Source organism: Aquila chrysaetos, chromosome 13, assembly GCF_900496995.4.
Source record: "Aquila chrysaetos chrysaetos chromosome 13, bAquChr1.4, whole genome shotgun sequence".
Lineage (NCBI taxonomy): Eukaryota > Metazoa > Chordata > Aves > Accipitriformes > Accipitridae > Aquila > Aquila chrysaetos.
This window is the reverse complement of record NC_044016.1, coordinates 18,602,029-18,674,117: the sequence shown is the minus strand read 5'-3', so window position 1 is coordinate 18,674,117 and position 72,089 is coordinate 18,602,029.

The window sequence follows — 72,089 nt, the reverse complement described above, 5'->3', positions numbered from 1 at the left end:
AGATTCATTTTATCTTATGTAAGACAGGCACTGGCAAATTTAACTTGTGAATGACTTTGTGATGATCAAACACTCGTATTTGGGAATGTAAAACATAGAAATGATGATAGACAGATGTAATGAACTTGTCCTGGCAGGGCAATAATAAAATTCATTTATATCTTCCAGCCATTTGCTCTGAAAAATTAAAAAAAAATACAGGAGTCTTGTGTAGGATATGGCTGAGGATTTTTTTTTTTTTTTTTTTTTTTTTTAATATTAGCATTAGCCAGGCTACCAATCCCTATCTGGTTAACATACTGCATTGAAGTGATAGAAGGTCAAAGTACACATAGCAATGAAAGGAAACACTACAAGAAGCTGAGCACCTTGGCAGTAGGGATCAACCAGTTTAGTTTGCTCATACTAAAGGAAAAGTCCTGAAAGTGTTACAGCAGGTAGTTTGTGGGTCAAAATACAGCCAAGGAGAAGGGACTGGTCTGGACCAAATTATAGAACCAAATTAAAAATGGGATCCTTTGGACCAAATTCTAGCAAACCCTTTCAGACAGGGAGACATAGGAAATTAGGCAGCCAAACCAGAGCTTAGCTTCCGTGCTTACAACATGCCATATCCTCTGACTTTTAGTGGGAATGGTTTATGCCAGCACCTGAGGAGAACATGCGTCCCCACTGGAGACTGCAGGAGTTCACCATTCACCCGGTGCACCAACAAATATAAATTCATCCCATTGCTTTCCGTGCTCTCTTTTTCATACACACACAAAAATACATTTTAAGTAATGCACATACTTACCTCAGCTTTTGGAAATGAACTGTATGATAATGCAGGGTAGAAATGGCTTCTGATGAAGGCAGTCTTTAACAGCACAGCTGGCAAGAGCAAAGAATTGCTCCATGCACAGGGGCCATTAAGCCACAGGAAGGTGTCTATGAGTGGGACTGGGCAGACTTACACATTTGGAAAGAGAAATATATGCAGGCTGGCTTCAAGGGAAAAGAAAAGAAAGCATGCTCTGGAAATATAATGTGAAAACTTCCTACTGGTCCTTCAGGCTGCACAGCCCAGGAGACCATGGTTGCTATAGTGTAAGATGGCATTGCTGCTTTCACAGGTAATGATTTAGATGAGCTCCAATCTAGACATGAACCCTTGAGTTACTATGTATTGTCACAGCATCAGTGCCTTAACCAGTCCTCCCACTCATGCTTTATAGATTGTACAAGGACAGAATTGCATCAGTCTGTTTCAAACCCCTGAACAGTTAGTTTAACTGAGGTTTTTAAGGTTTTAGCAGGTCCTTCTAATAGCTTTTGTGGTAGTGTGCAGTTAACCTTTATTGCCATAAGGGCCTTATTAAGAATGAGTTATGTTCATCCCCTTTAAGGAAGGAAGGATTATGCTTCCAGATGTGTTGATACACTTGACATATGCCCTGTGATAGCAGGGACTCTCAGGCACCAAAAGAGTACTGTCTTCACAAAGCCGTAATTTTTGTTTATACAATATATACACATTTGTAATGGTAATTTGTGCATGGCACTCAGAAACTGAATGATGAAACTACAGAGGGAGAGGGAGATTGAGTGAGGCAGTTAAGACTGCACTGTACATAACACTGCATACTGAAAACCCATCCTCACAAATACAGCCTATGTAAACCCAGTTTCCTTTTGCTTGTTCCAATTAGAATATCCATAAACATTTTGAGTTGTTGCTATCATCACAAGAGTTTGAATACATAGAATAGCTTGATTTGTAAGTATATGCAATTATATTTGTGAATAAAAGCATTGAATTTGGTTCATTTAGACTAGTAGATGCACATTGTGTCTTGCTGTTCACCATTCCGAAAGCAGCAAGACAATTGCATGACTGTTGATGTTGCCGTTGTTACCACTAATAATTACTCATGCAGAAATCTATACCCAAGCCAAGGTATTTTTTACTCTGCTCTTTTTTAAAACCTTTCCCATCCTCTGCTCTGTGAGCAGAAGAAATACAGTGACTACATCTACACTGTATGCTGAGTCTGGGAGTGACCTTAACCCCAGAGTCCTGACAGCTCATTTCCATATTTCTTACAAAAAGAGGAAACTTGAACAAAATAGTCTAAGGGGATCTACCTGAAAGACTATTTTCACTTTTCCACTTTACATCCCATCTCTCAACCCTACTATTCTTGTCTCACCGCATCACTTGGGAGGATATTCACATGTCAATGCAAAATCTGTGGTTGTAGCGTAGGGCAAAAATCTACTACCTTACTGTGCTTACTAAGCTGACAACCCCTGACAAGCAAACTGGAGAAGACTGAAAAACATAATTGACAGACAGCAAGTCCTGATTATTGTATGAACAGAGAAAATGGTTCAAAATTAATCCGTCACATAAACATAAAGTCTCTGACTTGCATAAAGAATAGCTACTCATGCAATATAAGAATGAGCTTGAGAGAGAAAGTACCATCCAGCTTAGCTGCCGAGTCAACAAGAGGAATCCAAAGCTATTTAATAATTGAAATCACCTTCTGAAATCAATGCAAAAAGCCCTTCTGGTTCATTTTATTTCAAAGTAGCGCAAGCCTCAGGATTACAGCAGTTCTGCCATCTTCCAGTCAGTACACTGGCATGTCTCAGGGGTATGTACCTCTGCCTGCCAGCAGCCACTCCATTCAGACACGTGTAACACTGAATCTCATTCCAGGAGGGGGCTGGAGTACTTTCAAGAGTCCAAGGATAAGTTCAGACAAAAAGTCAATCAAGGTTCAATGATTCTGCAACAAATCAATGGGAAGGTCATAGGCATTTGACCATTTTATGACTGATAGATCAATGGATTACATATGCTGATCACAAATGTTCTAAAGAATCTCTCTGCTGATTACAAGACAGCTGCAAATGATGTAGAAAAGTATTAAAGAACACAAGCTCACAAATGCTATTTTTGCTTCTTCTCTACCCCAGCTCCACTTAGGATGACAACACTGAGTTATATCCTTTGCTTTATTTTAAACCTTGTGACATTTGTGTGTTTTTCCTTGTAGCCCAATGCATGCAGGACAAGATCTTCAGAAATAAAACCCCAAGAGGTCAAATTCTTAACAGGGTGTTAAACACAAAGACACCCTGTTTGCTCAGGAAGTCCCTGAGACAGTGGGGACTGAGTCCCTGAGACCCTACTCTACATTCACCCTTTTCTACTTCTGCCCCAGGTACCTGAAAGTGCTTACTGTTGTAGATATTTAGCTAAAGAGATTTTTGGTCTGAACAAACTCTAGATGTTGGTGGGAGGTTTTGTTTGCTCAGTTTCTCTGAAAAACCTAGAAGTGTATTTATCTCTTGCTGAACAAATTTTGGATCCTGATTTTTAAACTCTGACTTTTAAGAATCTGCCCATTCTGATCTGTAGCACCACCACTGTCTCTCCCTGAACTCTGTCCACATGTCCTGCTTCTTCCATGGTGCCTTCCAGTGAGAATGGGTTAAAGTGCATGCTGATAAAAGACTTGTTCTAAAACAACACACACATGCATATATGTATTCTCCACATTTGGCTCTAGCTGTTCCTATTTTACCGCTTACTCTTTGTTTTAAGTCCTAGAACAAAGATCAACTGTCCCACATACTTGCAGTGTGCGTAGCTGAACACATCGGCTACATATTAGTGACCTAATCCTGAGTGAGCATCCTGGAAAAAACAGTAACATAAATGTCAAATAAATACGAACATTAATAATTAGATTACATTTCAGTCCCATTATCTCTCATTCTTCAGCAAGCCCTGAAGTCTTAATGTTAAAATGAATGTAAGTAATTTGCTGAATAGAAATGGGTTTAAAGCATATATCCCAAGGTACTGCCAACTAATGACCATCACAGGTATTCCAGATTAGAGCAAAGGGTTCCCCCCCCACCCAGTTTGGTTGCTGAACAAAAGGAAAAGAAGAAAAATCAATCAAATTACTAAGCACCTCAGAGGTTTGGGTTAATTTAAAGTAGAACCCTCAGAGTTTTAACTTGAATATACTACAGATACCTTAAGTGCTAAATGTTTTGTTTTGTTGTTGGGTAAATTTCTCTTTCAAATAATTTTTATTTATTTTAGACTTTTTTTTTCATTAAAGATGATGTTCAAAGTAAAAAGGAAAAAAATCACTTAGAAAAATAACAAAATGAAGTGTCTTAAATTTCTATACTTGCTTTTTAATCACTAAATTTGAATCAAATCAGCAAAGTATTTTGGTCTCCCTGAAATCTGTCTATGATTATTTTGGCAAATTTACTATACAACAAAGCTTTTCAAGTGTTCTTTTTATGATTCATTGTATTTGTTCTTCCTGAATGTTAACACAAGAACACTTATGCTCATAAGAAAGCCAGAGTGTCATATGAATGCGCTACTTCTGTGGGAGCTTCCATCACGAACGTTGCTTGAGACTGAAACAAGTAGCATGCAGCAAAAATGCAATGTGACTGCAGTGATCATTCACCAAACAGGGACCAGCTGGTGAGAAACATGCTGCTGAAACATCTGCACATTGACCACTGATTTGATCACTTCAAACAACGAGAAAAGCCTGTCTATAAACACACACTAAAAAGAGTGCCTAACCCATCAAATAAATTGTTTACTGCAGATGGCCCCCCCCAGCTCTACCTCTAGGTGTGCAAATAAAAACAGATGACTATATAAGCATGACATGAAGACCTATTGGGTCATCTTGTCTACCAGTTTATCTCCAGTGAGGGAGCCCCAAAATCCACAAGTGAGTCAGAAGTGCTTATAGACATCTGATTGTTTCTGGAGAGGTTTAACTTTTATCTTTTCTACAGCAGTTTTTCTTATCCTGAGGGTTCTAGTACTTACTTGCAGCCCCAAGATCTGCAGCATAAAATGTTAAAGAGCCAGGAAAACTAAAAAGAAAGTTTTTTCAGATTGTGGTTTCAAAGAAACAAAACAAAACAAAAAGCAGGCTCTGGAAATGACAGTATATCACTTGCTGACACTGAACTATCAAACAATACCACCTAGTATTAATCTTAAGACAGAGAGCTAAAGAATCTGAGCCAAAGAACTGCTTCAGGAAGCCATTACATGTTGTGCTTCAGGTTACCTCTGAGCACAAACCCCATACAGGTGAGAACAGAATATAAACCTAGCAATAAACCTTACAAGGTCTTTTGTGTTAATCCACTTGCAATTTTGTGCACCTCCTCATACCAAAGTCAAACAAGTGGACAAAGAAGGTGAAAGAGAAAGGAATAGGGAATATGGTGGAAAGATTTAAAAGCTGACTGGTTTTGTGCTGTTACCACCTGTATTGGGTCTGGCTGAGATGGAGTTAATCCTCCCCATAGCAGCCCTTGTAGTGCTCTACTCTGCATTGGTAGCTAAAAAGGTCTTGATAACACAGCAGTGTTTAGGCTACTGCTGAGCAGCGCTGGCACAGCATCAAGGCTGTCTCCAACATTTTCACCCCCCTCAACAGCAAGCTGGGGCTGGGCAAGATCTTGGGAGGTGACATAGCCAGGACAGCTGACCTAAACTAACTAAACAGATATTCCATACCATATGATGTCAGCTCAGCTATAAAAGCTAAGTAAAGGGAGAGGGAAGGGTGGCATTTTCGTCTTCCGGAGCAACCACCACGCGTACTGAAGCTCTGCTTCCCAGGAACTGGCCAGACATCGCCTGCTGATGGGAAGTAGAGAATAACATAATTTGTTTTTCCTTTGCTTTCACGCAGGCAACCTTTGCTTTCACTTTATTAAACTGTCCTTATCTTGACCCATGAGCCCTTTGTTATATTTTCTCTCCCCTGTCCAGCTGAGGAGGGGGTGTGACAGAGCAGTTTTGGTGGGCATCTGGCACCCAGCCAGGGTTAACCTACCACAGTCCTTTTTGGTGACCCAGATGGGTATTGGGTTTGTGTGGCAAGGTTTTGGTAGCGGGGGGTTACAGTGGTGGCTTCTGTGAGAAGCTGCTAGAAGCTTCCCCTATGTCTGACAGAGCCAATGCCAGTCGGCTCCAAGATGGATCTGCCGCTGGCCAAGGACGAGCCAATCAGCGATGGTGGTAGCGCCTCTGTGATAACAAATTTAAGAAGAGGAAAAAAAAAAGTGGCAGTGGGCACAGAAATGACAGCCAGAGAGAGGAGTGAGAACATGTAAGAGAAACAACTCTGCAGACACCAAGGTCAGTGAAGAACAAGGAGGAGGGGGTGCTCCAGGCACTGGAGCAGAGATTCCCCTGCAGCCTGTGGTGAAGACCATGGTGAGGCAGGCTGTCCCCCTGCAGCCCATGGAGGTCCACAGTGGAGCAGATATCCACCTGCAGCCTGTGGAGGACCCCACACCAGAGCAGGTGGGTGCCCAAAGGAGGCTGTGATCCCATGGGAAGCCCACGCTGGAGCAGGGTCCTAGCAGGACCTGTGGATCTATGGAGAGAGGAGCCCATGGAGCAGGTTTTCTGGTAGGACCTGTGACCCCATGGGGGACCCACACAGGAGCAGTGTGCTCCTGAAGGACTGCATGCCATGGAAGGAACCCATGCTGGAGCAGTTCGTGGAGGACTGTCTCCTGTGGGAGGGACCCCACGCTGGAGCAGGGGAAGAGTGTGATGAGTCCTGCCCCTGAAGAGGATGAAGCAGCAGAGACAATGTGTGATGAACTGACCGTAACCCCCATTCCCTGTCCCCTTGTGCCACTGAGGGGGAGTAGGTAGAGAATCCAGGAGTGAAGTTGTGCCCGGGAAGAAGGGAGGGGTGGAGGGAAGGTGTTCTGAGATTTGGTTTTATTTCTCATTACCCTACTCTGATTGGCAATAAATTAAGCTAATTTCCCTGAGCCGAGTCTGTTTTGCCCATGACAGTAATTGGTTGAGTGGTGTCTCCCTGTCCTTATCTCGACCTACAAGCCCTTTGTTATATTTTCTCTCCCCTGTCCAGCTGAGGGTGGGGGAGTGATAGAGTGGCTTTGGTGGGTACCTGGCATCCAGCCAGGGTTAACCTACCACACCACCTGTGCGTCATCATGGTTGGTACTGAATTCAGCACCTCAAGGCCCTACTGTGTTACCTATGCTGTGAACGCCAAGGAACCACCAAGGAAATGGCTACAGGCATCAAGAATTTTAGTTCCAGGCTCACTATGCATAAGAAGTAAAGCTCAAGGCCCTCATTGTAGTCAATGAAGAGTAATGGGCATGGCCACAGGGTGCTCCAGCCTACCTAAGAACTGAAGCACGTCAGAGCTTTCCTTGTTTCTCTGTATATAGTCCACCAGAGCAACTAGGTTCCCAGCTGGACCATGCCATGAGGACAAAAGCTGCACACAGTTTGGAACAGACTAATTAATCTGGGGGATCAGCCTTGCTGGCTCAGGAGCACAAAGCACTCTCTGCCTCACTAACATGGGAAGAGGGGCTCCAGACAGGCTAGCTGTGACTAGCTGGATGAGAAAGGCTTGGAGGGAACCAGGCAGTGGAACACACCTGCCAGTGAAACAAGTATGCAAGTTGGGAACACTGTTCAAGCCAGGGCCTGGTCCTCAGTGCCAAACAGCCACCATGAACAAAGGCTCCTATTTCCATCTCCACCCAACATAATGCAGGCACCTTTTCCCACTTGCTGTGACCATGCCACAATTATACAGAACAGAGGATTAGATGACTTTAATGCACACTCCACACAGCTACACCTCCAAACCATTCAGCCTGAAGCCAGCATAGCATGCTGCAGACTGACAGGCTGCACACTGGGAGCAATTTAGACCTTGCTCCATGCATTTCTCTGACCTCTACTAAAGTCCCAGGTGGAATTCAAGGTGGTGCTTTTAACCTACAAAACCATTACTGCTTTGAGACCTTTTTAGCTTAGAAATCCCTCTCTCTCTCCCCATCAGATGCTGATGCTGTCTCTCAGGGGACCTGTGCCCACGTGGTGTGTCAGACCCCTGGTTTTGTTTTCATTCTGTGCAAGCCATCAATTTTCTTCTTTCTCTACAGCTACACTGAACAGCAGTGGATCTATTCACAGGTATACCGCTTATTTAGCCTGTGACTTGTAACTGATTGTTAAGGTGCCTGAGGCACAGAATGAGTACCTACAAGTACATTCTAAAAAGAGAAAAAAATGAATAAAACAACAGTTGTCTGCTGTGTTTGCAGTTAATTATCCACAAGCTTACTTTACTCTCCCCCTCCCCAGCACCCACTCAAGGACTGAGCTCACATGTCAGACACCAGGCATATGTGCACAGTGTGGCACTGAGAAGGTTCAGCAACACGTGTTCACTACTTGACTGTCCCTTCATCTACCACACATCATGCCCAAAAATTTGACATTAAGCATCTAATGAGGCAGAGAGACATTGACTCCTTCAACCATCTTCTTAAATATCCCCCAGCATGCTTTTTCTGTTCATCTGCTCTCCGTGTGATTTTCTGTCACTTGCCAAATTAGATCCCTCCTCAGCACTTGCTCAGAGGTCTCCTATGGGCCATACCACTTCCTTTTCATTGCCAGAGAATTTTCCAGTGCCTCTGCCCCCAGCCTGGCCCCACTGTCTCTTAGTGTGAGCAAAGTGACAGCCATGGAGCTGAAGGTTACAGAGAGAAACCCACAAAGCCAGTTTGCATGTACCTTGATTTGTGGTGCTGTGCTAGGACCAGACTGCTTCAGCATTATGTGAACTGAGGCCTTTTGAAAGAATGAGGAGTGGATTTAGGCCAGCAATTTAACTACTAAACTGATAGTTGCTTTAGAAATGAGGTATAGAGAGAATGCTCTCTTTTATAGCTGTTGTAAAGCCAGTCTCTCTGGTTATTTGGGGTTCATAAGAATGACAGGTCAATATCTTCCTTTCCATGCATTCAGAACTGCGGGCAGAGCTGGCAGATGCATTGTCTGTACATTAGGATAAAGTGCACTGACTTTCCCGTAGATCTTACCAGAGCAATCAGTAGCCTGGAGATCTCCAAGCAGCTGTTGATGCAGCTGTCTAGTAACTGTCATATTGCTTCCTGCTAGAGGAGAAAGGGAGCTGAGGAAGATGGAGTGAGACTAATTAAAAAGGAAAACTTTGAATATGTTGCTTTTAACTTCCCTCAGCCTGGTAATTCAACTTCCTAAATCAGTGCAAGATAATGGAAAAAGCCAGAAAGTGACTGGGGCAATCAGTGAAATGGCATCAGAAATCTATCCACTGTCCATCTCTTCCATAACTTTCATTACAGTCATCAACCTTATTATGGTATTTTCAATGCTTCGTGAAGTCAGTTCTCAAAAAATAGTTGAGTGGCAGTAAAAGAAATAAATAGAAAGAGCTGCTGTCCTTTCAAAGGTCCCCAAAATGCTACACACAGTAGAGAGGAAGATTATATTAGAGTGGAGTGTTTTGGAGTGAAGAGAGGAGCATTTTATTACCACTTCAGGTTTGGAAGGGCAGGGATTATACCTAAAGACGTGTGGGGGTGCCAAGTTTTGGTGTGTGGCTGAAATACAAAATATTTAATGGCAACCACATTCTTTTTTTGAATGTTGAAATTATGAGCACGTTTGGGGTTCAATAGTACATTTTGTCCATAGTGAAAAGAAAGCATTTTGAAATGCACTTGATTAAACAGAGGAGTAGATTCAGAAAGTGAATGAAAAGGAGGGAGTGCAGTACAGCATGGCTGCTATGCCACTGTACTTGAATGGGGTCGAGGACTCCTCTAACAATGTTCAAACCAAGGATTTTATCCAAAGACTCCTACTCAGGAGCTTGTTTTAACCACTGACCTGATCAATAGTTGAACACACGCCTATCTCGCTCTTGTCTTTTGAAACTGATGTAGCAGTTCTTTAAATGTTCACTGGCAAAGAGACCAGAAACCACATAAATAACTCTAACCTCCTTGCTAAAGTCAGTTTTTCACTTTGTGTCTGTGAATATTTAAGGCAGATAAAAAGTGGTCCTACCCTGAGCTTCAAAAGGACAGCTCAATTCAGACTACACAATAGCTAGCAGTTGGACCACTCTCCTGAGGGACAGAACTTACTTAAAGTCCATACATTCTCAAAGAAGGAGGGAGGTGTGAACAACTCTTACAACCCCAACAGCCTTCCCAGCTACCTTGTAAAAGGACAAAAGAACAGTTCCACCTACCTTACTTTTGTGAATGACAATTAAATCCACAAAAAGTTTATTAGTCAAAAATTATATGGTGAAATCTGCCTGGATTTGTTAATAATTTTAGACAGACTTATATGCCCTTTTCTTAAAAAAATAGAGGCTCTTGTATGTGTGTTCATGTGTGTTTGTGTGTATGCACCCACACATGGTTGACCACCTACAATTACATTGAAATCCCCAAATCCAAATTAGAACAGTGTCCTGGTTTCAGCTGGGATAGAGTTAACTGTCTTCCTAGTAGCTGGTACGGTGCTGTGTTTTGAGTTCAGTATGTGAAGAATGTTGATAACACTGATGTTTTCAGTTGTTGTTAAGTAGTGTTTAGACTAATGTCAAGGATTTCTCAGCTTCTCATGCCCAGCCAGAGAGAAAGCTGGAAGGGCACAAGAAGTTGGGAGGGGACACAGCCAGGGCAGCTGACCCAAACTGGCCAATGGCGTATTCCATACCATGTGATGCCACATCTAGTGTATAAACTGGGGAGGTGGGGGCGGGGGATTGCCGCTTGGGGGACTAGCTGGGTGCCGCTCAGCGGGTGGTGAGCAATTGCACTGCGCATCATTTGTACATTCCAATCCTTTTATTAATGCTGTTGTCATTTTATTAGTGTTATCATTATCATTATTAGTTTCTTCTTTTCTGTTCTATTAAACCGTTCTTATCTCAACCCATGAGTTTTACTTCTTTTCCCGATTTTCTCCCCCATCCCACTGGGTGGGGGGGGGGGAGTGAGTGAGCGGCTGCGTGGTGCTTAGTTGCTGGCTGGGGTTAAACCACGACAATCAGATACAGATTGCATTTGAAAGTGGAGAAGCCAATTCAGTCATAATTGTCAGGATAATATCTGCTCCCAGGAGATTTCAGACCATGAGGTAAGAACCAGATGCTAAAAACTCTAGCAATAAGTATAGAAAAAAAAAAAAAAGAAAGGTAGAGGAGAGAGAAAGAAAGTGCAATTGATTTCTTTCAGAATCAGTTGATCTCAGGAAACGTTCTGCAAACCCACTGCTTGTGAAAATTCAACAGACTGAAATCCAGCCCAAAACCTTGGTCTACTGCTGTCTCAGACTCCAGCTCAAGCAGAAACATCAGTCACAGCTGAACTCTCTGTGTAAATCCTCTTCCACACAAAAGACCAGGGCATGCAGGTGGCTCGCTAGGTCTTCGCATTAAGACAGCTCATTTGCCAGTTATTTGACAAGTGGAATCAAGGGTCAGAGAGAAAGTATGGAGTATAGAGAGATGACAAATAGCCATGTTTCCTTTTGAAAAGTTAAAATTACTTTGTGCAGTGTATTAATGCATTTTGTGACAAAGTGAGAGGCACTAAATTAACTTATCTGTGGTGAAGTCCACACATAAAATACCATGAGTCTGGCATTTTCCTCATCCTCCCAGACCTTTGAAGTAACTTGCTTTACCAACCATCGGTCCCTCCACTTCAGTGTAAATAGCACTGAGCAAATCCATTGCAAATCTGCTCAGAACCAAATAGGCTCCACAAAGGTCCGTGCTCAAAACCAGAGCAGAACATAAAGTAGGTGTGTCGTGGTTTAACCCCAGCCAGCAACTAAGCACCACGCAGCCGCTCACTCACTCCCCCCCCCCCACCCAGTGGGATGGGGGAGAAAATCGGGAAAAGAAGTAAAACTCATGGGTTGAGATAAGAACGGTTTAATAGAACAGAAAAGAAGAAACTAATAATGATAATGATAACACTAATAAAATGACAACAGCATTAATAAAAGGATTGGAATGTACAAATGATGCGCAGTGCAATTGCTCACCACCCGCTGAGCGGCACCCAGCTAGTCCCCCAAGCGGCAATCCCCCGCCCCCACCTCCCCAGTTTATACACTAGATGTGGCATCACATGGTATGGAATACGCCATTGGCCAGTTTGGGTCAGCTGCCCTGGCTGTGTCCCCTCCCAACTTCTTGTGCCCTTCCAGCTTTCTCTCTGGCTGGGCATGAGAAGCTGAGAAATCCTTGACATTAGTCTAAACACTACTTAACAACAACTGAAAACATCAGTGTTATCAACATTCTTCACATACTGAACTCAAAACACAGCACCGTACCAGCTACTAGGAAGACAGTTAACTCTATCCCAGCTGAAACTAGGACAAGGTGGAGATGAAAAAGAGACTTATCACCTGTGCCAGGAAGGTGCAGGGAAGACCTCTCTTTTGATGATTCTGGGGTCTTCAGGGATGCCAGGAGGAAGAAGGTGTCTGGTGAAAGAGTACAGGAGCAAGAGAAGGGAACTGGTTGGGCTGCAGCCATATTTGCTTACATTCTTCTTCTCAGGACTCTGCAGCTGAAAATACTTCCAGAACCGGAACATATAGGAGTTAATGCTACTTGGAGCCTCAGAAAGCAGAGTTTAAAATACTTGGCAATATTTCAGCTCTGAAGAGTCAGGCATCATGAGTCAGGACACACAAAAGTAATAAAGTTTAAAATATTTTTTCAAAGAGGGTCTTTTTCTGATTTTTTTTCCCAACCTTTGGGACATACAGACTTGGATTGCTTTTTCCAGTTTTCCTTTACAAATGTGAACTCTAAGGAGTCATTTATTGAATTATTTATTCTTAACTGAGGACTGATATTCATGCAGCAACCCCACCTCCACTCCCTGCTCTCCTCCCTATTACTGTACTACCAAATATCATGGCTTTTAAGATTTGCTTTTAATTTTCCAGGAGACCATTCATCCTTCCTCAACATCAAGCCAGGGGCATTTGTTCTTCTCTGTGGGTTTGCCCCAGACTGTCCCAGCTGCCTTTCCTGCATACAATTGACTTCCTACTGCCTCCATTACTTCAAAGACTAAGTCATGACACTAGGGTTAGAAGTGTGACTATTAATAGAAAATAAAAAACATCCCAGGACAACCAGCACTTCTTGGACTATTATTTTTCTTGCTGAGCAAGAGACTTGTGGGATTTTTTTTTTTCCTGCTGGTATAAATACAAAACACAACCACTGAGAAGGAATAATAATGAAAGGCTATTCCCTGGGTGCCTGCAAACCTTTCTTAAATTAGATCACCAAGGTCCAAATTCTCCTTCAGAGTAGGTCAACATAGCTCCTTTAAATCTGCTGGTGCTACATGCATTTACACTAGCTTTGAATCCAGCTGTCTAACAATGTAGACAGGATGGCCAGGCAAAGAACCACATATGGGGCATCTGAGTACCAAGTTGATGATGGTGAGTATAAATTGTCCAAACCCTCTGTTCATCACATTTTCTTCCCTACTACCACTAGCTGTAACACCTGATTTTCGGCTGCAGATGAAAGGAAGGTTCCTTTGTAGCTCCTGTTCTTCTTCCTTGTTGTTGTTTTATTTATTGCCCATCTAGTCCTGTCACAGGAATCTGCTGCTCCTTTCAGGACACATGGCATGGAAAGAAACCCATGAAATCTGATGCAAGAGGACCTCGGGAGAAATGGGAATGGAGAAAAACAGACAATGCAGAATGATCAGTATACACCTGGGTATTGAATATTTGATGAGGCTGCCTGTTCAAAAGAAGAATCAGCTTTGTTTAGTTCAGTCCATGAAAGTGCTTTAATGGGTAGAAATAATTTGTGCTGAGATCCTCACTCTGTGATAATGTTCTACTGGGAAGAGATATGCAGTTTTTCTCTCTTCTTGCTCACACCCTTGCACACATATACCTGTATAATGTCTACCATTCCTACTACAGTACTTCTGGGAGACTTCATTATATTGGTTTTTAGAGCAGAGATAGTAATTAAAAAGATGTTAAAAAAATGCAAGAGGTGACTGCAGTATTCCTCTCTATCAAAGAAGGAAATACCCATTTTATAATTTCTTCTTGAAAGTGAGACAGTGACCCTCATTAACCCTGTCACTGTTGGCTTCTCCATAATCTCTGGTTTTCCTAAAGTTGCCAGGATGTAAAAATACCCTTTGTATGTTCATTAGCAAGATCTAGTGGGGAATGCACAGTATCTGTTTGCATCTCATAGATGTAACATTATAGGTGGAACAGCAGGTAAGGGTATAACAATCCAGTTTTTCATCTCTATGTTAAATATAACTTTCAGGTTTTGTTGTAAGTGCTATGGAAGACACTTCAGGGCTGCTGGGGAATTTTCAAGCGTAATGTTCTCGTGGCTTTTCTACAAGTGTTATGCCTAATTAACCTTTTTTTTTAGTTGGAAATATTTGTGCATGTTCATTATCTCAGTGAATCTCAGTATTGTAAAAGGACGCTCCAATTGCTTTACCATCTTGTCTGGTGGTGTCCTTGGAAATTTCTGTCTAAAGAAAACCCTGATAGACTTCCCATTAAAAATTTCATTATATCATCCAGAGATGAAGAAAGAACTTGTTCTGAAAAAGATGGAAAGCTGAGTTCCCAGTGGTTTACAGTCATATCCTAAATCTTGTCAGTGACAAATTTCACTTACTTTTTCCTCCCAGTAGCTCAGAGCCAATCCATGTATGAAAGAAAGAACTGAAAACTACCCGACTCATGTATCATCAGCAGAATTATTACCTGAGATTCAGCTGCAATGCCAAATTTCACCCTAAGTCAGACCTGAGAAAATGAGCATTGATAGGGGACAGAGGACAGAACTTCATTCTAGGGAGTTAACACAAAGCAGAATTTGTCTTGTACAATTCATATTACTAGTGAGGAAAGTGAGCAGAAAAGCTGCTTTTTCAGCTGTGAAGCAGGCAGCTTTGGGGTGGGTAACTATCCAGGAGGCTGACCATGGAACCTCTGAATGTTTTAGATAGATAGGTTGAAACTTAAACCAAGCATCTGCTTTTCCTTCCTCTGTGGTGAATAAATGCAACAACACTGTGATCTAATTGGGCTCTGTTGCCAGGAATATCAGCGAGGGCACTGGATGATACTTTCACTAGTTCAGATGTCTCAGCTTTCCAGGAAACAAATGACAGAAAAACCAAAAGAACATACGTCCTACTTCATATTTCTCCTACAGAGAATAATTCTGTCTGTCTACTCATTAATTGACAGAATTAATAGTAATAGTTGTACAGTGGTTATTGCTGTTGAAATAGTAGTATAGTAGCTTCTTGGTAAGGGTCTCATTGTATTTTTATTAAATAACCAATTGCTGAAAAGAGGACAAATTTGACAAAAAAAATTGAAGACAGGCAGTCAGCAAGATTGCTATTGGAATTAGGAGAGAATTAATGGTACTTTAGTGCATTTCTATACATATTGCCTCCATACATTATTTGTCCCAGTCAATATAAAAGTAAGATCCTCTAAGCTGATTTCTCAGTTGCAGATTTTTTTTTTTATTAAAAAAGAAAATAGGAAAAGATATTTAGATTGATCTAAAAGACCCTGACTGCTGCCCACAGTAGAGGTGGTTAAAGAATGCCAAAGGGAATAGGGTCATACCAGCTTTGGGAGTGCTGCCAAACAAAACATCTGTTTGCCATAAAAAAATTCTGTTGCTTGGAAAAAGACACAGTTTGGGTCATTAAGCCTTTAAAAGCCAAGACACCAGTGTCCTGATTGGCACAAAGACCAGTTTAGGTATGGCCTGAGGAATCTCAGAGGAGCTGTTGAGAGGGGAGCAGCTGAAAGCAGAAAGTTGGTCAGCACAGATCTTGCTTTGAAAGAGCTACGTGAGGCTGAGGATCAAAGTAAATGGTGAGGCTCTGCAGGGAAGCACCTGGACCTCAAGTAGATGCAGGCATGCAAGAAATGAGGTGCATTGGCCGGGGCTGTGAAAGGATAGACTGTGTAGCTTTTGTCAGCCCAGCAGTAAGATCATACACAACTATTTTATAAACAGAGGAAACCACTAAAAATTATATCTTCCCATGAGGATTGTACTGACTCTTGTATCCAACGTATGGTACCTTCTGTTTTGCAGCTTGTATCCTGGGCTTAACAAGGAAATCACCCTAGCATGAGATACTACTTAGCCAGTCAATATAGGCAGTATAGTAATGAGAACATTATTTTAAATTTTTAAGAAATTAAAACACCTTATGGTATGTGTGTTTCTCGAACAAAAGCCATGGCTGAGATACGGAAGCTGCTAGTGGAACAGAGGAACAAACCTGTCTCTTTGAGAAATGGATCTGTTGGAGAACAGCATGTAGAGATAAAAAGAGCTCTGATAAACTGATCTGATCATGTTATGCACTGAGAAAGCATGAGACTGCTAAAACTGTTAAGGGGTTTGCTGCCACCACAGCTCATCCTGACACTCAGTCAGACACACTCCTTGGACTTTGTGGCCTGCCATTCTAACCAATGACATTCTTATTTTGTGTATCTTGATTTCACATTTAAGCACATTGTTATTTGTCTCTTACACATATTTGGCTGAGACAATTATTTATGTGTCTCATCTTTGTGGACAGGAGCTTTCTTCTCTCTTTTTTGCTTCCAGATGGATTTATGGTATCACCATGGCAGGCTGCCCAGCCTGGCCAGAAAGTTTAGCAGGCAAGATAGCACTCACAAAAAACAACACCCTCCACAACCCACACAAAAAAAAAGAAAAAAGAAAAGTAAAAAAAAAGAAAAAATACTACTGATAAGCCCTCTAGATGTAGACTCAGTTCAATTACATGAAAATCAACTAGGGACTTTGTGGCTTATGGACTGGTTAATGGCCTCTTCTGCAGGGGGCTGGATTAAAGGAGTAAGAGCATGATTGACCCTGGTTTCTACTTAAAGTCACATGCAGAAGTCACAAATAGAGCTCAGGATGGAAAATAGCTACAGCATGCACAGCTGTTTTTCTCAGTAGCAGCACAGCAGGGAATAAAAAGACACCATGCAACCCTAAAGTTTGAAAAACCATGATCATTCCCTAGACTTTAACTCCAGCCTTGCCAGCCAGGTAGGGACATGAAGAGTAAATACACTAAAGAAAACAAAATGCAAGAACATTGTGTGTTGCACACCAAGGTTACAAGGTGCTATAGTTACAAATCTTCCCTCTGGGACATCGAAAAGGCTGCTGATAAGCCTTGTTGCCCGTATCCATCACTGGTAGATTGAGTAACAGAGGTATCTCAGACCTCCTGCCATGCCTGAGAGATGGAAGTTCAGGTTGCCCAAACAGGATCCCGTGGAAAGTATGACAAGTCAGATCCCGTCACTGGAAGATGCCTGCAGGGATGACATAAGTCAGGACTGCTTATTTGTTTCTTGGAGAGTGGCTTTCTTTGCCTTTTATACTTGCAATGCATGGAGGTGTTCCTTGGACAATGACAGGAAGTCACTGTGTTCTGCACTTTGAAGGACTGCTCACTGGATGTCAGGCATGGTACAGATTCACTTGACAAAAACCACACCAGCTCTGAGGTAGCTGGTGGTAAAGTGGGAGGAAAATGTAATTCTCGCTGCTGTGACCCAAAAAGCAAGTTCTTAAGGAGTCTGCTTGAATAAAATGATGAAAGTTTCTTGAAGACCACAGTCCCTCCAGGACCTTAGGCATAATCAGAGGAGAGCAAGAGGCAGTATGCTGAAGCTCCTGGTGGGCAGTGAACTGCTTTCCCTGTATTGTTAAGCTCAAAAAACCTTAAGGAAAATATTAATCTTAAATTTTCAAACTCCTTACAGACAATGGAGGAGAAGCAGTTTGCTATGCTACAAGTGTGCAATTCACATGTGCACACATTTGGGTATTTTACCAAGGGCAAGACACACTGATTATTTTTAAAAAGTATTTTTGATATAATAACATTGAGTAAAAAATCATCATGCATGAAGTTGTAAGGTATATATTTCTGTGATTCAAGGTAAATGTGTTTTAATGATGGGCTAGAGATCAGAGTGCTGAGCACCATGCAAAATCAGTCCAGTAATTATCTTTCATCTATTGAATACATTTTGCCTTTCTGTTCAGTAAATAAGAAGAAAGGACAGTGTTTGGGGAACACTGTAAAAAGTAAGTGAATGTTTGAGTCTGAAAAAATGTGCTCACTGTGGCAATGTTCATTCATGTGAGTGTGCTGAACAAGGAGTAATTATCTATACACAGTACAAATAACTTTACTGGTCTACACACTGCAAAATGGAAGACAGTGATAAAAGCACAGGAAAAGTGCTAAAAGCCCCTAATTATGCAGCAGCTTTTAGAAGCTTATTGTTGTGTAGCACAGTCAGCAGATGAAGTTTCACCTTCCCTGCTGGAGTGCTTCACCCCACTTTGGTAGTAGGAAGGAATGAGGTTTTTGATGTCAAAGCTAAAAAAAAAAAAAAAAAAAAGGCTTTGGCAAGTTTAAGCCGTTGTTCTTGTTATTGTGAACTATCATGGGACTTTGATACAAGCATTATTCAGAATGATTATACCAACATTTTCTGCAGAAATAATTCATCATACGGGCTGTGTGAATGTTATCTGCTGTAACCACTGCTTACAGACAAACATTATCAGTAAGCCATTACTCAGATTGGGTGAGCAATTGTCCGCGTATGCCATTGTTTCCAACCTCCAACTGGCCAACACATCACTGAAGAGGTGGAAATGTAGGGTACGGTGTTCGGAAGATCTCGCGATGTCACGGAAAGATAGAAGGCTAGTCGTCGCCTCCCTATGACATATCAGTAATCCCACCTACCGTTGTTAGTATAAAAGGAATTAACTGCGCAATAAAAGACGGAGTTGGCACTCACACCATGTGTGTTATCTGTCTCTTCCCTGGTCCAGGCCGACCAGTGATCTAATCGCGGCACCTTGATATGTAGCAATGCTACATAGTGGTGACGCCGACGCGATCGGTCGCACAGGTGACAATGGAGCTTGCGCAAGCGATTAAGCTGCTTTACCTACGCGGATGTTTTTAATTTGTGGGAATAGAGCGTGGGAGAGGAATTCCATCACAACTTAACAGGAGGCCATGTAGCCTCGGACGACTTACATTACTAACACCCGATATCAATATGATTCACAGTAAAAGGCTCACGATAACTGACACAGCTTTAAGTGGATGGCTAACAAGTTTGAGAATTATGGGATGATTAAAAGATTTGCTTATGCATGGCTTAGTTATTTTAATTGTAATATTAGCAGTTGTAATGATTGTACCACGTATCATAAAATAGTTGAACGTATGATTTCAAAAGCATTTCATGTAACTTGGCTTGCATAAAAATAATAAAAAAAAAGAAAAGAAAAGGGGAAATTGTGGGAGATTTCATAGAAAATGGGGGAACATTTCTTTGAGCCTGATTATTTAGAGTTAGCATAAGTAGCCCGCAGTCAACATGAGTGGACCGGAGTACGCTCCCTTTAAGCCACTACAGTATTTGCATGTTACCGTAGACACCTATAGTAAATATATTCTCGCTACAGCGCACAGGAAGCAGAATAGCTTGGCAGTTGTACAACACTGGCATGCTTGCATAGCCCAACTGGGGATTCCACGACAGATCAAGACGGATAATGGTACAGCTTATACTGCGGAAAAGGTGAAACGATTTTGTGCAATCTGGGGTATAGCCCTTGTACATGGCATTCCTTATAACAGCACCGGCCAGGCCATTGTAGAACGAGCACATCGAACCTTAAAGACCCTGCTAGATCGGCTTAGGGAGGGGGACCACACGGAGCCCTCCTGCTTACGGGATAATTCACCTGTTCTCCGTGCACAGCGTCTCCTGTTAACTGCGTTAACTTCATTAAATCAGACAATTCGGGGGGACCTGGACCAGACGACGGCGCAACGACATTTTACGAGTACGGAAGAGAAAGGCCCCTACCCCCTGGTCCGTGTGCGTGATCCCTAGACACACCAATGGGACGGACCGTTTGAGCTGCGTTGCCTCAGGCGGGGGTACGCCTGTGTACAGACGCCTGAAGGGCTACTGAAATGGGTCCCTAGTCATATGGTTCGTCCTGACCTAACCTCGTAGTGTTTGAGTGTTTTTCTTTACAGATTGCTGTTATCCTTTCCTGGCTTGTGACGTCTTGGGTATCTGCTACGAATTTCTGACGCTGGAGCAATTAATAAACAAGATAACAGAACTGCAGAAGCAAGAAGGCGCTGCAAGACCTTCATAGCAATTAAGAAAACTGTCATTTCGGCTTGGAGTATTTCACTGCGGGATGGGGACTTAGGAGTTGGTTTGTATCTTTGTTAAAAATCGGGGTTTCTTTTATTCTTGTGTATTTTATTAGGTATAATGTTGCTTTTACTGTGTTTAATTAATTGTGTTCATAGATCTTGTAAGTCACCTTAGCCGACATAACAGGTCAAGATTCTCTGTGCACTGCAACCACGTCACAAAGCCCATGAACCAATAGACAGGATGGCTATGACTCGCGCGGCACGCCTGGCCAGCGACCGCATGCGCCATAGGCTCCCCATGTTTCAACTGAGGCGAATTTTAGCACCCACTGGCCACGTGTGCTGAAATCCGTTCCTCTGCAAATGTACAAATACCGGGATTTTCCGAAGAGCATCGGGCTGGTGTACAGCAAGGCCATCGTTGCCTCTGTGGGGACGCCCATGTAAAGCTGGCACCTACCGATTGCTGGGCTGAGTTCGCGGATGGTGGTGACTAAATCTGTTAATGCTCTTCTAATAGAAAAAGGGAGGGGGAATTGTTGTGGGAACATATTTAGCTAACGGTCACAAGAGCATTCCAGACGCCTTTAGAAGGTCTTGAACAGAATAAACAAGAAGACAAAAAAGAAGAAAGATGATAATAAAGCCAATTAGAAAAACACAGGTGCGCATTCCACGATAAAGAGAACTTGGCACAAACAACCTCAATTCGGCAGTTTATCTTGACCAATTAGACTGAGATAAGTCTCGTATGTTTTAGTTAGTATAACCAATTATATTTTATGTTTATGCGCGTGTACAGTGTTGATACAACCAATCATTAAGTGCAAGTGGACGCATAGACAGTGCGTGAATAGTGTGTGTAACCAATAGGAGCTAGTTGGACATGAGGAGGGGGAAATGTAGGGTACGGCGTTCGGAAGATCTCGCAATGTCACGGAAAGATAGAAGGCTAGTCGTCGCCTCCCTATGACATATCAGTAATCCCACCTACCGTTGTTAGTATAAAAGGAATTAACTGCACAATAAAAGACGGAGTTGGCACTCACACCATGTGTGTTATCTGTCTCTTCCCTGGTCCAGGCCGACCAGTGATCTAATCGCGGCACCTTGATATGTAGCAATGCTACATGGAAAGCTTTAATAAATCATATCTGATGCATTTTAACCAAGTACAAAAATGCCTACTGTATCTAACTCAAATATACATAGATTCAGAGAGATTAAGGCCATAAAGGGGAAATATCTCAGCTTACCTGACATCCTGCATATCACAGGCCACTCAATTTCACCCAGTTACCCCTGTGTTAAGCCCCATAACTCATGCTTGACTGAATCATATCTTTCAGGAAGGCATCAATCTTGAACTTGATATATTGGTAGAAAGGAAACACATCACTCCTTTTGTAATTTTTTCCACTGATTAATTCCCCATACTTTCACATTTTTCCCTAATTTCTTATTTGAATTTGTCTGGTTTCTGTTTCCAGCCATTGTTTCTTGTAATACTTTTCTCTGCTAAGCTAAGTGCTATCTCAGACCTAGACTTGTCCCCACAAAGACATGGTCTTTAATAACCTCACCTCCCTTTCTGCTTCTCAACAAGCTAATCAGATCCAGCTTTTCTTTCACAGCCTTTTCTCCAGTTCTCAAGTGGTATTTGCAGCTCATTTATATGCTTTCCAAAATATGGTAGTTGTGCCCCTGATTCTATCAACCATCTCATCAAGGCCACATTTGTGAGTTAATCCTTCCCCTGCTTTCCCATTCATACACCAAAGATTGCATTACTCTTTCTCTCCAAGGCATTGGGTTGGACCTCCCATTCAGCAGTGCTCCGAGCTCCTTCCAGGAGTGGCCGCTGTCCAAGGCACTGCTCTCCCTTCTACCCTGAGAGCCTGATGCCTCTGCTTTTATACGTCTTTGTCTTGGGCTGGGAATATTCCCACCCAATCCAATGGAAGCTGATCTCCCTGTGTGGCTACCGTGTCATCATCTTTACCACTCCACTCAACAGTACATCTCTTGTGTTGTTTCTTTTTTAATTATTGTTATCTACTCTCACATGGCTGATGAAAATATTGAATAGGACTGGGTTTAATATTGATCCTTCCTGTACTCCACTTAGAAACATCCTTATTCAATGATGTTTCCTTGCTGACAGCATTTGAAATTTTCAGATAGCCAGCTTTTAACCATTAAATATTAACTTTATGATATTGCATAGCGCTTTTTGTTTAAATAACTTCATGTGGTACTGAGTCAAATGCCATACAAAAGTCTATTGTGTCTGTGCAGTTTCTCTCATCGACTAAACTTATAATCTCATCAAAGAATGAAATTGGTTTCCTTGACAAGATCTATTTTCCATGAAAAAAAAAAATATTGACTAGTATTAATTCTATTACCACACTTAATCTTGCATCAACTGATTCCTGTATCAATTTCTTCTTTTTTTTTTTTTCCCAAGGAATCTTATCAGGCTAATTGTGCTATGCTTATCTTAGTTATCACATCTGCCCTTTCTGAACACTGGGATGGTGTTAACAAACATCCACACTTTGGGAACTGTAGTGACATTCTTATATTCAGCAAAAAAATAATGACATTGAGCCAGAAAGCTTCTTGGCCAGCTCCTCTGGGATTCTTTGGTAGAAGTTATCACCATTGCTGATTCTGAAGTTACTCTTACACATGCTATTTTCACCCCTTCTTAGATATCCACACAAGTAGATGTGAATAGTTACATGATGGTGACAGCCTGACTAACTCTCAGTAGCACCCTTACTTGCAAGGTGACCCTACAAAATCAGCTTGGCTACTTAATAAAGTACAGTAAGAAGACTATATATTTTCCCATGACTCGCATAGTGGCATGCTCAGAAACACCAGGAACAGAAACCTGTGAGACTTCTCACACAAACTGAGATGCATTATGCTGGTAGCCAGGGTGGTAGAATGAGACCTGTACCTGGAAGGAACCCAAGGAGACCATGGACTGTTGCCCCTTACCATGTAAAGACTTTGCTTGTCCAAGTTTGACAGCAAGCAAACAGACAGGGCTGCAAACACCCCCTAGGGTAATGTGGGGTGATTGCTTGACCAAAATTCCCCCCTTTTCAATAACTTTTTGAGAAAAGGTGCAAGCCCTCCTGGCACTGCAGAATGAGGATAGATTGATAGAAGACATGTTTCCTAACCAACAGCTTTTTTTATGAACAATCAATAGAAGGAGCCAAACTGATTCCCAGCAGTCTTTCCTCAGGGCAGAAATTGAACTTGTCTTCATTGAGATCCCAATCCTCACCATGACACTTCCTGGGGAACTCAGTGCAGAGGCATACAATACCAACTCTCTTCCACCTGATGTTTTTTAAAGTAGCTCCAGTTGGTGTACTGAAATAGTTTCAGATACAAGCTGGTGTGGTAATTCCTGTCTACCACCTGAAGGAGCAGGGTTCTACACCCCCTGCTTCTCCCCTTGCAATCTGGCAACCATGAGCAGGCTGTGAGATGCCCAGAGAGCACTCTGCCAACACACAGGCCATACTTGCAGCTTCTCGGCTACTGCTTTCCCTGCAAACTCTGCTCATCTTTGGATTCATAGATCCTATGACACCTGAATTCATTAAGATACCAAGTTCTTGGATGTCTGAACAAATTAAATTGTGTTGCCATTTACCTCTGTTCCTGAACTTGTGCAGGAAGATAGAAGTCTGACTGAAATCTAAGTCACAGAACATGAACACAGAAACCCATAGAAATGACATACATAACACTTTCTAAATCAAATAATAAACAACCTGTCTATGCAAGTAATTTCCATCACCCCCAGCACTGTACAAAGTCATTGAAGTCCTCATTAAGATGCAGAATAGTTAGGAATTTGATTTTACAGATACGGAAGTAAAGGGTAGAAAGTATTTGTGATTTATATGATGTCACATAAGAAATTTTCTTCAGAGTTCAGATTTTTATTTCCTCAACTGGGGAACATGGGACTGATAAGCTCTTGTCTTTGTCCTCCTGCAGATCCTCTGCAGACTAGGGAAGCTGTGACAACGTATCCATGTTCATATCGGTATATCAAGTCTTTCCCAGGTCAGTAGTGCTTAGAACTAGTGATTGGATTCAAGCCTTTCTGAAGAGAGGAACTGCCTGTTAAATTCAGGTTTGGATCCAGCTTGGAATTTCAATTCTCAAGTATGTATCTGCCTGAGAGATAGAGCACAAATAACTCACAACATATGATGAGAAAACTGTGTCTTCACCTTAACAAAACACAACCAGAACTGAAAAGAGAGGTTGCAACTGAAAAGAAGGCTGAATTATTTCTGTTCATAAAATTTGCAGTGGACCCAATTCCTTCTCCTGAAGCATGACAGCAGAACTGAACATCTAACTGATCAGGAAAAGATTTATTTTTTTCTTCCCTTATTCTCTCAGGCTGCCAGAAAACAGCAGGCTCAGGATGGAAGTAAGTTGGGCTGTATCTACAATCTTACAATTGGGTCACACTGAGTACTAAACAAACCTGAGAGCATTTATTTGTCAGATGCTTGGCTTCAGCCCTTTCTTATGACCAGCACCCACATGTTCTTCAGTTCAGTGGCTTCCTTTTCTGCCTTCGTGATCCAAGAAAGACATCACTGTATTAAAAAAGACTGTTGTCTTGTTGTGGGTTGGTTTTTTTTTAAAGTGAGTTAAAGATGACATAATGTCACTTTCTGCTGTAACATGCTCTGTGGGCAGCTAGGGAGAAAAGGTTTATTGCGGCTTTATTAAATTGTATTAAATAAATTGAAGACGTGCTATCCAGCCAGCTGATTGAGGCAGAGACTCCCTGTATATATTTTGGTTGTGCATTAAGAAAGTTGTCGCAAGTAATTTGGACTGGAGTGTGGAGTTGTAGACTGCCAAATTAAATCAATTAATTTATTAATTAAGCCCATGTTTGGATTAGTTCTGCTAGATTGTTTCATTAGGGAAAATGACTGAAAATATGGAATAAAGCAACCAGGGGGAATCCAGGAAGAATTTACATGTAAGCAAGACATCCATCAAGTCTTTAGTCCCCTCTTTAGCAGGGGCTGGGACTGAAGTGTATGTGCCCTATGATGTTGTATGGTGTTCCTTGCTCCTCCCTGACTGAGGCAGAAATAGGCACCAGGAGGGAGACCTGACTTGTGTTTGTTGGGGCAGTGACTGATTTCACTGGAGTCATTCTCAACAGCTGAGGAATGGAGCTCTTTCCTTGTCATGTGATGTTTCAACTTTAAGGCAAACTGCCAACTTATTTTACATGCATAATACCAGCCCAAAGGTGAGAAGGAATATATGATCATAAAAGTAATGATTGCACAATTATTGTTTATCTTAATTTCAGATTTGCCTCCATATGTTGTGGAAGAAAATGCCTTGATGAGGATACCTCCTGCACTGGGAAATCCTTTTCTTATTTTCTTAGGCTTCTGTGATTGGCTTGTAAATGCACTGCCATGAGACTTCACTGAATTTAGCTGCATTCCAAAAATAGTGAGATAGTAGATTAAAAAAATAATCTAGCATGTCAAATTAAATTAAAAGAAAAAAACTCTGTGACTTTCAGAGCTGAACCAAACTGTTTACCTATCTGAGGTAAATAACGTCTCATTTTCTGAGCAGCCCATTAAGAGAAAAGCATCTTCCTCCAGCCGATTTAGCTTTAAGTACAGGCCAAGAGAGGTGGGGACCTGGATTGTCCCAGGCAGAAAACTGGCTTGACTTGACAACCCTGGGGAAGGCAGAGAGAACATTTGTCAGAGGACAGAGACCAAACTCAAATTTCAGGAAAGAAGAAAAGCAAGTGAGGCAGTAGTTGAGTGTAAGTGTGTCTCAGCTGGAGAGGGTGACACTGCAGGTGCCCAACACACTGCCCACAGAGCTGTAAGATCTTGAAATAGAGCATCACATTGTTGAGCCACCAGCACCATAGTGGGAAGCTCATGCTTGTACCACCTAAGTGATGTTATAATACAGAAAGTGAACTCATCATGCTTGTCATGATTCATAACATAAATCATTCTGCCTCCTTCTAAATACATTTCACAGCTGTTGTGTTCCTGCTCAGCCTTGAGAGACACAGCCACAGCTGAAAGGAGGCTGCTGGGTAAACTCCAGTATCACCACCAAGCAACCAGAAGGCGGCAGGCCACCCAGATACTGGCTGGCCCCATAGAATTGTCTACCCTCATTGATGGGTGAGATACATCAGAGGCTCTCAAAACTTTTAACCTTGTGAGAAATTAAGACAAAATAAATAACTGGGCTATTTGTCTATTCTTCATTAAAGTGAAGGAAAAGAAGTAAGACTTGCAAGCTATTCACCCTCTGAAAAAAACCCAGCTCTTTTCAGGTAATCAGCTCAGACAGCCAAAGTCCTTAGTCACTCTGGAGAATACAGGTCCCATTTCTCTTCCTTCCAAGCTTATTTTTGCTGCAGTTTAGAAGATCTGGACACTGGAAAACTAAAAGATGTTTTTGACCCTAGTATTACATAGTGTCATCTCTATATATCAAACTCCCCACTTAGACTACAGTAGGCCAATAGGACTTTTGCCTCATTAAGTCCATTGTCAGGTGCATTGCCATGCATCAGTCTTGCATGGAGAAGAATCACACGGAGCTCAAGAGTGTTCACAGAGGTTGGAAAAAGAAAACAAAACCACCTGCATCTCCATCTCTGAAAAGAGAAACATGAGACTAAAACCAGCAAAACAAACCAATAGACCGTTACTCTTTTTCTTGGCTAATGCAAATTCCTTCCATTTAGCAGATGTGGAAAATCAAAGTGAATGGACAGAGAAATTTTTTGATGCGCTCATTTGCTCTGCTCACATATGTCGCACTGCTCCTATGCTGGGCATAACCCTCCAATCTTATTCTTGTACAAATTTGTCACAAAGATCCATATTGTGGACACATATTTAGCTAACATCGGTTGCAAGAGCATTCCAGACGCCTTTAGAAGACCTTGAACAGAATAAACAAGAAGACAAAAAAAGAAAGATGCCAATTAGAAGAACACATGTGCGCATTCCATGATAAAGGGAACTTGGCACAAAGAACCTCAATTCGGCAGTTTATCTTACCAATTAGACTGAGACAAGTTTCGCATGTTTTAGTTGGTATAACCAATTATGTCCTATGTTTATGCGCGTGTACAGTGTTGATATAACCAGTCATATTTTATGCTTGTGTGCGTGTACAGTGACTTTGCAGAATATGTGACTATAAGTATGTGTGTGTTTTAGCAATAAAGTGTCGTCTGTTGTCTGCTCTCAAGATTACAGGCGTCCGTCTACTTCAATCTCCTCACATATTTATCTCTGAGGTTACTCCAGGAGAACTACCTCTAGTCAGTAAAATTATACTAGCAATTAACTAGGCTAATTCAGCTCAGCCCCTAGGTGAAAAATATGTTAATGTTTCAGAAGTAACAAAAAGTATTACATGTCTCTCCATTAATTGCTCATCCCCCTGGTCGCCTCCACCCCTGTCATTTCCCACTTCTCTGAGTATCTCTGCTCCTGTCTCCCCTTCTGCCAGCTTTTGGCCCCAGGCCACCCCATCTCCTCCACCTCCCTCCAGCCTGGGGTCTTCTCAGCTACTTTTCATTGTGGCAAGTCAGCAGAAGTGGGTTAAGGACTGTTTGTTACAGGAAGTGATCTTACATGTTAGGTGACATAACTGCTCAACATTCCTGATTTCCTTCAGCACCACGTAGCAATGTGGAGGCCTTTCTACAATTTCATTATTGTATTATTAAAAGTCCATCTTGCTTTACTTTAAGCCTCATCTATTTCCATAAATTATATCTTCTTATCTATGTGGGTTAAGACTTCTAGTACCTGGTATTATAAATCATTTGTCTCTATTTTTCCTTTCTCCATAAAGCCTTTATGTACTATGTGTGTGAAGGATGCTATTTATACAGCTAAGCTGCACTGTATTTACCCGACTTCTAAATAATTAAAAAAAAAAGCTAGTGAAAATTGCTAAATTTCAGTATTTGTAGAATGACATCACTAATTTTTTTTGCTTAATAGGTGCTGTCACAGGTGAAATCATCTGCACAGTTACATACTTATAAACTGACAGTTTCCTATAAATACTAAAATTCTGTAATTATCACTCATGTTACTCATCAGAATTTGAAAGTAGATAAAACAATGAAAAAGAGCAAGAACTTAATATTTAATCCTACCCACCTCAAAATACCCACCAAGCACTGTTGTTATAATGCCACCAACCACTCTGTAAGGTGACTTGATGCCACAAAGCTGCTATATTTGTGCCCAACAACAGAAATGTAGTAGGAAGCAGATTATTTTTAGTCAAAAACATAACCTGATAGCAGGCAACTGATTCTGAATCCAAACCATTATCTATATATCAGAAAAATTGAATTATTCCGAACCATTTTTAAAGATCTGTCCGAAGAGTTAACCCATCTTCTGTTAACTTGTGTAACGTATCATACTGTCTAACACATAAATTTGGCCTACTTGTCTCCTCACTGGTCAAACTGGAGCTATAGCAGTGTAGATAATCTCTGAGAAAAGAGGCAGGAAGTGTGAAGGGCACAGCAAGGACAAACTGCCACTGACTGCAAAAGAGAGAACTCTATTTTCCATGTGAATTGTCTTCTCCTGTCACAGAGAATGGCATACCCACACCCCGAACACATGCTTTTGGGTATGGAAAATTGTAATCTGCTTTTGAAATTATGGGTCACTTCTCATCAGAGATGGATTCAGCAAAGTGTTTAAATATGGGCATTACATCTACTTTTCCAGCTGATATTAGCCGAAGGTCTTCTGTTGACCAGCCTTCTGTTGCATTTACATCATCCATTCAACCTGAGGAATTCTGAAGTCCCAAATAATCTCACACACAGACAGAGTCAGTTTTGAGGAGGAGGGGAGTTATCAGCTAATCTTGTTTCTAGGTTGTTCCTAGTCAGGACAACAGTAAAGGTCTCCAGTCCCATTGGTAAAACCCAAAACAGTCACATGGAAAAAAAATCTCAAGAGATGACCTCTTTATCTAGTGTATGGGTGGGAAAAACAGTGGAAATAGTTGCCTGAAAATCTGGAAAATGCCAGAGCACCATATTGGAATTTACCCATTCTTTTCAGGCAATATCTAAAAACAATGTGAAATCACAACCTCACACTGGACCTCAGGCCCAATTAGCTTTATTACCTCTGTTTCAGATTAAAGTTAACACTGTGGAATGTCCAGGACTCAGTCAATACAGGGCTTGGCTGACCTACACAGGACTGGAAAAAGATGGTCATTAATTTCCTTACAGCTGCACGTCCAGGAATCTCCAAATGCCTGGCTGTTTTGTTCATTAAGAAAGCTGTTCAGTTCCCCTTTTCAAGGCATTTACAAGAACTCAAAGGAAATGTGGATCTTAAAAGAGAGTGAGCCTTGCAGGTCTGCAGCCTTTTTATTTCTTCTTTTGGCCATGCTAGTGTTTTATTAACTGCAGTGATGAAAGCTGTTTAGAAGGATAGAGAATGGTATAAACATTCCTCTCTCTCTCAGTGTTAACTCGGGGATCCACTCCAGTGGTGCTTCAGCAGTCAGCATTGTTGTGCAACAATGGAGAGTGGTGGGGGAAGGCTAAAAGGAAGCACCAAAGGAGACAGGAATTTCTTCAAGTGCTTGTAATGTTTAGGAATAAGCATGGGGAACTGAAGCTGGACATCTGTGCATGTTTCCTAATGGTGGACGGCAATAGCTCAAGTGCCTGGTGCTATTCAGGAGAATTCATCTGCAGGGCTTGCGGTCTCTTGCAGTGCAAGCAGCCCATTAAAACATCTGGGTTGGAATTGGCTCTTAGGAAGAGTGATGGAAGACCCATTACTGGCATCCTTAAAAACAGAATGAACCAAACACTGGAAACAATACCGTGGGGTCCATCTCCTGCTCCAGCCCATGGCTAAGCAGAATTGATGAAATCTCAGGGGATCTTTTTATTCTATCTCTAGATTTCGAACAAGAATAATGAGACATAAACATAAATTTACATTCTTTCCACATTCAAGAGCTGTATATCCATGAAATGCATGTTGCAGCTGTATTTCTATGGATTTGGAAGTATCCTGCCCCTGAAACAAGTGCTGGCAGCAAAGACGATGCTAGAGAATGCTAGCAAGAGACAAAGCCCAAATACGGCATGCAACTATAGCAAAACAAATTATTGAGGGTGAAGCCTGAAGTAACAAAATGGTAAATAATTTATGCTTTTAGCCAAAATAAACTTCTTTTCCTCTTATTTAAGCATGTTGCACTGCTGGGGGTAGCAAGAAGGGAATTAGCAGCTTTTTGTCAATCACAAGATTATACTTCCCAACTAGGTATAGACAAGAGGTGTTTTATATGAGAAATGAGTCAGGAACAGGGAAGGACATGGGAGATTTTCTACCACTCAGATTAATTTTTATTACAAATAGTTTAAGGCTTCACAGGTGGGATGTTCACTCACTCAGTATCATGGACTCATAGTACTCCAGATGCCTGTGATAGAAATATCATGCAGAAAACTGCATATGGCATCTAGTAATAATTTTCATTTCTGATATTGTTGTGCACATTTGGCCTGGTTTCAGCTGGGATAGAGTTAATTGTCTTCCTAGTGGCTGGTACAGTGCTATGTTTTTGAGCTAGGTGTGAGAAGAATGTTGATAATACTGATGTTTTCAGTTGTTGTTAAGTAATGCTCAGTCTAAAGTCAAGGATTTTTCAGCTTCTGATGCCCAGCCAGCAAGAAGGTTGGAGGGGCACAAGAAGTTGGGAGGGGACACAGCCAGGGCAGCTGACCCAAAGTGGCCAACAGGGTATTCCATATCATGTGACATCATGCCTAGTATATAAACTGGGGGGAGTTGTTGTGGGGGGATTGCCACTCGGGGACTAACTGGGTGTCGATCGGCGGGTGGTGAGCAATTGCACTGTGCATCATTTGTATATTCCAATCCTTTTATTATTACTGCTGTCATTTTATTAGTGTTATCTTTATCATTATTAGTTTCTTCTTTTCTGTTCTATTAAACCATTCTTATCCCAACTCATGAGTTTTACTTTTTTTTCCCCGATTTTCTCCCCCATCCCACTGGGGGGGGCGGGGGTGAGTGAGCAGCTGTGTGGTGCTTAGTTGCTAGCTGGGGTTAAACCACAACAACATTCTTGCTTTTTCCTGTTTTCTGTAAGTCCCGAAACATCAGGGAAATTGCTTGTTTTGCCAAGTCTGACATGCTTTCATTTTTCCATTGAACTGAAAAGTTGATTTGAGAAATTCATTAAAGGAGTAATCAAGTCAATGTTTTAATTCAGTTTGGAGATTGTTTTAAAAATTTAAGGTAAAATGTAGAAGAGAATATTAACAGTCATTCTAAATGCAAATAGTGGAAAGTTTAATTTTTAAAATGTCAAAACAAATATCAGGCATTTTGATTTTTTTTCAGAAGGGAGAAGCAAGTGTTTCTATTGATACAGCAAAAATTAAGAAAAGTGAATGGGCAAAACCTTGTTTTAAAATAAATATATTTGACTGGGAAAAAAAAATTCCCAGGAAAAAATTTCACCCAACATCCATTTGATTCTCTAGCAACTGTCAAGAATGAAAATCACAGAAATCCTGTTCATTCAGACTGCCTTTTTTTTTCTCAAAAGCTGCAAATTCTACTGTCAAAGATAGACTAAATGTCAGACTGGCACCATCTGTCTCTGAAACCTGAGGACAAGAGACTTCAAACTTACAAGGCCAAACCCTTGCTCCAGCACTCTGCCTCAGTATTTATGAAACGAGTAACAAACTGGGTCTGGTGAAGTTTGAACAGCAGGAACAGGAAAGCTACGCGGTTACAGTCATTTTGCCCAAAACAATCTAATTGTTATTATCACTATTACAAAATATACCTTGTATCAAGGATACAGATATGTGTAATTTGGGCTGCCTTGAGTGTCATTTCCAGGGTTCAGAAACTCATAAATGGCATTCCTGCCCAGCCTTGCCCTCACATGTTTAAGGTCACCATCTGCATTATCAAACTCATTTTAAGGGGCTGAATTTAGCAGAGCAGATGGCAAAGTACTCTGCTGCATAATGTGCTGCGCTCCCAAGCTAGCAGACACGGGGGCAGCCCAGAGGCCATGCTCTCTGATTTTTGGCTTGCGTGAGGAGGGTGGCAGCAGTTGTACCGACCTCCAAGGGCTGCAGGGATGTCCCTGGACATGGGCTATTGCCTCACTGCACAAACCCACCCGGCTGCACCTGGGAAAGGCTTGGCCCTCTCCTTCCTTACTAATGACAGACGTTTTGGCTGACCGCTGCACATTCACGTCAACAAATCCCAGAGGGGCTGTAGGCTTTGGCTCAGAGGATTACTGAGGTGAAAGCTCCTACCAGCTGGGGGTTATAGTGGTGCATTTGCTGCTTTTGTTCTGCTGCCTCAGCAAAAATCACAGAGAGCTGTGGCCGGGACTCTGGCTTATTCCCAAAGTATTAACTATACTTCGCAGCACTGTCTGCAACCATCTTCATTTTGGCGTAATTACCTTCTAGCCCCCTGAATTCCCATGTGCTTTCAATAGAAGTTATTCTTTTCTCCCTATAACAGTTTTGTTGCTTCATTATGCCCCAGAGATGACAATATGTCACTGGTGGCTGAGCGATTCCATTATAGACAATCTGCAAAGAGCTTAGGGTTCCTTCAAGATGAAAGATGCCATCTAAATATAAGTTATATATTTTAGTAATATGCACTAAAGTGTAAATTCTTCTTTGCAAGGAACACTTAAGGTCTCCAGCAAGCTACATGGAGTTAATAAATTGACATTCAGCAGTGACAATTTCATACCATGCTTATTTCAGAGCTTCCAACTTCTGCCAGGAAACTGCACTTTATCAGACAAAAAGCCTCGCTTGCTGCAGTGCCTCACTGTTATTGTAATGCTATTGACATCTTGCTCCTGTTGCACTCAAACCTTATTATCAGCAGTGTAGTTTTAACATCCCCCAACTGCAGCAGAGAAAATTAGCCTTTGTTTGCGAATCGATCATTCCTTCAGAGCTGGACACCACCACTGCCACCACGTTGGTCTGTGGGAAAGAGGTTGGCAAGCAGAAGCCTTCATAATATATTTAACTGCTTGTAGTAATCGAAACAGTGAGCTTTTGTTTCTTTGTTTCATAGGCTCTTTCTCAGTATTTGGAAGGAAAAGACCTTCTGACCTGACAAGGTGCCCAAGGGGGTTGTGCTAATAATCCCACGGTGAGGCAGTGGCTCTGGAGGATCCCTGAGCTGGTTCATTCTCCTTCTCCCCCCACCTCTCTTATGTCGGTGTCTTACCCTTGCCCTTCTGTTCAGAGACCTGGGCTCCTTCCAAAACCTGTTTAGAAGTATGGTCCACACCACTGGGATAAAAACTGGCTGCTGCCAGTCCCTGGATAGTAAAACTCAAAGCTGGAGGAAAACAAAATTAAAACCACTTTGTCCTCCCAAGCCAGATGGCTGCTTGGTCAGCATACATGGAGGTGGTTTCTTGGCTAAGTAGCAAACTTAACATCTCAGTTGTCAAGCATTACAGATCAGAAGCAATCCCAGTGGTGATGGCAGCAAGGGAGATCCGTTCTAATCCCACGGGGTGATCTGGAGAGGGCCATTAGTGCCTGATTTAGTGGCTGGGCAAAGGCACTGAGCAGATGGTGAGCTCTTTTAAGGCAGAGAGTAGTTTGCTGGAGATCTAAATGTGCAGCTGTGCTCTGCACCTGGGAATAGCAGAGGGTTAGGACAACGTTCGGATTTTTTAATTTATTTATTATTATTATCGAACTATAAGTGTAAGGTATTTAATCCTCACCTGAGAATCACATCTTCCTTAATGTGGCTCATATCAGGCTACACTTTTTGATGATTTTTTTAAAAATCTTTTAACAGGGATTTACAGAGCACAGCTCACTTTGCTTTCTTTGCATGTATTTTAACACATACTTCTCAACAGCAAACTCGTTGCTCCCTTACATGCTGTAAGTATGCACAGACCTCATAACTGCACATCAGTTTCTGTGTAAGTTTGGGCTGAAACGTATCCATCTGAGGTACAGAAGACTTTTTTTTTTTGCTAACCAGCAGAAAGGGGACTGTAACACGTGTAGCTGATCAGCTCCACTTCCTCAAGAAGGGGTGATGGACCCACCATCCATCGCCCCGGGCATCTTTTGTTGCAAAATAACACGGACTGCAAGTCAAATGAAACCTTTCTGGTAAGCAGAGCTAATGGTCAGTTTTCAGACTAAGGGTGCCCTTAGCCAAAATGTATGCCTTACTTGAAACTCCCCCAGCAGCACAGTGACTGCTTAATGTGCTTTGCTGGGCTGCTGAGGAGCTGATCAAAAGCCCATTGAATTTAGTGTCAGTGACTTTACTGGTTTCAGTGCCTTCAGACTAAGTAAGCCCTTGCTTGTTACCGACTCATGTACTGGGCTGCTCAGTGACCTTCACACTGCATTAATACCACCGAACCCCTGAGTGTCTGACTATCCCAATTGCTTTATGGGAATTGCCTCGGGAAGATCCATAATCAGCCTGAGAAAGGAAGCAGGGTACATGCTAGGGCAGCCTTTTCCAACTGAGATAGTCTTGCAACTGTGACCGTTTGCCATCTTGTGGTGAACGATTTCTCAGCTCTCATTCAGTTTTCCCCTGCAATGCTACACCGGTATTCAAGTATCAAGCAAGTTTTCCTCATATCATCCTCCTCCTCCTTCTTTTATGAAATCCCCGTCTGTTCTCAGGCCTTTGTTCTCGGGCCCTTTTTTGCCTCAGTGATTTTATAACGTCCTTTAACTCTTCCTCAAGTCCAAGCTTAATGAGATATGCCTTCTGTTCATTCATCAGTGTTAGCTAACAGGCCCTTCACCCAAGTGCATGGTCAGCAGCATGAAGCGCGATGGTGCATCTGTTACTGCCTCAGTGTAGGCTTATTTATACTGCTCCCAAAATAATTTTCCTCCCCAAATCTTATTTTCTTCTTGCACAACTAAGGGTATTGTGCAAGAGTACTAAGGGTACCTTCCCTGATTTAGATGACTGAAAACGTAAAGGAAAAAATCAAGGCCTCTCTCCTGCGTGAAGGAATTCCTATAATGTTTTTCTGGACTGCTTTGCTTTAATTGCTTCTCTGAATTTTGCTTTCTACATTGCTAGACCAGCCTTGGTCTTCTAGCAGCAGCATAACAGAGATGTTTGCAGTCACAAGCTGACAGTTTTATTATTACAGGCTTTTCAGCAAGCTCCTGCCTAACTGTCAAGCCCAGACCCAGAGGTACACTGGAATGGTATTGCATGTAGCTGGAGAGAATATGGATGTATATAAGCATGTATATAAGCATGTATGTACAAGAGTTTCCTTCATCTCTGAGCTGATAGAGTCATGCAACCACTGTGGTATTTCTGAAATAACTTAGAGACTAACCTTTCTTCTGCATGGGCAGGAATAATGAGCAGATACAAATAGCACAACCCAGCCCTCACATATTACAATCAGAAGTGGAAGTTAATCTTCCTCTTGTGTTTCCGAAGTTTGGACCACAATTTAAGGCAGTGATTATGTCCATACTGCTAAATAAAGCAGTGCTGAGGTCAAATAACATAGGCTGGCTGTGTGCATGTGTCCACACTTCGTGGCACTGGGCCTTGGGTGTCCTAGGGCCATAAAGCATCACATGGGATCCATAAGACACAATTACTGCTGAATTTCCTTTTTTTCCAATTTAAAAGAGTCTGAAATACAGGGAAGTCTGTGTTGCAGCCTGTCAGAAGAATCAAATATAAAGATATTTCTTACAGTAGAAAATAAGGAGTATGTTTTACACAAAAAAAACTTGCCCAGCGTTAATTATTAATCAAATGCAGAAATAAACAGCTAGAGTGGAGTTCATTCAACACACATGAAGCAAAGTTCCACAAGTAGGAGTGGAATAAAGCTGTGTAAAAAAGCAATAATGTTGGAGGACTGATATGAAAAGAGTTAAAAATCTATAATCAGAGAAGGAATTCAAAGCACTATTTTAGAGACTACAACACTAAAAAATTAGTTCCATTCCAAAGGGTGGAACATGTAGCAAGGTATCACTGGTGGAAGCTGCAATTTTTATGCAATTCCAGATGACCAGTGTTCTATTCAAAGATGATGAAATGTAGAAAGCAAGAAAGAAAGATATACACCTCCTAAACTAAGAAATTTGGCTATACACTAGGAGAATCTCATACTTTATAGTGAAGGACTAAACCCATGCAAAATGTCTGGTCATTCATGGGCACCTAGCCAGCTTCTCCTGTGAATTTACACTAATTTTAAATAAAGTACTTTGAGAAGCATTTGATCCTATCTTTTCAAAAGGTGTTGCCTCCTCAAAGAGGCAAGAGGTGAAATCTTTAGCTAACTGAAATTTGTGTCACTTCATTGCAATTTGTGGTACAGTGCTGATCTATAACATCTCAAAATTTGGCATAAATGATTCTCCTTAGATCATTAGTTGTTTTTTCTTAAATAAATTCAATATACATATTAAATACAAATGAACAAAAACCCCAGCAACAACAAAATCAGCTGTCAACAACCTGATACTGCAACTGACAACAGTGATTTATTTTGTTCACTAAGATCGATTACTGTCCCTGATTTATAAGTATCCAAGAACAGACACCATCTCTTTTTGCATAGTGGAAAGCCATCCACTGCAACAAAGTCCCAGTCTGCTCTCACTGTACTGATATCCGTTGCAGGTTTGCATACAGAAAAGTGACCAGAAAGGACAGGGAGAGAAAGCTGTTAGGTTTTTCTAGGTAACAAGTCTAGGTAACAGAGGCCCAAAAAGACCAACTGGCAGAAGCTGAAGTAAAAAAACATCCTGCCTTCATTCCTTTAGCTCTCAGGTTAATTAAACAGCATAATAGTGGCTTGTTTGATTGGTTAGGTTTTAGTGTTTTGGTCTTTTTTTTTCCTTTCTAAGGGACACAATGAATTCTCCAACCTTTGAAGCCTTAAAAACTAGTTTGGATGTATTTCTTGAGAAAAGCAGTCATTCAAACATAGGTTATCATTTTTTCTTCATTTAAACTCTATAACCTATGTTAAACATTCCAGACAGATCTCCTTCTGGCCCTCAAATGCATGAATGTGTAAGTTCAGCAAGATAGCCTGAAAAGCATTGTCAGTATCCATCTGGCTACTTGATGTGCACTAAAGAACAGCCCTAAATCTGCCTAATGAAAGGGAAGATCTATGCCTAGCACCATTAGGATGAAAGGCTGCTGGTTCTGAAGGTGTTAACGTGCTATTCATGCCTTCCTTTGCTCCAGTAACATTAAACAGTTAATCATGGTTCAAGGTTTGTGCGATGGGATACAGGTCTGCGTTTACCATAGCAACCACATTATAGAAATCCTCTCCAATATTATTAAGCATAGATGAAAAGCAAGCAAAACAGAAACATTAAAATGCTTGGAATTCAAAAGTGATTTTTTTTTTCCAGTTTGGAAAAGCTCATTTTTCTTTCATTTGCATCCAGTAAAGTCCTTCAGAGAGAATAATGCTTAAAAAGTCTCTGCATGGTACCAGAAGTTTTTCTTGTTAAAAATAAAATAACATTCTCATTTAGAAGGAAACCTATTTATACCGCTTCATAAGTAGAGGAGGCCCTCGCGAGGCACAAAATGCCTGAAGTCCGTTTTAAAACCCAATTACATTACTTCAGTTTCTTAAAAGTCTTTTAATGTACCTATCTCTCAGGTGGAAACAGTTTATTAATGACTGGATTTTGGCTCAGGAATAATGTTCAATAAGGTAATTCCTATTCTTGAAACAAATACAAGAAAATACATGTAAGGGAAAGTGTGATTGGTCCTGTCTCACTGGGACAATTAGCACATGCCTTTGGCATGGACAGACGCAACCAGTGACAGATGAGGCCCCCCTTTCACTGTCCCTTGTGCTTTTCAACTTGAGATGATACTTTCTGAGCATGACTGCACAACCCCTTTAGGTCCTCCTTTTCCCAAGGCAAAGCCTCACACCTCCTTGGGGTCCCACAGCATTCTGCTCATGGAGCTCAGCTGTTTCCAAACTTGCCTCTTCTTGCAATCCACAAGGCAGAAACCAACAAAGAGACTTGGAAAGGAGGAGCTCACAGACACAGACTGTTTAAAAACTCAAAGGTGGTTATCAATCGGTTTATCCAGTGGGGAATCGGCTTGCTGCTCCCATGGGTACATTTGTAGCTTCAGCATTCAGCAGAAGATCCCTCCACAGGATGAGGTGGAGGCACCTGAATGAAGACTGAGGGCTGTAAGACCCTAAGTCCTATGCTTCTTTTCCTAAAATGTAGTCATCCTCCTATTAACCTAACTCCTAAAAAGCCCCAGAAATAAGCATTTATTTCTGTTTCATTCAATGCTGACTCCATTTATGACAATCTCTGACCTGAGAAGGTTCTGGGAACAACATTTTGCACTTAATGAAGTCTTCAGCTTCTATGACTGCAGCTTCATAGCCCAAACTTAAAGTCTGAAGGCCACCTTCATGATTCTGCAGTCTAACTTATGCAAGCCACAAAATTTCATCAAGTGGTCCTTCTACAGAGCTTATAACTTTTGTTTAGTTACATACATTTTAAAAAGCTTTTCATGTAAAGACTTCAAGAGATACTGATTACATCATAGTACTGTCTAAATTCTTCCAGTGGTTAATTAACCTCTTCGCAAAATAAAAACCCAAAAACCAGTTTGTAGTTTGAATTTGATTAATTTTATCTTTCAGGTGGTAAATAGCCATACACCTCCCTATGTTAGATTAAAATAAACCTCTACTGTCATGTGCAGGTCACCCTCTAAACTTATCTTAACCTCCTTAATGCCACAAAAGGTAGTAAAACCAAGGCCTTACTTCTGTTTATGATTCCACTACCTATAGATATCTTACATTTGCTTTGTAAGTCACCAGCTAATCACCCAGCTAGTTGTCTGCTATGATCCACTTTTCTAAATCAGCATCTTATGAAAACTGTGCTAGATCTTGTTGTTTATAAGATTCCTATTTTTCACTCAAACCACAAGCCAATAGGTCACGGTATACAAACTAAAAAGTATCTTTTTTATCCATTTTGTTTTTCTGGAAGAACATACTAACAATGGTAGCACAAAGCCCTTTCTAAACTACTGGGATATGCTAAGATTTTAAGCATAATTTTTCTAATTCTTTCCTACCCAAAAGAAAACAGCCTGGGGAAAGAGTAATACAGATTGCTAGCAGAACTCTTCACCAAATACAGTCTGTTCTTAGCTGTTGATGAATTCCAAAACTTGTCAGTCATTAGCATAAACTAAGCCCAGGAGCTTAGGGGCCAGCAGATGAGAATATCAATCAATTTAAAAATAAATATACAAGTGGCCATGTAAAGCTGAGAAATACCTCACCAAAAGACCTTTGTCTTCTTTAACTGTCCAATTGCAGCTTGACAGATACAAAGCTTAAAGTAGGAGACCTGCTCCTAATAAAACCAGATAGGGAAAATATAGGGCAATAGGATCTGTTGTTACTAAGTGAAGCTCAATACACCTACACCATTTAGAGACTGCATGCGTCTCAGGAAAATCAGGTAGCAATGGTCCTGCAAGCCTTAAGCTGTAGTTACTTAAATGGCTTAAGCCAGTCACTAATGCTGAAAAAGCTAGTCCTGTGGTTCCTGCCCCTGCCCAGTCCTTGCCCTGACATGAGCACTGCTTTGGCCACACAGCCAGCTACATCACAGAACTAATGCAGCTGAAAACATGCTTTGGTGAAACTATTTTCCTGTGGGATCTCTGAGCTGACATGACTTCTCCCTCAGCTGCGCAAGTTCAGAGTTTTGGCACAAGGGTTATAAGAGCAGCATAAGCAGGCCATGAAGCCATAATCTCATTGTGAACAGAGAAAAGAGGATGCTGGAGTCTTACATGGATAATCCAAGCAAAACTTGTCTTCCAGGCAAGGAACATAAGTTGGAAGGAAGAAGTGTCTTGCACGGACCCTTAAATTCCATCTATTCTTTCAGATTGTTTACAAGGAAGAGAAGAAGAATATGTGAGGGCAAGTAAACTGAATGTTCATGGAGCAAGAAAATGCTGCCTTAGCCAGTAGTCCAAGAGGTACAGAGCAAGTAAGCAAATTAGCTTTAAGGCTAATGCTATATTCCTTGCTCTAAGTAGAATCCTTGCTGGATATAATATGAGTGACTTTGATGTATACAGAGCCTTTTTCAATTTCAGAAAGATTGAGTAGGAAGGTGCATTTTTGTACAGAGTGGAAAGAAGGTATATTCTGAGAGAAGATACTGAATATATATGAGCAACTGCTATAGAAACCCCTGATAAATTGACTGGGGACTCTTCACCACTTACACTTTCTGTGGCCATCACCCTAAATAGATACATTGTTTATTCCTGAATCAATTGCATTTCAGCTCCATTTCATTCTAATCAGATAGTCAATAACCGCTGGATAGTATTTAGCATTTGGCAGCTGGGAAACCACTAGCTCTTGATTTTTTTCTTCTTAATTGCTGTTTGGAAACTTGTGTGTTCGGATTTCCTTTTTTTTTTCCTTCTAATACAGCATGCAATTGCCACATCAATTGCAGTAGAGAGGGTTCATACAACAGTCTTATTTTAATCTTCCTAGAATTTGTGTAAATTGCAAAGTCTGCTGGTCTGACATCCTTTAATGTTTACTGTAACAAGAACAGATCAGGACAAAGTACCACAGGGATCTAGGTCCTGCAAGCTATCTTCCATGATGACAGACAGCCATTTAAGAGGGGTGGCTATAAATGTATTTTGAGTGCTGCTGCTAGGCACGTGCATTGACAAGTGGCAAAAGCTGAAACTAGGGATGTTGAAGGAATGATCCAGTTGTCCTGGGTTCAGCTGTGATAGAGTTAATTTTTACAGGAACCTGGGAGGTGGGGGGGGCATAGCCGGGGCAGCTGACCTGAACTAGCCAAGGAGCTATTCCATACCATGTGACATCATGCCCAGTATATATATGGGGAGTGGGCCGGGGGGGAGGGCTTTCCTGCTCCCTCTCTCGACTTTCGGTGGGGGAAGTGGCGGAGCATCGGGTCCCGGGTGGTGAGCAGTTGCACTGTGCATCACTCTTTTCTGTATACTCTTTCATTAGTACCGTCGTTGTTGTTGTAACTTTTTTTGCGTTGTCCCAGTAAACTGCCCTTATCTCAACCCTCGAGGTTCCAGGTTTTTTCTTTTCTCTCCTCCGTCTCCCCCCTGTCCCACCGGAGGGGGGCGGGAGGAGTGAGCGAGCGGCTGCGTGGTCCTTTGTTACCGGCTGGGCTGAAACCACGACACCAGTTAAACACACAGTCTGTGGGAAAAGCCAAATTATTTATCTCCAGATTTCAGCTCTTATGGTCCACTTTTGGTTTTGATTCACAAAGAGGCCCTTCTTGAAGAATTAGGGACAACTTCTATTACCTTTGCTGACATGAGCAGTACTTACTCAAACGAGTGACCACAATGATGCTTGAGAGTCAGCTCCTCTTATGTTCCCCCAGCAGCACAGAATACTTGGAGAGTTGGTATCACTGAACAGATGGAAGCTCTATTCATGCAGGGAAATCCCTGCAGAGCATACAGCCAATTCCCTGCTTTTGAGAGAAAGGGTAAGGCAAAAACACCATAGATAGCTGCCTACATCCCAGATTTGCAAGGCCAATGGCTATGCATCCACATAATGACACATAACTAAATGACATTTTCAGATCCTTATTAACCCTTCCCATACAACAAAAAATGTCCTGATTTGCATTAGAGGACCAGGCTGGTCATCTCAGTGCAACCAAGTGGATTTTGGCAGAATTATACCTCACTAACACAAGGGAGAGGAGAGTAAGCCCATGAGGACTGTTATTTTCCATCCAAAAGTTGAATCATATTCAACTGCCTGCCCATTGGATTAGGGCTGGAAGTGGGCAGCCAAAAAGGCAAGTTGGAGCAGTAGAGATCAACGCTGAGAAGAAGTTTCTGTTGTAGGCCAGAGGTGGGGATCTTTCTTAGTCTCAGGCTGAGCCAGAAATTAGGGTTAGGGTTGAGCAGAAGACAGAATCTAGCAAAGCGATAAGTGCCCCAGAGGTGTTACTGATTTGTCATTAATTTGTTATTAGTTAGAATTAATCATATTTAGTTTTAATATTTTAGCAAAATCACATGTATGTTGTATTTTATATATTTAACCACCAACCAGTGTCTGCTGTGAAATCCCCTGTATAGCCCCGTATCAAGGCCGGAGAAATTGGCTAAAATCGTCTAGTAGGAACATTTAGAACTTAGAGAACAGGATAAAGAAATATTTGACAACGGGGTGGTATAAGAGTCGTTCAGTACGTTACCTGACAACGGCCTGTTTGGAACGCAGCGGCCGATCCCTAAGGATAGAATGTGCGGTACAAGGCTCCTGGAAGGTACCTGGCTAGAGCCGTTAGAGATAACCGCATAGCTACTGTCAAAAAGGATGGATTGCACCTGTTGCCATAACATTCATGAAGAAATCATGAACTCTAGACGAACTTTCCTTCATTATAATACCAAAACACACCTCCTGGTCAAAAGCTACCCGCTTCCAAGACTTACCACGCCTCGGAGAGACCTTCACTGTGTAAAAGATATTCACATATGCTAATGATTTCCCAAAAATCTAATGAATATGTATAACTTTTCTTGGAAATCTAATGAATATGTATCGATAAGTCTTAATATAAGGTGTATTGTTTTGAAGACAGGTGTGCGTGGTTCGTGAGAGGACTCGCCCGCGCACCCGGCCGTCAGTAAAGAAGTGTCTGCTTATCTACACTAAATTGGTGTTGATAAGTTCTTCATTCCGAGCTTTTCGGTAACAGAGGGACTGTCAGTTGTGCACCTCAGCTGCCTAAGGTCTGATCTCTTGATCCCAGACAATCACCGCTGCCCCTTTTAAAACCAGGCCTAAGACAGCCGGTTTCATCTCCCTTCAGCGTAATGTTAGTCACATGTGCTGCACAGCCTCTGAAAGGTGTCCATCTTTCCCCTCAGACCACACAGGAAGGCTAAATGCCTAACTTTTGTTGGCATGTGGGAGAGGAGACTTGAAACTGCTGAAAATCTTAGAGCAGAAATCAGTCCAAGTCCTGGACTTTCACCATCATTTGAGACAGCAAGGTTTTGTTTTGCCTAGTTACAGCCTGGAACTCTGAACAGATGAAAAAACTGTCACAGATCCCAGTCCAGCAGGGCAAATGTTCAGATACGCAAAGCTAAATGCATCCAGACTGTCCTCGTTTCAGCTGGGATAGAGTTAACTGTCTTCCTAGTAGCTGGTACGGTGCTGTGTTTTGAGTTCAGTATGTGAAGAATGTTGATAACACTGATGTTTTCAGTTGTTGTTAAGTAGTGTTTAGACTAATGTCAAGGATTTCTCAGCTTCTCATGCCCAGCCAGAGAGAAAGCTGGAGGGGCACAAGAAGTTGGCACAGGACACAGCCAGGGTAGCTGACCCAAACTGGCCAACGGGGTATTCCATACCATGTGATGCCACATCTAGTGTATAAACTGGGGAGGTGGGGGCGGGGGATTGCCGCTTGGGGGACTAGCTGGGTGCCGCTCAGCGGGTGGTGAGCAATTGCACTGCGCATCATTTGTACATTCCAATCCTTTTATTATTGCTGTTGTCATTTTATTAGTGTTATCATTATTAGTTTCTTCTTTTCTGTTCTATTAAACTGTTCTTATCTCAACCCGCGGGTTTTGCTTCTTTTTCCCGATTTTCTCCCCCATCCCACTGGGTGCGGGGGGAGTGAGTGAGCAGCTGGGTGGTGCTTAGTTGCTGGCTGGGGTTAAACCACGACACAGACCCAGAATTCAGGGTGTTTGTTTGCAGGGTCTGTGTTATTATCATGAGGAGAAAGGCGTCAACTGTTGCTTCACAGTCAACGCTGAGCGCATTTAAGCATGTTAACAGAGCTTCAGCACCTGTGCACTGTACCCTGACCCAAAGTACAGCACTTACTTACACTTGGAATTTAAAAATCAATGGAGGGATACCCCAGTTGTCAAATTAATATCTTGCCTCAGCTAGTGCTGGAACATAAAACTCACCTAATTTCCTGTAACTACTCACTCATTTAATAAGTTTCAAAAGGCTCTTGTAAAAAAATAATGAAGCCATGTGATCAGAGTGTACCCCAAAACAGAGCTATATTGCAAGAGATCACCAAGGCCAGAAACAAGACCAAGGACTCTGCAAACAGCCATGGGCTCATGTGCCTGCCCTCCACACCATAGCTGTCCCCGCAGATTGTCATTTCCCCACACCTTGGCCATCCCCACAGGCTATAGTTCCCCTGTAGTGGGTTTACGCTGCGTGGATGCCAGGCGCCCACCAAAGCTGCTCTATCACTCCCCCTCTCAGCTGGACAAGGGAGAGAAAAATATGATGAAGGCTCATGGGTTGAGATAAGGACAGGAAGGGATCACTTACCAATTACCATCATAGGCAAAACAGGCTTGGCTTGGAGAAATTAGCTTAATTTATTACAAATCAAATCAGAGTAGGGTAATGAGAAATAAAACCAAATCTCAAAATACCTTCTCCTCACTCCTCCCTTCTTCCCAGGCTCGACTTTACTCCCAAGTTCTCTACCTCCTTCCCACTAGCAGAACCAGGGGACGGGGAATGGGGGTTGGGGTCAGTTCATCACACAGTGTCTCTCTGCCTCTCCTTCCTTCTCAGGGGGAGGACTCCTCACACTCTTAACCTGCTCCATTGTGGGGTTCCTCCCACAGGAGACAGTCCTCCACAGACATCTCCAACGTGGGTCCTTCCCACGGCCTGCATTTCTTCATGAACTGCTCCAGCATGGGTCCCATGGCGTGCAGTCATTCAGGAGCACACTGCTCCAGAGTGGGACCCCACAGGGTCACAAGTCCTGCCAGAAAACCTGCTCCATGGGCTCCTCTCTCCACGGGTCCACAGGTCCTGCCAGGAGCCTGCTCTAGCGCAGGGTTCCTACGGGGTCACAGCATCCTTCAGACACCCACCCGATCTGGCCTGGGGTCCTCCAAGGGCTGAGGTGGATATCTGCTCCACTGTGGACCTCCATGGACTGCAGGGGGACAGCCTGCCTCACCATGGTCTTCCCCACAGGCTGCAGGGGAATCTCTGCTCTGGCGCCTGAAGCACCTCCTCCCCCTCCTTCTTCACTGACCTTGGTGCCTGCAGGGTTGTTTCTCTCACATATTCTCACTGTTCTCTCCTGCTGCAGTTTCTCTTGTGTAGCAACTTCTTCTCCTTCTTAAATATGTTATCCCAGAGGCACTACCACTGTCGCTGGTGGGCTCAGCCTTGGCCAGCGGCGGGTCTGTCTTGGAGACATTGGCATTGGCTCTGTCAGACATAGGGGAAGCTTCTAGCAGCTTCTCACAGAAGCCGCCCCTGTAACCCCCCCTGCTACCAAAACCTTGCCACACAAACCCCATACATCCCCTCAGCAGCCAGGCACAGTAGGCTATGGTGTACAGACTCCCTGTGCAGCAATGACACAAAAGTCGCATACGAGCCATTTCATATATTGCTATTGCTTATTACTCATCAGCATGTGAGAGCCCATTACCCCACCACTTCCATCTCCATTTGGCATCACAACCTCAGAACCCGTGGGAAGAACAGCGCAAATGCTGTCTTATTACACCTTCCTTAAAGTGCCACTGGTCCTGCAATGGTTATAATGACGTGCTCATTTTGCAGTTTTTACAAACATCAGCTATAAAGTCTATCAACTTCTGATCACATAATGTCCATCTTCAGACAAGATAGCCAGTAAACACGGGCATCTGATGTTGTAAGAAGAGTGCCTGTGAAAAAGAACAAACAGACAGACAGTTTTGCTATCCTAACCCTTGCTCATATCTTGCTCATATACTGAAAGCTTGATTTTATTTCAGGAATTTGCCTATTCAAGCACTTTTTTTTTCTTTCCTCTGTGCAATATATCCATAATGTGTACATTGATGGAGATATTTACATGCTCTTTTATTTAGCCAGCTTAAACAGCATGAAATAATCTATATTAGAAGAGTAGATGTGTACTGGTATGTATTTCCCAGATGCACTTAACTTCATCTGTTTTAATTTTAAATTAAGCTATATTTTCTTTGAAAGTAAAATTCTGGAGCTGGTTCAAAAAATTACTTTGTATGTAATAAAAAAGCATCATCACATTAGGTGTTGCAGTTTAATCTTCATGCTGTCTAAAGCCCACCTGCCCACAGAGACTATATAGGAGTCTCTGAGTTGTTGTTTTGCTTTCTGGCAGATTTCACTAAATGGAGAACGTCCTCCAGGGCACACATTTAGAAATCGACTAAACACTTCCAATTTGAATTCTCATTTTTCAGCTGGGTGAATAATAGTCTAAGTATGAACTTGCAGCTTGCAAAAAAGAATGCAGCTGTCTGCAAAATGTCACATGGAAGGACAAAGAATTTCTCCTTTTTGGACAGGAGAGGACAGGGTCCAGAGTCAGCTGTGGTGCATCAGTTGACCAATGGAGTGGGGAAGAGAGACAAAATTTTCTAATAGTCCAGATGAACTGAAAGGCTGTTGAACGCTCTTAACATCTGCAATCCATTCACATGAAGCAGCCAGGTGGCTTGTTCCATCTTTCCTAGGAGAAGAGCTGTTTATTCCACTACAAAGCATGTCGGAGTGGGGCCAAGACTTGTCTGAGGCGTGGAAACAGATTGGCAGAAGCTAGTCATCCTGTTATCCCTTGAGCAGTGCTTGCTCTGTCAGCACTCCTGGTGTCTTATCTCCAGGGTTGTGCTGCCGTGTGCCCCTGAAATCACAAGTCCCCGTCCACTTTTATTTTTCTCTGAAAAGAACAAAATGGAAATGACAACTGCTGTTATCTCCATGGCTAAAGTCTACCCAGCAATGTGTTATGTGGTGTTTTTAAACAGGAAAATAGAATCATCTGTACCTATTATATCCAGGTTTACACCACAGATGGACAAGCATCTCAGTGGTATGATTGAACTCTAATAAACTATCCCAAAGCTGTTGTGTTGGTTCATGTCTCTTGAGATGGGAGACTGGCCGGGTATGTTACAGCAAATTATTCTTTCAATTAATTCTGGGTACTTGAACGTTCATGTGTCAAAAATAGCTAACCTTGCATTTTCTTCTTGATATTTCAAACTGGATGAAACTAAGAAGAAACTTGCTTTGAAACCACTGAAACTTAAATTGAGTTTTAGGACTTTAGAAGCATTTTGGCTTTGCCTAGAGAAAGGGCCAAATTTCTGTTTATTGTGTCTCAAGCTGTCTACATCTCCCTGTGGCAATTAATCTCAAAAGACATGAATATTTCAAGTTAGTAGGAGGCTTTGATGAATATGCAAAAGGCCAGACCAGCCTTGTCATTTGTCTGGCTATAAACAGAACTACAGACATGAGGAACTTTCAGTCTCATGCCTCCCTGCAAGGCACAGCTACAACCACCATGCATCTGTCTGGGATCTCACCAACAGGGCACCAAAGCTCTGCCCTTCTTACTGGCCACAGAGCTGAACATCAAGGAGATGGTAAGTTACCCCAGCTCCTAGTAAGGCCACCACCAAGCAAGGCAATTATATGTCCTTTCAGATCTGTTCCCCTTTGCCTTCTACTGTGCCAGACCACTTTCACTTGTGCAGAGTGGCCTTAAAACACTGCCAATCAATTTTGCTACATGCCCTGTACAATTAGGGGCTTCCACCATCAACAGCCCAACATGACCATGATTTCAGTGCAATCCACATGTACTGCATTGTACAAATCAGACCGCCTTAGCTTTACATGGATTAAGAGTCCAGCATTCAGCACAAGTCCTACAGCTGTTTCATATGAGCATCTCTCCCTACGCACCTGTTCCCACAGAGGAATGAGAGAGGACTTATGGGCCAAATTAAGCTCCCAGCAAATTGTGCTGAATCAACCCAAGAGAGTATAACTGTTTTACGGTGCGCAGGATGCACGATAGGTGCAAGACGTCTGTTTTGGGATACCTGGCAACTGAGAAACTGAATATGACACTATTTCAGATGCACCGCCTCTTTCTGATTCAGGTCACCTTCTGTTTCTCTTTCTAGCCACATGGTTATGGAAAAGACCGTTTGTCTATTCCCATGGCTTCCACCAGGTAACACAAGGCAAGTCAAGCAACAGCCAAGGGCTGTAAGTTACATTGTCTTACAAGACGGTAAAAATAACTGAGAAGTTGTTACAGCATGAGTTGATCTGGCATAATACATCACATGCAACAGGTGTCTGAAATATGTGGCACAGTATCTAAAATGCATGGTAATATTATAAAAGGATATTACAAAATTGTACAGTTTAGATGACAGATAAAATATATGATTTGACACGCCATATATTTTCATCTTTCTTCTCTATGGAAATTGTAATCTGAATGCATTACTTCTAAGAGGTAGTTGAAATACTCTACAACAGAGTCATACGATCTAGGGACAACAAGGGAAGGAGGAAGGGACAGGAGAGAAAAAAAAAAGAAAGAAATGAAGGCAGGATTTTGAGTTCACAAGTGAGAAAGTTTCCTTGTAGCAAACTGAGTTACTCCATTTTTTCACTCTGATTAATGACAGCTATATCTGGCCCATGTATCTTTCTAACTGCTTATCAGATCCTTTGCACACTTTTGGTACAATATAGGAGTGCAGCTATTAAGCACACAGGTAAGTGTGGACTACTGTTTTTGCAGGCGCATGAGCACACAATACTCAGAGAAGGCCAAGCTCTGGAATTTGAAGGACTAGAACACAGGAAGCTGTCTAGAATATGAACCCCATTTCATTCTTGATATCTCAGCTGATGGTAACTGACTAATAAACTAGACAAAGAAATCAAGATGTTTCATTATTTTGACCATAAGCTTGAAAGTACTTGGGAAGCCACATCAGGAATACATGTTGGAGAATGTGAAAAGGACTAGAAATAAAATCTTGTGTTTGCCAAATGAAGAGCAACATCAGTGCATTCTCCAATAAAGAAACCTTGTCATGTTTCAAATATCCTTTAAGAGAATGAGTTCTTCAATGACATGGCACTAAGAGGGATCTTATTCTGTACTGGAAACCCAGGCTTTCAAGAAGAGTCTGCATACAGTTAAAGAATTAGAAACATAGACAGTAAGAGACTGCAGTTTATCATTCTTCATAAACTTTTTTAGTTTCTGCCTCTGCTTCCATCCCACACCAAAGTGACAAGCCTCTGAAAAGAGTGGCAGGGTCCTGTGACACATTTAAGTCACCTAAAGTCTTATAGGGATATCAGACATGACAGCATCGTACCTCTGAGAAGCCGGAGCCATCACTTCAAGCAGTTTTCTCTTCTTTCAAAGTTTGATTGCAAAAATAAAATGAATGCAATAACATTTCCAAAAGTCTTTCCAAGAGAAATACATGAAGCATATCTGTGAACTCATATAGGGTCATAGCAAGTCCCTAAGACCCAGCCCATCTTGAAGGATAGGATACAGTTCCCTCATCCCAGAAACAGTGTCAGGATAAAACAACAGCTCCAGGGAACTACTTACTTTCTGTGTTTACTGGCACTTACATTGGTACCTCCTCATTATATTGGCTTAGCTCTTCTCTTGGATGTCTTTAGGAGTCATGCACTCTTTATCAAGCACCTGCTCTGGGCAGAGCACAGGTATTTGCCCTTCCTAAATACTGACCATGCCCATGGGGAAAAACAAAAAAGGAGCTATTATGATCATCCTTGGAGGCAAGAGCATAGTATTCATGGTAATACCCAATAGAATACTCCGAGGAGGCACTACCACTCCAAAAAAGCATAGGTGATGAATGCCAGGTGGAGACAAAAACCTACTCAGCTGGGACCCATCCCAGTTAATATGCAGTACCTGGGAAAGAAGGATAGTCCTATGGGATCACGCCCTCTGTCTGCAGTCACTGGAGAGAGAGAGAGAGTTTTCATGGCGAGACGTACGCCTTAGTTATTTTGAATCTTCTCTGGAGATCCTTCTAATTTGCTTTGACTCTTGAGGGAGTTTAGGGCAAGAAAGCTCCAAAAGGACATGCCTCAGATAAGTCCTTATAGTTAGGTGAAATGCATCTTTGCTGCACTCTTCTGATTCAGAGGGGGTATCTGTCCTTGTTGAAATGTCTTTGCCTAATGGCTTAAATGTTACCACAGAAATAAAGTGTTATTATTAACACTCATTAAGCACCTGCCTTCCTTTTTTCTATCATGGGTGAATGGGCAGAACAGTTTCTTCACCTGATTTTCAAAGGCTCAGGAGAAGAGAAGATTGATTTAATTCAAAACTAAAGCTCTCTGGGAAGCACCAGCACAGCAGGAGACAGAAGTTGCAGGGGAACCTCAGCTCATCTATTTCTCTAGTGTAGCCAGCCCCCACCTAAGGGCATCCCCACCAAACTGACCATAGCCCTGCACAACTCTCACCACTTTAGCCATCAGAACTGACTCCTAATGCTGCTTCAGTTGCTGTAAGCCTTCCTTCACTATCTCCTTTCCCTACTGCATGCTGCAATAGCACAGGTTTGAGTGAGTTTCCTGAGGTGCCAATGAGCAGCTTTGCTCCTCTGTCATTCTCTTCTCCATTTATACCAAGGAGGTATTTTTATCTTTATAAGCTGGGTGTTGTGATAGAATTCAACATTTAGAAGATGGTTTTGGTTCCCTGTGAGGGGAATGTAAGTGTCTGCATACCAAATGAGGAATGGTTGGCAAAGCTGTGAGAGAAAATGACCAGAAGAGCGTAAAAATGCAGTCAAGGCAGGGAAATAGGTGCAATAGAAGTGACCCATAGCAGGCAAGTTTAGAAGCAGTAAAGACAGAAGGCGAAGGGTGCTTAGAAAAGGGAGAAAGAATAATGTCTCTTCTAAGCACTTCCCAGTCCTGACAGAGGAAAAGATTAGCTCCTAATGAGGGGTTCAGGGAAGACCTCTGAGTGTAGCCATTCAAAGAAATTTATCCATTTATATGTTTGATTGCCCTCATAGCTACAGGGTGAATCCTTATGGGTACTTGCTTCCCAAACACGTACGAATCATCCCTATACTCATGCCATGCAAACTGAATGGTGCCAAAAGAGGTCCTACATCCCAGGTTAGTTTTCCAGTTAAACATTATATATGAAAACGTAGATGCCAAATACAGGCAGTCATGTCAAAATGCAGGGTTGCTGTGTGACAATGATATTGCCTTTCCTTTCATTAAAAATGGCCTTTTAAAAAAGATTATTTTCATTTTACAAGGTCCAAGTAAGCAGAAGGCTGAGGGAGGCCAAAGAAAGCAGCATGTCCTCTTATGAGATGACCAGGCAAGGAGGTCTCAAACACAAACACTTCAAGCTCTCGGCAGAGAGTGGCTGCATTCTCTGCCTTCTCCCAGGTGAGTAACACCACAGGCTTGTAAGACTGCAGAAACAGAGGATGGAGCCCTCTCTGACATCCCCCTGTGCCCTCTCACTGCCCGTGCAGCACTGAGACCCAGCCAGTCCCCAGGCCAGGCTCTGTTTTGGGAGTGGGACTGGCAGAATCAGGTAACACTGACCTCTGCCTGGGCCAGCAGCTTGCAGCTGAGCATCAGCCCTTTCAGCTCAACATCCAACACAATCTGCAGTGGCTTTCAGGATGGGCTGATTAATAACATTATTGAGCCAATGTTTTCTTTCAAGCTCTGTCAAAACCACAAGAACGGCCTATTCCCAATACCAGGTTCTTTTTATATCTGGGGAGTTTTATTATTTTTACTTCCCCAGACTTTTATTTTCTCATAAAAGGTAGAGACAATTCCACAGCACTTCCAGGCACATTCTGTTATTACAGGTAGGACATACACACACATGGACAGCCCTTACCTATGTTAATCTCTGCTTGCCATGGCTTCTCTCATCCCAGCTCCATCCCACCCCCAGCTCTACAGGAAGCTCCAACACTCACCCTTTGTATGCAACCCCCACCTCCTACATACCTCCCTTTCTGTCTCCACTCCTTATACCTCACAGCCCCTTCCTTCATCTGTGAGTGTCCTTCATGCACACACAGCTCCCTTCCTCCCTACAGAACCCTTCACTCTCAGGTATCCTTCATATATTCTCCTTTCCTTAAAAAAATCTGTTGTAATACACCCCTACTTTTTTCTGCTGGTGTGCCTTTGTTCTCTCATCCACCCCCGCTGGATTCTCCAGTGTCCCTTTTGTGTTGACTTCCTTCAGCCTAGGCAATTGTGCATGCTTCCCTTTTCCTCTTTGCTTTTAACATGAGTTGCTGGGGGCATGAAGGAAAAGAAGCTGAGACACTCAGGAGGAAAACTGCGGGGAAAACAAGTCTTCCCAAAAGCACATGCTTTGCTGTTCGTTACAGGCACATGGCTCTCTCTGGGGAGTACGGCAAGGTGGCAGAGAGGTCTGGGGAGAGCCAGTCTTGCTACACTGCCGTGCTCCTGCTGGTGGTTCTGCTGCCTACAGATAGACACTGCAATGCACCACTCTGCTGTGCCTTCCCAGCCAGCCTCAGCTGTGTTGTCTGGGGAAGACCCACAGAGGGTATAACACAAGCAGCCCTTTGCATTTTCTTCATGCACTTTCATAGCTACCAATAATGACCTGGAAATACCAGCAATGAGCAGTTAAGCCACAGGTGTTCCAAAGAAGAACTGAATGCCTTTCTTTCCATGTCTTTCATTATACCTATTCAGCACAGCAATTGTTAGTACGGGCCAGGACAAACATGTTTGCTAAGCAGAGCAGGAGGAAAACATAGAAATATCCATAAAGCATACACAGCAGGCAGTTGGCTGGCAGGAGGGGTATGAAGGAGATGGGTATTTGCAGACAATGCAAAAGTTATAGTGACAGCTGCAGATTGCAAGCCTTCTGTGGTAAACTCAGAGTCCAGCCAAGAGCTTAGGAAAAGGAGAGGAAAGCAAAGCCTTAGAAAAATTCTGCTAGGCCCAAAATAATCTTCTGCTGAAAGGTGCTGCAGAATATTTATGGTGCATCTCTAATGGCTTAATAACACAAGGACTTCATGGACATCAGCATGCAGATACAGATAATTTCTACTTGCACCCTGCGTCAGTCAAAGGACAACACTGGCAAAACAGCAACTTTTCCTTTCCCTGCCTTATTTTTCCTAATGGCAGAGCTGAATTTCCCCAGGACAGGGACTTTCCCATACCACATGTAAGCAGGGCACTAAGCAGAGAACTTCTAATGGACACATCCCCAGCTGGCTCATATCTGGCCCCAGCAGACACAAGGACCTACAACTTAGTCATGCCGTGCTCTCTTACTGCAGGAAACAAGTCATTTTTGGTGCCATAAGTACAGGCTTCCATTTCTGCTGACGACTTACAGTACCCATGGATGTGTCGGCTTACCTTGTCACAGTGATAGCTGACTGTGGCTACCAACACAGATGGTATTGCACAACTGTCATGGTTTAAACCCAGCCAGTAACTAAGTACCACGCAGCTGCTCACTCACTCCCCCCCGTCCTAGTTTCAGCTGGAATAGAGTTAACTGTCTTCCTAGTAGCTGGTACGGTGCTATGTTTTGAGTTCAGTATGTGAAGAATGTTGATAACACTGATGTTTTCAGTTGTTGTTAAGTAGTGTCTAGTCTAAAGTCAAGGATTTTTCAGCTTCTCATGCCCAGTCAGCAAGAAGGTTGGAGTGGGCACAAGAAGTTGGGAGGGGACACAGCCAGGGCGCCTGACCCAAAGTGGCCAACAGGGTATTCCATATCATGTGACATCATGCCTAGTATATAAACTGGGGGGAGTTGTTGTGGGGGGATTGCCACTCGGGGACTAGGTGGGTGTCGATCGGTGGGTGGTGAGCAATTGCACTGTGCATCATTTGTATATTCCAATCCTTTCATTATTGCTGTTGTCATTTTATTAGTGTTATCATTATCATTATTCGTTTCTTCTTTTCTGTTCTATTAAACTGTTCTTATCTCAACCCGTGGATTTGCTTCTTTTCCCGATTTTCTCCCCCATCCCACTGGGTGGGGGGGGGAGTGAGTGAGCGGCTGCGTGGTGCTTAGTTGCTGGCTGGGGTTAAACCACGACACCCCCCCACCCAGTGGGATGGGGGAGAGAATCAGGAAAAAAAGGTAAAACTCACGGGTTGAGATAAGAACCGTTTAGTAGAAAAGAAAGGAATAAACTAATAATGATAATGACAACAATAATAAAATTACAATGATAATAAAAGGATGGGACTATACAAAACAAGTGAGACACAATGCAATTGCTCATCACTTGCAAACCGATACCAGGTTAGTTTCTGAGCCACCCCCAGGCCAACTTCCCCCAGTTTATATATTGGGCATGACATCACATGGTATGGAATACCCCTTTGGCCAGTTTGGGTCAGCTGCCCTGGCTGTGTCCCCTCCCAACTTCTCGTGCCCCTCCAGCCTTCTTGACGGCTGGGCATGAGAAGCTGAAAAATCCTTGACTTCGTTAAAAACACTACTTAGCAACAACTGAAAACATCAGTGTGTTATCATTATTCTCATACTCAATCCAAAACATAGCACTATACCAGCTACTAGGAAGAAAATTAACTCTATCCCAGCTGAAACCAGGACAAGAACTTGGGGGATATAGGGCACAGAAACTTGGAGAAGTGTTACCTTTTTCTTTATTTCAACTGTTAATTTTACAAATGTTGTAGGATTTCTGACTGCAAACCCTCCCACAGCTTTGCCAGCAAGACCTCCCAAGGCTGTACACAGATCACAGTTCAAATAGCACAGAAGAGTCCTTTGCCCCTCTGATAGCTCTGCATCTAGTACTGGATTAGCAGTCGCAATGGTATGGCTTTAATAGTAAAATCATATTTGGAGCAGATGCACTGAGTTTTAACACATCTCTGAAAATAGTCCCAGTTCACCACAGCAGTTTCAAGTCCTTGTAAGTGCATGAAATCTCACCAGTGACAATCTTTTTCCACTTGATGGCTTTTTTAGGCACCATCACAATTACACTCATATCAACATCTTCAGCTTAGAGTAGACAACCCATGGATCACTACAAATGCTCAGCTTGGAAGCAACCAGACTGCTCAGTCACACACAGCCCACTGCGAACTGGAAATGAAGCAGAAACCTGTTGCCCCCAGGAGTGCCAATCAGCAGCCATGCATTATATCATCTGCATCTCCAAAGTGCCTACAGGAAAGCATTTAGCTAGTCAGAACTATATTCCTTATAATAATTAATACCTACAGTATCATCTTAGTCGTGGGATCTAACAGGCTGCAAGAACTCATGCAGATGACAAGGATGTCCAATCTCCAGAGGCGGACTATTGCCCCTGTCCATGTCTTGTTTTGATGTGTACTGTTTTTGGTCCTCACTGCTCAAACAAGGAGCCTCTGAAGTGCTCTTGGGCTCCAAAATGAAATGCTAGCAAGCACACGGATGCAGTACAGCAGGAAGTTGACACTCGCTGCAGACCATCAGGCTGGCTCTAATGATCAGGGAAGCGCATGCAGACCAGCATCTTCTCTGCACTGACACATTCATGCTCAGCGCCCCAGGCATCCTGTAGCTCCAGAAGGGAAGAAGAAAACACCACAGTTTCCTGGAAACCTTCAGAGCAGGAGCAGTTGTTTGCTGGCAGCATCCTGCCTCATTGTGCTTGTTAAAGGGCAGGTGCAATACAGGGTAGATAACAAAACTCAAATCTACCCCCAGTGCCTAAAGCTTTGTTTTCAGAGACTCCTGCCTCCCGGTCTTGACTCCCTGTGTCCCTGAGCACTGTTTTTGTACATCTCTGAGAAGTCAGTGAGATAACAGCCTTGCTGTTTCTCTTAAGTTCCTTGATTCCCCCCTCTCATTGCAAATCCCAGCTGATAACTTCCCTTTTGTTCTTTACTACAATCTCTTCATTGTTCTCTCCCTTCCATTACCATTTATTCCTTTAATTCTGCCAATTCTTCAAGGCAGGAGGGTCTGGACAGGGAGGAGGACTGTTCTATAAGATGAAGCTGTGTTAGGTCATATTGTTCTAACAAACAGTTCTCTGCACGTAGAGTGTTGTGATCCATATGTTAGTTGGAGAAGAAGAGTGGGAGAAGATCCGGGAGTATTTCTTTTCTCTTCTGGTTTTATTTTCAGTTTCTAAGATATATGGTTCTGTAACTAAGGTGTCAGTGTCAGCTGCAGGATATCTGAAAGCCATTCTTTGCTTTCTTAGGAATCTTCTGCAGAAGTTTTAACTGTTTGTGAGCCTTGGACTGGAAATAGAAAAGCAAATATGACAACCTTCCTATTTTTGCAGTGTAAGTCCATTAGTCCCATTCTAATCAGGGAGATCAGAGCTGGGACTGTCACCCAAAATAAGTACATACCTCATCTGCTGCAGACAACCACTACATTTGGGACTTTAAGGTCCGTACATGTGCTACTACTAATTACTTCAAAGTAAAGATTTTTAACCAAATCCTATGGTTAAGGATTTCAGAGGTGAGGAAAAAGTGCAAGAAATGGCAGTACATGGGGATAAATTAAATCATAAAATGAAGGCCCTTATGCTGAGCTCTAGTTTCTGAGAGGATCATTTCTCAGTAAATCTGGCTGAATAATTGCTAGTAAATAATTTCCTGATGGTCTTCTCTCTGTGCTTTGTAGAGACAGACACTAGCAGATTCTGATTGCTTTAGAACAGCTTGCTATTCAAAATCATTTGATGACATTTTTTGCAAGACTGCTTTTATCGGCAGCTCGCTATTCACAAGAAAGACATGTAGTTACACCATGATTAGTGGTAGTATTTCTATTCCCCAGTTGCAGAAGTGTAAGCCTGAGTTATCCAATACAAATACTTCACTTTCCCCAGGTGCAAGAGCACAGAAGTTTCAAACCTGTTTTCTGTGAGTGAATATACAATTAAAACTTTACCTTATTGCTGTTTGCTGACAATAATCCTGAAAGGGTTGTGCATGCAACCTGTATCTATTCATTTATGAAGTAAAAAAAAAAAAAACAGAGAATTGCTGTTGACAGCACTCAAACGGCTCTACTGTCTGCTATTCACACCCCCTCTGTATAGAGAGCCCTCAGTTACAATATTACGAAAACTATTGCTCTATTTGGACTCCAGCACTGACATAAATTATCATCATTATTATTAAGGAGGAAGCGGAGGCACCAAGAATGCTCAAAATCTATGACAGAACCAATAATGCAGCAGAGTTCTCTGAATGGGCAATGAACATGGCTGAGAGCAGCTCCCTGCTCTTTGTTGCGCTCCCTTCTGGGGATGTTCAGCTCTGTAGGGCATTTTCTGCCTCTTACCGTGTCTCTGCTGACACCTTCAGTAATAATCCTGTGTTCAGAAAGAAGGAACATAAACTGAGAGACATTCCAGGCTCTCTGATGTGATGAATGAGTCATGGTGGGGATGAGGGAAAAGGGGATCAGCTGTGTGTGCTACATCGTTGAGGATAATCCCAGCAGGCAAGTCTTGTGTTCTTGTTCAAAAGCACTATTATAGACAGTCAGAGGTAAGAAAAAGAAATTAAAATCTATATAAAGCACTTGACAGCAGCTCTTTTAACATTACTCTTGATGCCTTCCAACCCTGCTAGAATTCACTAATCTTGGAGAGTTATGACCACCTAGTCTGGAATAAAAAAATGTTCTCCCTTAAACAGACTTTGGATATATAATTTGGCTTTAGCTTTCCTTTTCAAGGCAGCTCTATTTTCACACATTCAAAATATGCAGCTCAGAAATCATTAATAATTTCAGTTCCAAGAACTCTTTTCTATGAACACCGTAATATTACGTCATTTTATCAATCACTATGTTTTGTTAATTCAGAGTATGCTTCTTCCTCTCTGTTGTCTTCTTGCTTTCATTTTCAATTCCCAACTTTTATGCTACTCCTTTTTCATCTGTCAGGGTACAGAAAAAGGAGAGACTGTCAGGCACAACACAGGCTATTGTTTGTGTGAAGATTTGCATTGTCCTCCAGTTGATTTTCTCTTGAGCTTTTAGTATTTTCATTGTCAGCCTGAAGGGTAAAAAATGTGTGTCCCATGAGTATATGTGTATGAAAGGAAGCTGGTGGTGAAGGGTAAGAGAGACTCATTCTTTCCTTGTTACTGAAAGCAGAATGCAGGCAGATAGATATACATATGACTATATATTGAATTTTTCTAGTTATGCAGGCCAATAACACAGTCTGACAGAGTTAACATTGAACTAAAGTAGCTGCAGCATCAGTGTGCATAGTTTTTTACCTTTCTCTTTCCCCCTCATCAATACAGTTAGTGACACTTAGCCATCCAGTAAAAAGAGGTTTGGGACCTATACTATGCTGATGCATAATAGGAAGTTTCAGGTTCCAGTAAGGCTGATTCTTCCTCCCATATGAGTAAAGGCTGGATGTTATACAAGTAAAGGTTGAATGTGATGAAAATGTTAGATGAAGTGTGTCTTAGTGCTTTGAATGGAAAATGTAACACTGAGGCAGGTTCCATCAGGCCCTTAGGACACATTTCTCTCCCCGAATTTGAGCTATCTGAACATTGTACATTTCATGTAATCTCAAAGTTTTCCCTATAGTCAACAGATAAAGACAGGTGCCTCCAAAATGGGCATCCATCTTCATAAAACATCTAACAGAGAGAGGATGACTTGTGGGTGGTTAACTTCTCCCTCTCTGGGAGCCTAAAGATTACCTTAATCAAGATACCTCAGATTCAGAGGATGGAAGATAAGTAAGATGATTCCCACCCTAACTAGGAATTTGTTCCCAGTGGTGTTTGTTCTGAAATACTCCATTCCCCACTCCTGCTCAGAGTCCCACTCACCGAGTAATGAGCTTCAGGACCTTTTGAGCCCTTGGCTTGCCAAGTCCAAACAGCCACAGGAGAGGAAAATGGGTTACAATGTGCTAAATGAATTGTCAACAGATGCTTAATGAAGCTCCCCTCCCAGAGCCTATTACTGACAAAGATGTTGGAGCCAGAAAGAGTCCATCTTGCCATTCAGGGTGAGATTTCAGTGTATTTATTGAATACTTCAGTGCTACTTATAAACAGAGTGCATTTGATAGAAAAGTCATCAAAGGACAATAAACATGAACTCCAGTAAACATCGACTCCAACAGCATTATGTTTATGGTACCATTTTTGTAATAATTCTGAGTTACTTCAGTGTGCTTAACTGAAATTATTCCCCTCATCCATTCATGCATTAGGTTAGAAACTTTTTGATTCTGCTATTACCTACTTCAACTGTCTCCCTCCTAAAAATTGTGGGAATCTGGAGGTGGTGCTATTGTACAAGTTGTATTTTGGAATACTTTCACCACCAAATGGGTCAAATACAGAGTTTCATATCTGGGGCATGGACGCTGAGTGTCAGAGTTAAATTTTGTCGCTGCACACAAATGTAGTCTCACTTTACCGGGATACATGTTAACCATTTTTAAAACACTGAAATATGAGAGTAGTGACAACTCTCGAAGAGAGAGAAATGGTCCATTCTGTCTTCAGATTTGATCAGCACATGGTAACTGAAAGGTTAATCTTACCCATTGAGCCACGAGGGGAAGGGAGAGTATTGACTAGTAGCTCAGCAAGAAAACACTGACTGCCCTGCACACTGACTAAAACAGGGTCTAGGAAACAAAACAAGATGTAGCTGTATAATTAAAGACTTTATAATGTATATTCACAAGCAGGACAAATTAAAATTGCATGAGCATTTCTGATGCTGAATTTTCTGATTTCTCAGTGCTTGACTTTGTAACTTTCTTGTTGTTCCTTAATCATAGATCACTATTTACTTCTATCTGTCTACATATAAGGATATTTCATGATCATAAAGTCTCTCATCTCTCCTTTCCCCCCCTCAAGGGTACACAGGGAGAGAAGGTCCAATTCTTGTTCTGCAGATGGACAGTGGTACATGCAGGCTGGGTGTGCAGCTCATACCCATGAAGACAAGTGGGACAGAGCTGAACTGCTGCACCATAGATATCAGGACAGTGCATTAAATACGATGTGCATTCAAGGGTAAAATAACAATGCTGAAGATGTAAGAAGTGCAATGACTGCAAAGTCCAAACAGGATGTCAGCTGTCAAGTGCCCTTGATCTCACATCAGTGACAGTTACCTCCAGTATGGAGCGCAGAGACTGTCAAGGAAAGCACCATGTGCATATGCCTTTTCATTTCTTTTTCCCTTTGTCACTGATACTCCTCAGAGACAGGTTCTGCATGACATGTTTCCAGCAGACTGGTAACTGGTTGTAGTGATAAAATCATGGTCCGGACCAGAAACCAGACACCGTTTCCTCATAGAACCTATTCCTGTCAGGGTGAAGGACACAGTCCAAATACTCATAAGAGATGCAGGCAACTGGCTTAGACATTGGACCCTACTTCTGTCTCTTTGCACTGCATGAAAAGGACTTTTCCTCCACAGATATATAGGGACTTTCCTAGCATTCACAGGGTTGCATGAAGCTTCCATTCTCAGAACTGTATTCTTCAACCCAACTCTTTCATTTAAAGAGCATACCACTGAAGATAGGGACAGAATGAAGGAGGGAAAGAGCCTGGCACAAACTGGGGGCACACTCATGGAACCGCAGAAGTCAGCCCTTTGCTGTGTTCCCCAATTCAAATACCAGTTTGGACAGGTACAAGTTGTCTTTCAGCCACACTTACCTCGTTTCCCTGAGCTGTTCTGAGCTCAACGGATGGTACAACGAAGGATCCAGGTAGACAAGCACACGATGAAATATGAATTCTTGCCTACTGCTGATCATAGGTAATTCTGGGTCACATCTTCAAGTTTAGGTACATTAAAATGAGCATGATACAGTGACAGAAACATATGCAGCCTTGCTTCCCAGACAGCTTGTCTTTTGGGGAGTTATGCTCTGCTTCCTGTATTACCTCTAATATAGAAAAATAAAACTCCATGAGGATCTCTTATGGGCACAAGGGATGACTTCTTAGCTTTGCAATTCTTTGAGCATGAGCAACACAGGCAGACTTGCGGCTCCTAACACTATGCTGTATACTTATTTTATTAAAATCACACGAGTATGTGAAAATCCAGGCTTTTGCTGAATTTGCAATTACACTCTCAAAACCAGCTACTGGTTAATTACTAATCTAGCTATCTACTCATCTGCAGGCAGAACTCCCAGCTGGCTAGAGCTTTGAAGTCCCTCTGATCCGTATAAATACACAACAAGCCAGTAAATGAGAAAACAAAAATGCCTCTAAAACAATGGTTACCTTTTGAATTTGGACCATTTGCTATTGTGGTGTCAAGTTCCATCTTGGCTCCACATGGCAGGATAGTGCCACAGTACAAGTTATTTCTACAGGTCAATTTTAAAATGATCACACCTTCAAGCTGTGTGACATGTCAGGGAATCATCAAACCACCGTCACTCCTGTTCTCCACCTGCAGAGATCTCTGTTATAATGCAACTTTGTTGACCCACGTTTAAGAATTTCATACACCATATATGAGATATGAAGCCCTTAGCATTAGTGTCAGGTTTGTACCCCAGTTGTTCCTAAGAAGGATCACTCTTTGACATCTATAATTTCCATTTAAAGTAAACTGGATCGGGTCCTGAGTTTTTATACTTTCCTCAGTTTTTTCCCCAAATATCAGCTGTTGGACTAGCATGACAGCAGCTCTATGAATAAGAAATTGATAGCACCACAACAAATTGAGGGCTAAAAGGCTATGATCTCTATTTGTCAGGGGGAAGTAAAGGCTTAGTTATTTCCTGCAAACAGAGGAAGTAAAGCACAACTAAGATTTTCCTGGCCAGAATATGGAGATAGGCTGACAATACAGAAAAAAAAATTGAATAGGAAGTGAAAGCAAAACAGAATTAGAAAGACATACTGGTCAACAGAAATACTCTTATGCTCTTCCCATGGTAAAAATGCTCATCAGAGAACATTTCCAAAAGCTTCTAAACCATTCTGCAGTCTAAATCCATATTTCAGAAGAGACCTAGCTCTGAAAAGCCTATGTTTTCTTGACTTTCTGTACTGTTTTCCTAATTGATTTAGACATCACCTATGGTGAATACAGTCACTCTGGTAGTTACAGATCTATAGACTGGCTAAAGCTAGACAGGCTCAGGAATCAGCTCACCATCACTGAAGCTGACCTGAGTTCATCATGAGCTGCAATATTCAGAGTGAATGAAGACCTAGCAATCAGCTCAGGCAAAACTCTGTGCTGCTCAGCTTATGCTGGGGAAAATGATCAACTGCTAGCTCAGGTGTGTGTTTCCAACATCCCTTTTGAACAGGACTTCAGCTTGCAAACATCTCACATCAAGGAGGGAGGGATTCCTGAAACACAGCCATCTGAGGAGCTGTCTGCACAATGCAGCATGTGGCAGGTCAGGTCCTGAAAGCAGCCTGGTCACACTGGTGAACTGCTGCCAGTTGGCTCATAAACCTGGCTTCCCATGGCCTTATCAATTCAGTGGATTTACATGCAACAAAATCAGGAATCCCTTTGCCCTTCTGTAGTAGAGATGTGACCATCTGCACCTGTAGGAAGCTCTGTTCATTCACATTACACCAACACTGTTGTCACTGAATGCACCTTTGGTAGTCCTTGGCACAGGGGCAGGCATGTTTAGTTCCTATAAAAGGTCATATCTCCACTGACTTCATCTAAGCTGTGACTTTTCAGTAGGTCTCAAGCAAGCCTTCCTGTGCTACTGCAAACTGTGGAGCGGAGCAGATCTGTAATGTCCCACAGAGACGCAATCTAGTTGCATTTTCTGAGCTTTTAAATAATGTGTATGTTTTTCCTGGCAGGTGGTTTAGGGGAAAGTTACTGTTTTCAAAAGGTTCCTTATTGCCTATGTTTTCTGATGTAGGTAAACATTTTCCAACTTTAGTCCTACTGTATGTTTTCCAGTTTCTAAGGAGATAACAGACTTTGTAATCCGTTAGGTAAATGCATTGACAAATATCTTAGTGGCGGTGGCTTAGGGCATTCAAGAAACTCCTTTCCTTTTTTTAAAATCAAGGGTTTTTTTTAGTTTACCTCCATAAAGTGCCTTCATTAATTAAATTCACTGCTCTCCTTTGCATCTGCAGCCATTAAATACCTGTAGATTGTGACCACATTCTGTTCTTTAGTCCAGGTTTGTTGGCAGTGAGTGGAGAGATTCATGCTTATCTGGCTTTTAGCCCATTTCAGAAAATACTAAGACTAATGTGTATCAGCCTATGGATCAGACCATGATCTTCTCTCACCAGCCAAGTCCTCTAAGACTCAGCTCTATATCTGTTTCCCACTTTCCCTCTCTTCTTTCTTCAGCCCTCATTTTTTGCCTCCTGAAGAGCAATGTCTGCTTCTCAAGCTATGTTTTCTGTAACTTTTTGAGTTCAGCTGGTTCTTTCCTGAAACTGTTGCTAGGCAAAAAAGGAAAAGGAGGAAGGTGTCTTCGCAGAAAACTCCACATATCTGAGTTATGTGGATTAGGAAGAAACTGATGCCTCTTATTCAACATCTGCAAAGGGTGAAACAAGATGAATATGAGATACGTAATCCTTGTAATTCCTTTTGAAGGGTTTACTGTGAAGATCTGCTGTTCAATTACCTATAGGCAAGAAGATTACAAAGGGAAACAATTTCCTGTGACATACAAAAGCACTTAAACCTTAAGTGCAAGTGAGAAGATTTTACAGGCTGAGCAATATTTCTTTTCTTAAAGGAGGTAAGATGGACTTTTCCCCTGTAGATCCACAGGTTTTATTTTAATTCAGTCCCCTACATTTTCAAAGTCTTATATGAAGTGGGAAGTGGCCATGCCACTCCTAGCCTCCCTCCTGTTTCATGTGAATCATGCAGCATAAACCTTTGTACATCCACTGCAAAGACAGATGTGTTATTATAATTTGCTCATGGTTTTCAAGGGAGGGAAGAACCCTGTGTTTAAGTCCCTCGTCCAAGGACAGTTTCTGCATTTCTGGTTGTGACAAAACCACAGAACTAGTATGAAGTGCAGCTGGGACATTCCTCCGTAGACATCCTGACATCTAGGCTATAAGCTCCACAGAGGAGAGAAAAATAAAGATGCTTCCCTGTTCTCCATGTTTCTTTATTGGCTGCCTCACTTGGCTCCTTGCTGAGGCTAGCAGTTGTCTTTAGTCTCATCCAGCAACTTTGTGCTCCTCTGTGGTGGGTTAACCTTGGCCAGCAGCCAGCCACCCGCTCTCTCACTCCTCCTCTCCGTAGGCTGTATGGAAATACCTGCTCTCCATGGTTTGCAGGGAAATCTCTGCTTCAACATTTGGAGCACCAGAGCCTCCAACAGCCCCAGCCTTGTGGAGCTGCTAACGCCTTCACATAGAGCCAACATGTGCGGTGTAGGCACAGCTTGTGGGCCGTGCGCTATAAAATAGGAATTAAAATTCTCCTCTCTATTTAGTAGTACCACTTTAAATAACTTTTAGTTTAGTCCATGCAAAGTGTTTTGGTAGGAATTGCCTCCTACTATGTGCATGGATAATATCTAGTTTTGTGAATCCATGAATTATGTTGGAGTCCCAAAGTGCACTGTAATATAAATAGTAAGAATGACTAAGCGAATTCACCTTATTTTCTTTCCCACCTGCTGTTCACAAGCAAATTCACAGGCAAGATCACTGGAACAAACAGAGAAATGTCCAAGCATGTCAGAAGAGCGTGGCTTAGCAATGTGTGACATCTGTCCAGCTAAAAGCAGCATTTAGATGAAATTTTGCGTATTCTTAGCAAACTGATCAGAGAATGATCCAGATTAAGGATTATTTACAGAAATTATGCACCAGCAAACAAACCAAGAAAAAAAATGCTGTCTGTGGGTAGTTCAGGAAGAGGAAAAGAAAAAAAAAATCAAATCTTAGATGCTGTTCATCTAATGAATTATTCACCATGAATTAACTAAAGTCCAGTTTGTATTTATGCAGAATTTAGTAACACAAAGAGATGTGCAAGCATCATCTTTGTCTACAAAAAAGCTAGATTGGTTAAATCAAATAGGAGCTCAAAGATATGAACAAAATGCATCAGCTGACCTGCATAAAATTGCAATTGTTGAAAAAAAAAATTCTTTTTTCACTTTAAACCAGGATTCTGAATTCTTCTGAAAATTACATCAATATACTATTCTTGCCTATCTATCTCCAGTGCAGATGTAAAGGGAAGTTATTGATGCAGTTTACGTGTCCTTTGTAGGCTGTTATTAGAGTTCCCTCTGCTGCTGACTATGCAGCTCTACTTGTACTGCTGACGTGCTGGGTACTCACAGAGGCAGGTTCAACAGTATATTTTACTGAAGTGAATAATACCTCAATTACAGACTGCTGGTCTCCAGAGATAGCACAGGAGTGGCAGGAATAAAAATCCTGAGACTCTGCTCCTGGACTTGTGGGTCATAGTTCTGATATTTCAAGTGAAAAAGAAATATGAGTAAACATTATCACTTATCGTATTTGCTCATCTAACAGTCATGCAGTTTTATTCCTAAGACTTTGCCCTCAAAAATTCTTTTGCAGTCACTAGACACATTCCTGAAAGTACAGTACGATACTTGCCATCACCTTGGCAAAGCAGTTAAGGTATGCAGCTGTGAGATGAGAGTGACCCTTACACAAGCAACTATAATTGACAATGTATGCCAGAGCTTGTATCTCATTTCTTTTTTTAAGGATCTAGGAGTTAGAAAATACTAGAAGCAGAAATGTCCTTTCCCTTTTCTTTTAAGCTCCAAGGTGGGGTGGATCGTGTTTCTCAGGTCCATTTCTCTCTTGCTTGGCCTCACTGAATTTTCTACCAGATCCTGACACTGTTTCAAGGTGATGACTGACCTGTACCCCACTGGGCTCATCAGTGCAGCGCCCATGGTAGGCTGGAAACAACTGGGAGGACCAGCAGGATGTTGGGTTTCTGCAAGTTTGTGTCTCACACTGAGGCCAGCAAGCACTTGAATACATGCTCTGCCCAGCACCATCAGGACTCCATGGCCATGGTCTCTGCCCAAACAAAGAAGGCAAAGCAAACTCTGCCCACCAGCACTTATAAATGACTTGTGTAAGAGAGGGAAACCAAGAGAAAAAGGAGGTGACATACTGATGACAAAACAGAAATTGATCCCAAAGTAACTTTCTTAAGACCCTCTGTGACATGCTGGCCCCAAAGGAGTCCTTTTAATTTGTGATCAAGATAGAAAGGTCTCCCAGGAAAGAGAATCTGATTGATACTCCAGGATATATTTAATGTTGAGTTACTTCACTTTCACCAGCTTCCAGCAAAAAAAAATAAAGGGAGATGGAGAAATGGCCCTTGAATGAAATCAACAATATCTTCTTGAGTGATTTCAAGGAGAAAAAAATGCCCTTCCTACTTCCATGCAGTCCCAGCTAGGTAAAATTTAGCCAGCTCCTGAATGCAAGGAAATACTTTCTAACCCAACTGTCTGTCACTCCTCCTCATTCTTCAGCATTTTCTTGGTCTCATCCTTAGTTGCCCCTGAGATGTTACATTTGTCTTATTTTTGTAATCACTAACTTCTACCCACAGTCCTAGAGTATGAGAAGTCCTTGATTACACCTGAGTGCAAATGAGGCATGGGCACAGGTTGAGCCAACCCCGGGAGAAAAAGGATGAAATGGGAAGAGGGATATTCAGAGCTGCAAGTCTCAGCTGCCACAAGCCTTGAGGCACCGTATTGAAACTCTGGAGAGCATAAGCTAGCTTGTGCTTTTTGCTTGGTGTACAGCTGAACAGAGGATGTCCATGTGAGGCTGAGCCAATGACCAGAAAGAGGTGCTTCCAGAGTGCCATCCTTCTCAGCCTAAAGGAGTATGAGATAAGCCAGGTGAAGCAGGGCTAAAAGAGTCTAGTTCTCTACATTGACATATAACACAGGACTTGTGCAGATGTAGGTTTCTACACAGCAGAGGCACCTAGGCTCTGATGGCACCACGGCTCCTCATTAGGCACCTGTAACAGGCAGTACAAATAATGTTCCCTCTCCATCCTTGGGGAGCTGCTGCTCAGTGAAGCTGTGGAGGTGTTCCTAGACAGTGACCCAGTGGTGGAGAGAAGGTGCAATGAAGCATCCGGCATTGCCCTGAACTTGGGGGCAGGGCGAGGGGGAGGCATGGGAAGCACCTAAGCACCTGCTTCAGTGAAATAAGTGACCTGAGTTTAGTCCTGGGGGATTTGTTCAGGTTATAGAGGAAGCCCCTGGCAGAGACAGATAAAAATTCCTCCAGTCCCACAAAATAATAATTTCCCATTATTCAACATGGAGAAAAAAGTCTTCTTTCCTGCCATTGCATGGTTGGTCTATGTAGACATGGAACATTTTGGGATAAGGTGTTTTTTAATATATTCAGTACTCAGTACAGGTAAACAGGTAGAAGAAGAAGATTAAATTCCAGGCAAGGTTAGTTGGTGCTTTGGTACTTATTAATTGTACAAATGGAAAAAATAAGCATCTAAATCTGCATACAACTGAAATATTTGAAAGGTGGATCTACATCTTGTCATTTGAATATCACACGACGACACAGATATCTAAAGGGCTACCGCTAGTATCCACTGGAGATAGTCCATGACAGACAATAGAGACTGATGGCCCATTGGCATTATGAGTTTCACTGAGTTAATTGGATTCCTCACAGTGAGAAAAATGCCAATGCATCCACAAAGAGGAACATCACTGTCCTGCAGGCAGTTTTAAGGAGGATTTGGTCATGTGTTTCAATGAGACATTTAAAATTGCACTCATCAGTTTTCAGAAATCTCACTCATTTAAATTGTCACAGCAAAGTAGCCCTGGGATTTAAGAGTAGAAAAGGGTAAGACTCATCCGCAAAAATTCCTTAGTAATTTATCAGAGAACAGAAAGAGAGCAAATTTTTAGTGAAAGATATAAAAAAGAAGAACCTGACTATCTTTTCTGTCCTAGCTACTGGATGGCAAGCAAAAAGACACAGTGGTGTGACTGTTGCTACACTTGGCAGGCTGACAGAAAGAAGCCAGATTATCTGCTGTTGACTTTTTGTGCTAGTGAAATCAGGGGAAGACAGGGTTAGCTAAATGGGAAAAGGGTAGCTCAAAGGAGAAAGACAGAAACTGGCTTTAATCCAGGTTGCTCTGCTCAGCTGTAGTCCAGCTCCTGCACTGGAGCTCTTCTGAAGGGTGAATCTAGCATATTTGGGAGCAAATCTCTCTAAACAGCCCACTGTATAGATTTTTTTTCCTTGACTCTCTGGCTTCAGGGAAACATGTGTCAACTTGGGTATCATTTTCTTCTTACTTTCCTTTGTCTGTAAGGTAGTGGGAGGTGACAAGAAAGAAGTGTCTCTTCTCTGGATGGGAGGCAGGAGGTAAGAGAGGTGAGATGAATGAGAAAAAAAATACCTGCTGCAAGTGTCTTAAGAATTCAGCAGGTAAAGAACAACAGTACAGTGTGGCATGTGAGATCATCTGTGCCCAAACCTCTGGGACATATCACAAGTACATATGAAGAGAGGAAAGGTGTTTTCCCATACTCAGGGAATTGCCATTGCATCATTGAACACGATCGTAATGGGTAGAGGAATATTCGGCAGTGAATGAAAGCTAAGAGAACCACCACTCTCTAGTTTCCAGTAGGCAGGAGTTAGCTCCTACCTGGAAACAGGCACCTTTTTGGCAGCTAGAGGAGAAATAGGCAGAAGGTGAGTTAGCCCTGCCAGAGAAGGCTGTAGAGAGCAGACTAGTAGGTGTCAGGGCAGGAACTGATACTGCTGCACCCCTGCTACACCAGCCCTATGGATAAACAGGAGCTGTCTTCTGGTTTTCTCAGAAGAGACAATCTAACACCTTCTAAAAGCACTAAATGCACTTACAAGGAGGAGGTCTCAGACCACAATGCAAATGCCTAATGCCGGTGAGATAGTTGAGTATCAAGCTGCAGGAATGCCCCTGGGCAGCAATGTGCCACCTGGGCAGCACCCACTTCACGAGCACTGGCAGAAATTACCCCAGCGATGGTGCTGGGAATGACTGCATAGGAAGGGATACATATGAATAGGAGGGCACCTTCTATGTCTAGCGTTTGCATTCTCATTCCTTTGGCTCTGGTGTGCTGCTATGTACAACTTGAAGTGGGAATCCATGAATGGGAACGCAGAGGTGAAGCACACTTCTGCCAGTCCCACAGACCATGAGAAATCACAGCCGTGTCCAAAGAGGGTGGTTCCAGCTTGAAGAGGCTGGGAGTTTTTTGCGCTCTGAAATCCTCTGATTTAGTTTCCAGTCACTAGCATATCTGGAATGAAGGACAAGTTGCAGTGGCTCTGCTCAGCTCCCTAGCAGTGCTTCACAGGCTTTGTACCCTGCTGCTCACTTGTTTGCATGCTGTTGCCCAATCCCTGAAGATGCTGCCTTGCAGGCAGACTGTCTAGACTGAGCAAGGCCAGCATAAACTGTGACAATGGTGGCATAGCCTTAACCATAAAGATGTTTAAAATTCATATAAACCTTTACAGCGTTGCCAGAAAGAAACAAATATCTACAGGGTAAAAGTGAAGTAACCAAGTCGGAATTAATAAGAATGTAGAAGAGACTAAAAAAGGTGGAAGGCATTGGGAGGAAAAAGGACATATCTCCAATACTGGGGAAATAGCTGTCTCTGTAGTGTTCTTTTCCAGCTTTTCTCAGCTGCAGGAAATAAGACTTTTATTCTGTGTCACTTACCTGTTAAGCAAGGAGATAATACCATTCATAAATGAAGAGAAAATGAAGAAAGAAAAACCAAGGCCACCTGCATTCACGACTAAGCCTTCTTTTTTAAATTTAAACTCCTTTTCCCTTTGTGTAAAGTGAAAACTCAGCAGTCCCAATTCACAACTTCATTACCACGGATGTGTGGCTGTGGCTGTGCTGTGCTGCACAACACAAAAAGGCAGGTGATAATTGTGTCTCTCTGAACCAGGCTGATTGGGGTATTCACTTTTCTCTAGCTATTCCTAACCAGCCCTACAGTCAGGGTAGTGTTACTGTTACACCTGTAACGTCAGTGGATCTCACTTTGATTTTGAGAGAGAGATTTTGAGGCTAAATACTCAGTAAGCATTGTGAGGTCTTCTCAAAACCTCCAGAACTAGGGTCTGTATAATTAACTAAAACAGAGAGATGAGTGCCTCACTGGCTGCAACTTGTTTGTATAAACTATTCAGGGAATACTTTATGAATAACTAATACAATCAGGATTGTTTTATGAAGAATTCATTTACCGGGAAAAAAAGTTATATTAAACAAATTATTCATATGTAACAACTGATTCAAAAAGCTTTAGTAACTTTTACTAGCCTTTACCAATGAAGAAACCAGGGGTAAAGAAAGCTGCTGAGAGCCGCAACAGGAATAGACACCAGAGATAGTAAGAGCATTGAGAAACCCCTGGCTTGCAGTCCAGCAGTCAGCCCATCTGGATATCTCAGGTTTGATTTTGGGCCCACAAAGTTGATTTATAAAATAACTCAGTTTTTCCAATAGTACCAAATCTGCAAAAAGAATCTTCACCAGTCTTTCCACAGTCATACCTCTGACTAAGAAGTACCACAGCAATACCTCTTCTGATAGACAGTTATAAACATTTGTCGTGGCCATGGTAGGGAATGACCTTCTCTGCTAACGTCAGTAGTGGGAGGGTTTGGCTGTCTGCCTGGTGCCTGACAGTGTGCAAAATCTTAACCAGGAGCTTAGGAATTTGTATATTGATTTTACTGTCTTCTGGCTCCCAAAAGCAGGTGAAGAAGTTTTCTGAGAAGGGAAAAAGCCAAGGTCATTGTAGTGGCTCAATAATGCAAGCAAGGTAGGAAAATGTAGAAGATACTGTATTCTTTGTGTTACTGTGGACCAGCTGTAACCAAAACTGAGATGAGCTCTGGTTCTGCCATTTGGAAAGCAAACTCAGCCTCTGAGTTTATACTGAAGTAACACTTTCCAGACACCTCTCTACCCTTCCACAGATGTTCCCACAGACCATAGAAACCTTTCTATTCAGACAAGATTATATAAGATAATTTCTTTTTATGCAGCGTAAGATGTTTAACAGTCCTTTCCGTTGTTTCTTTTCAAAGTCACTTCTCTTTTCCCTGTCCTCATAAACAATTTTCTCAGTGTCCTTTCATCAGACCTAATCTCCTATAAGCAGATTGTTCTTTCTCTCAAATTTGCAGTTATTGAGGGGCATGCATCTACCACATCCCAGGCAAGACACTCAGGGACCAACTTTAATTTACAGAAGGGCTCCTTTTTATCCTGTTTTGATAAGCGAAAAAGGACAGATGTTTCTACCCGTTTCAGGCTAAGGAGACTTTATTGGCAGTAAGATGCAGTTTCTTGGTTAAAATGAAATGGACACTGTTAGATTATTTTCACTACAAGATTGTGTAGAGACCGTGGCAGCCTTCACACAGGTAATGAAAACATTTTACAAGTGTGTGGTCTTGTAATCGGACTCTGATGGCTGGATGTTTATGTCTGCACTGAATCCCAGTAAAGTTATGTAAAAACACATGCTCAGCCAGCTCCAGTGCTTACACCAAAGATAAAGTCGAGAACGAGTTAAAAATGCCATTTAAAAGAA